General features: G+C 37.8%; 2 protein-coding genes and 1 long non-coding RNA gene across 5 annotated transcripts; 2 read left to right on the top strand and 1 right to left on the bottom strand.

The window, feature by feature from the left end:
* The first annotated feature begins 2,107 nt into the window (after nt 1-2,107).
* Nucleotides 2,108-31,074, top strand: LOC148846885 (uncharacterized). Of its 2 annotated transcripts, none has more exons than XM_088948306.1 (16): nt 2,108-2,280; nt 11,153-11,688; nt 11,759-12,032; nt 21,341-21,615; nt 23,089-23,259; nt 23,546-24,304; nt 24,417-24,511; nt 24,608-24,664; nt 24,755-24,843; nt 24,949-25,014; nt 25,413-26,042; nt 27,045-27,119; nt 28,311-28,381; nt 28,931-28,988; nt 29,408-29,678; nt 29,938-31,074. In XM_088948306.1, exons 2-16 carry the CDS (start codon nt 11,291-11,293, stop codon nt 30,642-30,644), a joined length of 3,996 nt encoding a protein of 1,331 aa, XP_088804432.1. In that variant the 5' UTR covers nt 2,108-2,280; nt 11,153-11,290; the 3' UTR covers nt 30,645-31,074. The 2 variants fall into 2 exon arrangements, with proteins under 2 accessions (XP_088804432.1, XP_088804431.1); XM_088948305.1 differs by having other exon boundaries at nt 2,128-2,280; nt 11,759-12,038.
* A 10,857-nt stretch (nt 31,075-41,931) lies between these two features.
* LOC148846884 (protein phosphatase 2C 50-like) lies at nt 41,932-46,719 on the top strand. 2 transcript variants are annotated; one of them, XM_088950148.1, is made up of 5 exons: nt 41,932-42,189; nt 42,949-44,007; nt 44,118-44,477; nt 44,570-44,675; nt 46,044-46,719. In XM_088950148.1, the coding sequence occupies exons 2-5, from the start codon at nt 43,108-43,110 to the stop codon at nt 46,376-46,378; spliced, it is 1,701 nt and encodes a 566-aa protein (XP_088806274.1). In that variant the 5' UTR covers nt 41,932-42,189; nt 42,949-43,107; the 3' UTR covers nt 46,379-46,719. The 2 variants fall into 2 exon arrangements, with proteins under 2 accessions (XP_088806274.1, XP_088806273.1); XM_088950147.1 differs by having other exon boundaries at nt 41,968-42,836.
* A 2,943-nt stretch (nt 46,720-49,662) lies between these two features.
* On the bottom strand, nt 49,663-50,497 carry LOC148846883 (uncharacterized). The gene is made up of 2 exons (XR_016101302.1): nt 50,191-50,497; nt 49,663-50,110 (listed from the first exon to the last, which is right to left on the bottom strand). It is a non-coding gene; the product is annotated as an uncharacterized LOC148846883 (long non-coding RNA).
* Nucleotides 50,498-53,856: the final 3,359 nt, after the last annotated feature.

Below are 53,856 nucleotides of genomic sequence, written 5' to 3'. Positions count from 1 at the left end.
AAAGTTATTTATTAAATATTTGAAATATAATATTAATTGATTTAAAATATTAATTTTAGTATTTTGTTATTTGAAATTATTCAGTAAATATTCATATTATTAAGAATATGAATATTATTAAATTGATTATAATTATTTTTGTATTTTTAATAAATATTTTAAATTTATTATATAAATTTTGTTACAATATTTAAATAATTATTAAATTTGTAATTCAAACTTTCTTTAGATAGACGTAGGTAAAAAGTGGGGGAGAAGATAAATACAATTTAGAGATAATTTAGGAGAAAAAATCTATAGGAGAAATTTTAGGATACTAGATTATTTAGGTTATTGGAACATGTAGAGAGAGATATTTTATGATTTTTTTGGGGAAAAAGTATAGTTTCTAAGTGGTAATTTAAAAAATGACATAGAATAAAACAAATAAAAAATTCAAAAAAAGGAAAAAATTTCTAGACTTCCTTGTTTTAATATATATGTATGTATGTATGTATGTATGTGATGTATACATTAGAGAATGACCCTTGTACTAGGTATGGGGTAACTAAATGTGTGTATAATTTAGTTTGAAGCTTATTATTTAGTTATCAAAAATTAAATTAAAAAAAACTAATACGGGCCTTGCATATTTGTTACTCAAAATCTATTCTAACCTATTTTATTTGAAAACCATTATTAATTTATGTTTTTTATTTGATTTAAGATATTAAATGAGACCTTATTCATAAACAATAACCTACTTTATTTGGTATTTACTATTTATCCAATAAATCTATTTTGAGTTATTAATTTTAAAAGTTTAATTAGGTTGCTTCCTAAAAGTTAAATCAAATTTGTAATTAATAAATAATTTTCTTTTTGAAAAAAAAATTTAAAAACAAAAGTGGGTTTATGATAAATTTTTAATGGGTCCCACCATTTGTATTTAATAAAATATGGATAAACGTGTGTTAATTTAATAAACAAATGTCTATTGAGAATGTTTATGAGTGAAACTACCCACTTTTTGAATTAATAAGATGCGGAGTTTCTCGTGCCATGTGTCTAACTTTCCAGAAATTGGGAATGTCACTTGTTTAAATGTTGGTAGTGGGCATTAATAGCAATTTTTAAAAAAATGCCACGTGTCTAGATTTATAAAAAAATTGAGAATGCCATGTATCTAAATGGTGGGTTATGGAATTTGAAGACCTTTCTTTAATATATATAATATATATGTATATATTTATAATAGATGCTCAATTAATTTGGTTCACAAAATATTATATAAAAGTCATTTTTAATTCATTTTATTAATACATTATAATATTTTGATAAAATTGAATTGAATTTATTATACTATTCATATACATGGCAATTTACTTCATCCATATACCATAATGCTTAACATTGGCATAGAAGTTTGTGATTGATATCCTCACCACTTGGGATCTGCTGCTTGATGCATGTAAGTTTTGATGTATTCATTTGTGATCGGTAATATAGCCCAATGGGAGTAGCAATGGATACATTTATTTATTTTTTTGGATGAATTCTCAACGAAAATTATTCTCAATACACGACCGAAATGTGTGGGGGCATGCTCTTGCGAAACAAATCAATCGGAGTTCCCTACGAAAGGCTACGATCATCAATTCTCCAATTCGACTGCCTTACAAAAAAAGTAACAAACTCACAAACTCACATGGGTTCCACGTTTGCAACAAATTAGCTTCCTCTTCGAAAAAGGCGGGCGCGGTTTTTCCAAACACCCGCCAAGCATAACCAGTTCTCTACACGGATCGTGAATGTAGGAAAGCTACGTGACTAAAATGTTACATGTGGCATCTCAAATAGTAAATCAAGAGCCCGAGTCTGCACGGCTGCGAGTTCCGTGCGCGCTCTCTCTCTCCCCTATTTGGAAATCGGAACCTGAAACCAAAGGAATTCTAAAGACATGGTGGGACCCACATACACGAACAATGGAGGTCGATTGGCCTGTTTGTTCATCCACGTGGCAAGAGAAATAGTCCATGTGCACTGGGAAAAGTAGTTTCTTACTAAGCATTAATTAATTAAATTAATTGTATACAGCTATTCATCTCTCCCTCTCAACATAAGAACTAAGAAGAGTAACGACTGTTCATTCCTAATTGCCTATCTTCCCCGATCATTCAGCACCACAGTGGAGGAGAAAATAAATTTCCTTAGAAGACCTAATTTCCTTATAAACCCTATATTTTCTAAAACCCTAACTTCGTTCTTGCTTCGTCGGCGATCGGTTACTGCTTCTTTGTTGTAAGCTTGATCCATTTCCTTAATGCATGCTCGATTTCACTGCTATAACTTTCGTAATTCATATTTCAATTCATGCATCTTATTCTTCATCATTTGTATATCGTATCTTCCCTTGTATACACGATTTAATATAGATCGGTTCCATGCAAAGGCTTCATATATTTATTATTTCTCTCTTTTACTAATATGCTTAGAACCTTAGTTTGTTTGGAGTAAAAAAAAGTTTGTTTGATGTTCGTATAGGTCGTAGTTGTTCCGCTTAGTGATCGCGAATGCGTGTTTATTTATTTTCTATTAGCTTGTGATGATATGTAATGAAATTTATATTCCATTAAAGAAGCAGAAAACCTTCAATCTGCTATCTAGCTTTGTTCGCTGTATACTTACATTTAAACCAATTGTGTACTTTTTACATATATTTTTTTATGCAACCTGAAAGGTAGCTTTTACTTGTATTAATTTTTTTCTGAGGTTTTGTTTTCATTGTTCTGCATAGACCCAGTACTAAATATAACTAACTATAAGTAGATCATCGGCCCCAGGATAATATATTTTGGTTCAGAGCGAGTAAATAATTACAAAAATAGCCGTATCAGATGTTGTGGTAGTAGTGTATTTATTAATATCATAAGTTACGTATAAATACTTCTAAGTTCCACAGCAAATTCTTCGGTCATAAATTCATTAACATGGTCTGGCGACAGTATTTATGGATCTTGAGAACTCAAAATCTGGAATATGAATCTAAAACGGAAATGGTGAAAGATTTCTTTGGATCGAGTAAAGCAAGTAGTCATTATTTAAGTACATTCTTATTGAATGGAGAATATCTCATTTCCATTAGTATATCAATAAGTTTTGTTACGATGGGTAAATAAAAAACTCCATTGCAAAAGAAATTTGTGAGGCCCATTTGTGAAACATGATGTAGAAGATATACCTTAAGTTAAATGATTGAAATTAAAATATTATATCCATTTATTCCCCAAAACTAAGTTGCAAATATATGTATATATACATTTATGAATGTATATGCACAGCTTTAAGTAGTGTAATCATTTATAAGTCTCTTGGTCTAATTGTTATATTAGAGGTTCCTCTCGTCTGAAACATCTAATCCACTTGTTTCATTGTTCTTTTTTTGGTCAGTAAAAATTTGGACCATGGATTGTGCAGGCACAGGGGCCATTTTAATCTTCTTCATATAGTTCTAATTTCATTAGATGTCCCAAAGAGGCCCACTGTCATTAATTATCCCCACTCCTTGACTAAGTGACATATGATTCCTTTTGTAACTGACATAATTCCACTTATGAGTCGTATTGAATTTTTGGTAGGTGCTCCCTGATACAGCGGAGTTTATTGCAGTGCTTCACAACCTTCCATGCATAATACATTTTAACAAAATTACAAAACTTACAGGATTACCCAATGTTTGCTGTACTTACTATGTTTTTGTATGATATAGGATGCTCCTCCCCCCATGGTAAATAAGCAGATTAGGCTCACCTTTGATGTTGAAATCAGCTGGGAGTTAACCAAGATATCTTTGCTATCTTATATTTTTAATGATGGATATCACCATACATATGTATATACACAACTGAGCAGTATCTGATTGAATATAGATAAAAAGGGGAAAGAAGCCCTATATGCGAAAACTCATAGTTGGTATGAATTTACATTGTGCAAAATATGGAAATCCTGTATGCAAAAGGCTTACAATAGTTGGTATATGCATGTGTGAGAAGTATTGTATTTAATATGGGTAAAACAGGTATGAAACCTTGTATGAAAAAATCACACACAGTAGTTGACTAGTTGGTATGTATTTATACAAGTACAAAATATGGAACTTTTGCAGTTTGAGCTTCAATGATAATGGTATTATTATAAATATGACTCTATCCTAAATCTCTAAACCCCTCTAAGATAGAGGACTAAAAGTAAATTAGCACTCCACTTCACCAATAACCAACAACTTGGGACACCTTTTGCCTTGGGAGCAGTGATTTAAAAGGCACGCCTAGGCGCATAGGCAAGGCGCATTTTGGGGTATGCGCCTCCTCCAGGTCCTAGGCACACCCCTTTCAAAAGGCGCACGCCTGATGCGCCTAGGCATGCGCCTGATGCGCCTTGCTCTTCAACCCAGGCGTGTCCTTTTTAAAAATTTGCGCTTTTTGCCTTTTTTTTGAGTCTAACGGTTGGGCTGGGGGCTTTTGCTCGCTCACCGGAGCTCTGAGAACCTCCCTATTAGCTAATGTTGTTCATTCATTCATTGTAATAAAAAATCTTCTTAAAAGTCAATGAAAGTTATACAACCATTATTTTTATGTGAGAAATAAGAATATCAGACCTCACATCTAATTTTTATGTGAGAAATAATTAATTTTTTTGAAAAGGCCTCAAATCTAAAAATCAACTTTGAAAAAAGTTGTGTGGTGGGAATCATTATGGATGCTCAAGAAATAGAGGCTATTGCATGTTGCTTAAGAGTGCTCCACCTCATCCTGGCCCTTAACTTATCTGGGTCGTTCCCTAGGAGCTAACCCAAAGGAAAGCCGGTTTTGGATCCCTGATGTGGAAAAGCTTGGAAAGAAGTTGGCAAGCTGGAAAAAGAATTATAACTTTGTGGGGGGTAGAGTGGTTTTGATTAAATCCACACTTGCTAATTTATCGGTTTACTTTCTGTTTGTCTTTAAGGTTCCTACTAGGGAAGGTAAGAGGATAGAGAAGATGATGAGGGACTTCTTGTGGGAGCCGGGGCAAGAGAAGAAGGATCATTTGATTAGATGGGAGATAGTTAGTCAAAGTAAGGAGGATTAGGATTAGGGAATATCACTTTTAAGAATGCGGCTCTTCTAGGTAAGTGGTTGTGGAGATGGCCTTTAGAGAGGGAGAGATTATGGCGTGAAGTGGTGGCAAGTATCCTTGGCTGTTCTGGAAATGGTTGGGATGTAGGGGTATCCAGATGGGCAACTCTTGCAATCCCTTGGAAGGCAATTCATGGCAGCCTCCCACAGTTCCTACGCTTTGTAAGGTATGATGCTTGCTCTGGGACTCGGGTTCTTTTTTGGGAAGACACTTGGGTGGGAAATTTGCCCCTTAAGGACCTATTCTCTTCTCTCTTCTCTATTTCCCTTTATCAAAAAGAACCAGTGTCTTCCTTTCTTTCGTCCCCGTATACCCCCTTGTCGACAAATTGGGACCTTGGCTTTCGTAGAGGGTTGAGGGGTGAGGAATCCCTATCAGTTTCTGAGCTCTTATTGCTAATTGATTCTGTTGCTTGGACCCACTCATTTCTGATAGGAGGATTTGGACTTTGATTCCGAAAGGGTCGTTTACTTGTGCTTCTTTCTTTAATTCTCTTTGCTCCATTTCCTCTCGTGGGGCTTTCCCAGTTAAGGAAGTCTTGTCTAGGCCTATTCCCCCAAAAATAGCCGTGTTTTGTTGGGAAGTTTACTATTGGTAAAATCAATACGATGAATAACCTACAGAAGAAAAGTCCTTTCTTGTGTTTATCCCCTAATTGATGTATTTTGTGCAAAGTGCAGAATGAGGACTGTTACCACTTATTGATTTCTTGTCCTTTTGCTGTAGCCATTTGGAATTGGGTATTTGATTTGTTTGAGTGCAGGTGGAACTTGCCAATTGAGGTAAATTTGCTCTTTTGCCCTTCTACCTTTGTGTGGACCACAAGAAGAGGGAGAATCATGTTGAAGTGTATAAGAGCAGCTCTCTTTTGGACTATTTGGGAAGAGAGAAATTCCAGAATTTTTCAGGAGAAGTAAAGAAGCATTCTTGAGGTCAAAGAATATATTATTACAATGACTATTTTGTGGCTGAAATCTTTAAAACTCTTTCAAGATTATTCCTTTGAGGATTTAATGAGGAATTGGTATGCAGTTGTCCTCACTCCTCTAGAAAGCCTAGAGTTCAAGTAACTTGGACTCCGCCGATGGGGGGTTTTGTTAAGCTGAACTTTGACAGATGTAGTCAGGGTAACCTAGGGTCATTTGGGATTGGTGGTGTACTGAGAGATGAGAACATCAACATCATTGTTTTTTCTGGGACTGGTGGGAATAGGAGACTCTTTGAGGGCTGAACTCCTAGTTGTGGCACAGTGGGTACAGATTGCTTATCAACTTGGAGTGCAAAACTTAATTATTGAAGGAGACTCCAAGGTGGTAGTAGGATGGTTGGGTGACCCATGTACTGTCTTTAAGGATATCCTAAAAAAGGTAAAATGGCTATTGAGGGGCATGACAATTAGAGTTTAGTGGTTGGGTAGATCGGCTAATGCCTTGGCTGATTATCTTGCTAAACAAGGGGCTACTCGGGTTTCATTGTATTGGGCTTCTCTGTAATTTTCTTTTTCCTTTGCTTTGTTATTTAGCTAAAGGGTTGATGGTTTCTTCCATCTCCCCTCCTTAAAGGGGAGGTAGCATCTCATGCCTCTCCCTAATTTGTACTATCTTTGGCTTTGATTTAATAAATCTGACAATTCACTGATAAAAAAAAAAGAATATCAGACCCTAACATAGACTTGTTCGGGCTTGCCTCGAAGGGCGTGGTACAAAGGCGACTCATAGAATAAAAAATGCAATATGTTTTACATCACATTAGCTACCTGAAGCAATGCAATTAAGGAAAAAAAGAGATTGTGGGTTTACATGCTTGAAAATGCTTTATATGTTCGCTTTTATTTTTAAATTTTCATTTGAATATGCTTTACATGCTATGTGTATGTATTTTAACTTTAGATAATAGGCTTTTTAAAACATTTATTTTAAAATTTAAGGTTATATTTTTTATTAACATTATGCCTAATATTTTTTGATTTTTTTTTGCATTTAAAAAAAAATTTGGTAATTTTTTTTTTGAATTTTCACTTTTTTGTTATTTTTTAGCTTTTTTTTTTTGTAATTTTGTGCCTTGCTTAAAAAGGCGCGTGCCTCGCCTTGCGCCTTGCACCTTAGGCACAAATTGGCTCTTGCACTTTTTTTGCACCTTGCACTTTTAAAACATTGCTTGGGAGTTAGGGATGTTTCTTTCTTTCCAAAATGCCAACAGATGGAAAATGGAGGTAAATTTTACCAGATGTGACTATTTTTTTTTAGTTTTTTTGGTGAATCATTGCACCAAAAGGTAAATTTTACTAGATGTGATTTTTTGTTGTTTTGGATTTGGTGAATCATTGCACTGCGAGTATTCACTCTGAAAACTTTCCCATCACCTACTGATGTACAAATTCAACTCAACTAAGCCTTGCTACAACTATATTGGGTTGACTACATGAAATCTGTTCCACCATTCTTCTCCGTTCAGTGCTACATCTATTGTTAAATTGTGGTCCCTTAAGTCATTTCTCATTACAATCCATGTACATTTTTTGGTCTGCCCTTATCTCTTCTAGAACCACTGATAATGCTTTATGAGTACTCACAATGAATAACTACAACTATAGAAAATCATTCACAAATGAAGAACTATAAGTGGTGGATCATATTATTTTAGTCGTGTGGATTTTCCTTTTTTGATAAAGGTGAGGAAACTAAGAAAGAGCCTTAAAAGACATGGCTTCTGCCAAATACAGGTCATTTCCCATGAGGGTCAATTCTCCTATTTCATAGACCTAAGCCATGGAACAATCAGTTGTGGTGTTGGGGCATCCAGATAGCTACCATAAAAACCATGGCATATAGGAGGCTCTTGATACATCTTAAGTATTACTTCCCACAATTCCTAGCAAATGATGACATATACTTTTCTTTGCATCTGAGGAAGGTTGCTAGTTTTCATTCTCACCAAGCTTGTCCAGATTTAGCCGTTTACGATTATTGTTTTACTGGTAATGGATTTTAATGGTGATTTAATATGTGCGAAATTTGATTTTACTTGTGCAAACTGCAAGTAGGAAGAATAAGTAAATCTTCACCTCTGATAACCAAAGATTAATAAGTTTGATTCAATCATCTTTTATGGCATAGTCTAAAATGTCCACTGCTTTATATGAAATCTGTCATAGAATTGGAAGCCTAGGACCTCCTGTCGGCTTGTCTAAATGTTAAATCTATTTGGGTAGGTGTCTAACTTACAGGACTGTATTGTTATAGTTTCATCCTATATAACTAATTCAATATGGGTTCAATTCAGGGCCGTATGTTTTTCTGAAGAAGGTAAAGTATGATTTTATTACTGAGCTAGGTCCCTGAAAAACTAAGTACAATCAGCAAAGTATCTATAAGACGGTTGGTGACTGTAGAAAGATACAAAAAGTTGAAGCTTTACTACAGAAATAAAATGAAATGGATGCACTCATTTCAGGTCCAATATTGTTTATTGGGAGTTGGGTCCTATTTGAGTAATCAAATGGGTACTTGCCATCTATAGACTTGGTATGTATACATATATGTAAAGATATACACAATGGGAGCTGCTATTGCCAGTTGTCACTCTTGCTATGAAAATTTTAAGTACTCATTGACTAAAATAACTCTTCTATTTTAGCCGTTTAGCTGGACTTTTTTTGAGAAAAAAATGCGAGGCATTAAGAAAAAGCAATCTGTGATCTTTGTGTTATTTTAGTCCAAAGACATTCAAAAAATTTAAGGGGACTGGATCAATCTGACAATAGCACCTAATTTTTGTTTATTCCTGTAATTATGTAGAATTTTTGGTGTTCTTATATTTAAATTGTCAATGTATATTAATACCTACTATTTATCAGCATTTGTTCAATATAGCTTATGAAATTTGCAACAACTAGCAATCACCATTGCTTGAAGTGTTTTCCAATATTAGAATTTAAAAATTTCAAGTGTTTGGAAAACTGGACTTAAGGGGACTGGATCAATCTGACAATAGCACCTAATTTTTGTTTATTCCTGTAATTATGTAGAATTTTTGGTGTTCTTATATTTAAATTGTCAATGTATATTAATACCTACTATTTATCAGCATTTGTTCAATATAGCTTATGAAATTTGCAACAACTAGCAATCACCATTGCTTGAAGTGTTTTCCAATATTAGAATTTAAAAATTTCAAGTGTTTGGAAAACTGGACTGAACTGGCTGGTTGAACCGGTTGAGCTATGACCAGACCCCCTGGCCAGTTCGGTCTTACCCTAAAAATCAGAACTCATAACAAACTTGCCAAAATTGGCTGACTGTCCAGTTTAACCGAAGAACTGGTAAACTGGTCCCGGTTTCATAAAACTGCCCAGGCCACTAAATGAATGGAAATTTCTAAATGCTAATGGCAAGACTTGAACCTATGACCTTGTATTTATGTGTATGTTACCATTAATCCATTGCTTTATTTGTGCTCACTTTGCCTCTTTTAATGTGTATATTGTTTTAATACACATGTTTTAAAGACAATGCAAGTTGAGAGGCTTGAACCCTGGTCATTTGCTTTAAAGATTAAGGAAGTAACCATCTATCCACCACATTCAAGTGTGGTACCATTTGTAATTATATTACATATACTATTTATGTGATCCACAGTATATATGTTGTCATGGTCTGATCCCCAATTTGACCTCAGTTGAACCTCTGACCTATGAACCTATATCCTTTTTCCAGTTCTATGCTCGGTCCTGTTCTATGAATATTGTTTTTTTTTCTTAGTAATGTATTCAATTGGAATTGATAGATTTAGATGAAGCACATAAAGTACTGAATTTGTTCAGAATCATTAAATTACAAATCCCCAACACCATTTCTCAGATAAATATCTGTCTCTAGGATTGATTCCAAAGATCTGCACTTTTGCTTTCTTAGAAGTTTCCCTGAAGAGTTCCTGGAGTCTCGGAATCTGATGTTTGTCCAACATAGACACATATTAATTTAGGTGAGCCCTTGCATCCTATGTTGGTAAAAAAAAATTCTATATGATACTATAACAATAAACTTTATGTTCCATGAATAGAAGGTGGCAATGTTTGAATTGGGATCATAGAAATGGAACAAAAAGAAATTTAAATCCCATGAGATGTTTTTCCTATGTTACCATGCTCTTGATCTTTAGATCAATTGGTAAGCCCTCTATGTGCATAAAAAGAAAAAGGGAAGCACAGATAGAAGCAAAAAAAGACTTCAAAGAGTGCTTTCTTTAGTCGAGTGTAGGTGAATATAAAGATCAAATGGAAAAGGCTTCTTCATTCTGATTAATTGCAAGAGACTGAAATCAAGGAGAGAAAGAGCTTCTAGTAAGGGTTTAATGATATTGTATGGGATCTTCTGTTGTATATTAGTGTATGTTAAGGTGTTATAATTTTGTTATCAAGTACTCCTAAATTAATCAAGATGTTATCCACGAGAAATCTTTGATTGTAGATGATTTGTGCAAGGTCTCCTCATATATGGAGCGTCTTCTAACTTCTTCAAGTTCTTATCCCCCAAAAATTTATGAACAAACAAGGTAACCCAGAAGGCAGGAAGCAATACAACCATACTAATTCTAATTTTTTGGATTTTCAAATGCTTCTAAAATCCAATGCCCCACAGTCATGTTGTGAATGGGGCTTTTCTTAAACTCTATTTTAATATTATGAGCCAAACCTAGAAATTGGCTTATGATTCTCATATTATAAATAGAATTTCCCATGTCTTGTCTCAAATAAGTACATTTTGTTTGATCCTTGAACTAACTATTATAATCATTCTAAGAGATTCTTCCTCTTGGAGCTTTAGGATTATTGCTTGCTTTTCTTATTGTTTGTAAATTATTGCTTCTATTTGGTATTTCTAATTCTTTGATGGATGTTGAAGAGTTGTCTTTTGAATTTGAGCAGTGAATTTGATTTGCTTTTTAAGTTTGCATTTGATTATGGTTTCTGATCTCTTCTCTTCATCATTCTTTGCAGGCATGCCTCTTACTGTTTGTGCTATCACTGTCATTAGGATTCTTAACTTGGCTTTCATGTGTGGTTGCTCTATACTTATTTCATATATTACTTCATTCTCTGCACGTGCAACTCAAAAGGTTTGGAGAAATTAATGCAATGGCAACCAGTAGTAAATTCAGGCTCTCTTCTGGTAGCCCCGATAGGCCATCTTACCCTACTGGACAGCGTGGAGCCTATGGTTCTTCATTGGACAAGTCAGGCAACTTCCATGAGAGCATGGAAAATCGCATCCCGCTAGCATTTCCAAGCATGTCGAGAAGTGGTTCATCAGTCACTCAAGTTGATATAATTAATTTTTTCCAATGCTTGCATCTGGATACAAAACTGATGGCTGTGGACCATAGGTTCCCTCGACAATTTGAACTAAAGAGAATTCTAGCTGCTGCCACTGCCAGTAGTGATTCTCCATCTCTCTCTTTAAGTAGCAAGGTGGCTGCGATAGAGGATCTTAAACGAGCTAAGATTATTCTAAATGAGAGCAGTATGAGAGCAAGGTATTTGCTACTTTTATTTCTGCTGCAATTTGGAGCATATGGACTGTTTAACAAAATTTTCTCTATGCAGGGATAGAGGAAGAAACTTGAATGATGCCATATCCAAATTTGGGAAGTTTTTCCAAAGCACTCTGGTAAGGAAGAGAACACGAGCAGATGCCTCATCAAGTGACAGGCCAAATGCCTCAATACCAAGTGAACGACCAGTTCTTGGAGGAAGCATGGCTAACATGGGGTCTCATAGTCATATGATCTCAAAACCTTTTGATGTAGAGCCACAAAGGTTGGAAGAGAAGCTAAAAAATGGCCTACCCAATAAACGTGTCAGAACATCTATGGTGGATGTACGGGTTTGTCTCCTAGTCTTTATATCTTTCTGCTATTTCTGTTAATCCCCAACAATCTCATTAAACCAAAAGGACAACGTTTGCTTATACCAGTTATTTTAGTAGTCACAAATGCTCATGCATTAAACTGTTCTTTATATATTTTTTTTTGCGGCCTTCAAATTGTCTTTATTGCTTTTGAATATGATTTGTTTGTCTTTTACTCTGGACCTACTTTTAAGATCCATTACATTCTCATAGAAAACTGCATTCCTTCAAGAAAATTACTTTAGGTAAATTTTTTTTGGTGCCCAGTGCCGCAGTCACTTGAAGAAGTGGTTTATAGGATGAGTACACTTTAGAGAAAGCCCTAGGGAAGCTGGAAGACACTGAGGTTTAACCATGGAAGCTCACAGGACAAACTGTAAAACACATATTTGACCCCTTTAGGTGCCTTATGTTAAGGATTTGTGCCTCATATAATCAAAAGTAGGGTTGTTATCGTGAGTTCTAAGATTAACTTCTTATTTTCTATATTTGTTTGAACAGAACTTAGCATAGGTGACTTATTCTAGACCCTTTTTGATGTTCTTTTCACGTGGGAATTTCTCTGAGTGGCATTGAAAGGTTTTTATCTCTTTCCATCCATTTGCTTTTAAATCCATAACTTCTATTACCATTTGATTTTAATTGAACATTATATAAATATACATGGTAGTTCTTAATTGAACCATTTTCTAAATTTAGCTTGATCTTTTATGTAATTGTTGACTCATGTAGCCTTGTCTCAACTATATGGGGTTGGCTACATGAATCCTTTTTCGCCATTCCGCTCTGGTCAGTGCCATATTAAATATATAATTATATAAATATATACTTAAATATTTTCTTGTATTTTTCTAATTTTATACTTCTTTAGTAATAATCAAATCATTTTTTTTTTGGGTTTTAGGCCATTTTCATGAAGAACAAGAAAATTATGTGATTTATGGGTACTGGGCTGAAGGGAATTATTAGATTTTGAGAAGAAGAGTGGGTTTGAGGTTTGAAAAAAGAGAAGCTCTAGATGTTTGGGATGTGGCTTTTGTTTCTGAATTGAGGACATTATATGTGGTCTATTTCTCTTAGAGTTGAAAGTGTTTATGGGAATGGGTTGCCTACCTTTGTTATTTCTGTCTTGGGTGATTCCTTATCACATTTTCTTCTACTGTCTTTTTCTTTTAATGAATTTGTTATGGGCCCGGGCGTAGGATCTCGTCACGGGTCGGTCCACGGGGAGAACCTCTTGCTTCCCCTTGCGCCTTCCCTTGCGTGCAGACCCTATTGTGGCAACCGAATGGGTGATTTGTCCAAGAGACCACCCGAACTCTCCTCACTCTTCTCTTAACTGGAAAATTGAATGCCTTTATTCCAATTCACAGCTCCTTAAATAGGAGATTACAAGAGGTGACTCCTTATTTCATTCGACTAAGCTAGGACAATCCAACTTTAAATCAAACTCCTACTTCTAATAGGTAAACAGACTCCTACTAAGAATAGAACTTAACTCCTATCTCTAATAGATGAGTAAGAACAAAACTGGATAAAGTAAGCTAATGGAGAGCTGGCAGGATAAGCTGACGTGGCAAGATAAGTTGCTGTGTGGGCCCTCCTCACTGCTGCTGCCGGCGGCGGCGGTATTTCCTTCCTACGAATGCATCCATAACATCACACCCCTCCTGGGCAACGAGCTTGTCCTCAAGCTCGAGATCTGGATAGGCGTTGTGAAAATCAGACCAGGGAATCCAGGTGGCCTCAGCTGATGGTAGTTTGTCCCACTCTACTAGCACTTCTAAGGTCCCTCGATTGACGCGGGACTAGACAAGAGCTTGAGGTTGGAGAATGGGTCTGTTGTCCTTTAAGGGTGGTAGGGGAGGTATCTTCTCAGGAGGAGTCCCTGTAAATGGCTTGAGTAAGGACACATGGAAGGTACCATGGAGTCTGATGTGGTCTGGTAGCTCGAGTTGATATGCAACCTTCCCGATTTGCCGTAAAATCTTGAAGGGCCCGTAGAATTTGGGGGCCAGTTTAGGGGAAGCTCTGCGTCTGAGGGGTGCTGCCGATAGGGTTGGAGCTTCAGCCATACGAACTGTCCGAGTTCAAAGGTTAATTCTCTATGGTGTTGATCGTAGGCGTTCTTCATGCATGCCTGAGCCTGCTATAAGCGTAGGGAGACTTCGGCGAGGAGGACATTGCGGTCTTGCAGGCCTCGGCCCACTTCTTGAAGGGATGAGAGATCCATCGTATGGACGCCCAAGTCTTGCAGAATAAAGGGGCGAATTTCAAAAATTTTTCTCTCCCTTCAACTGGGAATCACATTCCCTATTTAGAAAATCATATTTTCAAGGATCAATTTTGAACCTTAAACTGAACCAGATCTGAACCAAAAGGAGTAGGAGAAGATTATACTTGATACGGAGAAACAATATCTCCCAACGAAGGTGTTCACGCCCAAGGAAGGGTCCAAAGATTGCTCCCATTGAAGATGGCGTAGTGCAGGATGGAGCAAAATCAACAGTATTCTTCTCCAAGAATTCTGTCATTCGCAAGAAACAACAGGATGGCACGTGAGCATAGCTTCCTATCAATTCTTTCTTAAAGAATTGATGTTAAGATCGAATCTTGACTTCTCTCACAACTGGAGATCGAACTGGCAAATTGGATCTGATTATCTGATGATTCTAAAGGCTGCCGCCCCCTCCTTTTGTAAACCCAAAGGATCAGCTCCTAATCCAATTAGAAGTTGCTTATCCAAATCATATTTGGATCAGACCTCTTTTTAGGTGATAAGGATAAACCCTTATCTTATCTGTAGATTAGATCTGGACTTTTTGAGTGGATAGGGTTAAGACCCTATCCTATCTGTTGATTCATCTAAGAAATTGTCCATATTTAACTTATTAAATAAGTCCAGTTCGAAATGGGCTTTAGGCCCATTAAGCTTATGTGCTCACTTAACCTTCCTAACTGCTGCCCAGTTGGGCTTCCTTGTATGGCGTGGGACCCAAGCATTGATCTACACATCAGCTACATGGGTTCGGCCCAACCTTTGTTACAAGGCCTGGCCGAATACACTGTTATGGATATTGCACCCCCTGAAACCCATCAAATGGGCTCTATGGGCCCAACACTTACACTAGGTGGTCCTTGGGCCAAGCCACCTTGTAACACCTAGGGACTGTGGGCAGATGCAAGATTAGCCTATCAGGTATTAACCTCAATGGTCTTACACTTAACCTCTCAGCCCATAATGATCATACACTGCCCGACAAGAGAGCCTCGGCTGCAAGGAACAGTGTTGCACTCTCTACTTATATGGATCCCGGCAATTAAAACCTTTTGCAAACATTTTAGAAACCATAATATATATATATATATATATATATATATATATATATATATATATATATATATATATCTTTTATATCTCGTATAAAACATACTTTGCAAAACAAATCTCAACGATTGAAATCGGTTGCCGACAGTCTTGGTTTCCATTAGTGAGAGTGCATCCCCGATCATTACCTTTGTCCGACAAAGGGGCTGATTCTGTCACTATGATCGCCCACTCAGATGAATTCTCAGACTGTCCCAACATACCTAGGTTTTGACCATTGCTAAGGATCTCACTGACTGGTACATCAAAGACAGTCCAATCCGACACCTAGTGCAGTATCATAATCGAGTCTAGGGGTCGGGTGTAACTTTCCAGTTTTGCCCATCAATCTCCAAGGTCTAGGGCAATATTGGAAATCTGGTCCAATTCAAAGATTCAATTAATCCTACACTGTACGTGCCTAGGGTTTCACCCTGGCAGCTGAGACAGGCCACCCCAACTGACTTGGTGGCACGACAGTGTCAGCCTTGTCAGGATAGGTCTCCCCAGACTGACCCACTGGCTGTGAACATTCCAAACTAACACGAGTCTCATTAAGTGTCCAGTTTAAGGGCATTACACAGAAACGTACCAAGGGAACATGAATCAAATATGCATTTTTATTTATTTACAATAAACTCATAAAGTACATCATTCTGATTGAATCTAAGGGCATACAAAACTATCCAACACTTCCAATCGTGTCGAACCCGGTTTGTAAGACAATAGACGGGGAGGGTTCCGACCATGAACAACTCGGAAGGGAGTCATGCCAAGAGAGGAGTGATAAGATGTGTTGTAACAGTATTCGGTTCACGGGAGGTACTCCACCCAACGCCGTGGCTGGTCTCCCACAAAACAGCGGAGGTACATCTCTATCGTTCGGTTTACCACCTCCGTTTGGCCGTATGTATGTGGATGGTAGGCGGAGGAGAAGGCTAGGGCTGTTCCCTGTAGTTGAAATAGCTCCTTCCGAAAGGTGCTAGTAAAAACCGGGTCCCTGTCATTGACAATGGATTCGGGTAGCCCATGCAGTCGGAAAATATGGGTGAAGAAGGAGTGGGCGACTGAGACCGCGCTATATGGGTGGGATAAGGGGAGGAAATGAGCATACTTGGAAAAATGGTCCACCACCACGAATAAGATCGATTTCCCGCCAACCTTGGGTAGGCCCTCAATGAAATCCATGGAAATATCGGCCCATATCTGAGTTGGGAGTGAAAGCGGTTGGAGAAGGCTTGCTGGGTGCAAGTTTTCCCACTTTTGTTGTTGGCACATAGAGCAATTCTAAATGAAGTCCCGCACCGAAGCCCTCATGCCCCGCCAGTGGAAATCGGTGTGGATGCGGTGCAATGTTTTCTAGACACCTTCATGCGTGGAGTTGTGTATGCTGGAGATGACGGAGGGGATTAGGGGACATTCGGCTGGAAGATATATCCGTCTCTTATAGAGTGCTAACCCGTCGTGCATGAACCAGTTTGGCTTGGTCATTCTGGACTGTATTTTTTGGACAAGATCATTCCACTCTGGTGATTGTGGTAGCGTGTTTTGGATGTCTTCCAGCAGGGTGGCTCGGGGTTGGGAGATCGCATGGAGGAGCATACTGTCTTCTTTTGCTCGGCGAGACAAGGCATCTGCTGCACGGTTCAAGGTTCCCGCCTTATAGTCCACCCGAAAATCGAAACTCAGTAGTTTGTTGACCCAATGCTGTTGCGGTGAAGTGGTAAGTTGTTGTTCCAACAAATATTTGAGGCTGTAGTGGTCCGTCCTGACGACGAAGGACCTTCCCCATAAGTATGGCCTCCAGTGCTGCACTGCCTTAGGCAGCCCAATCAGTTTCCGTTCATAGGCGGGTAATTTAAGGTGGTGGTTAGCCAGTTTGCGGCTGACGAAGGCGACCGGATGTCCTTGTTGCTGTAGTATGGCGCCGATGCCGGTGCCGGATGCATCGCATTCGACTGTGAACTCGAGCTTAAAGTTTGGCAGTTGTAGGACTGGAGTGGAGGAGAGGGCTTCTCTTAAACTCGCAAAGGCTGCATCGGCTGTATGATCCCAGTGGAAAGCATTCTTCTTGACCAGATTGGTTAGTGGTGCCGCCAAAAGTCTGTAATTTTGTACGAACTTGCGGTAGTAACCCGTCAACCCTAGGAATCCGCGGGGAGCCTTGGCAGATTGCGGTCTGGGCCATTCCTTGATCACCTAAATCTTGGAATCATCCACAGTGACCCCTTGCCCGCTGATCACATGTCCTAAGTAAAGGACCCATCGTTCCCCAAAGGAGCATTTGGATCACTTAAGGAAGAGTTGGTGTTGTCGCAGGAGTTCAAAAATGATCCGTAGATGCTGCACATGTTCTACTCACGACTTGCTATAGACTAGGATGCCGTCAAAGAATACCAAGACAGGTCTGCGAAGGTGGGAGTGAAACACTTCGTTCATCAGGGACTGGAAAGTGGAAGGAGTGTTGCTGAAGCTGAATGGCATGACTAGGAACTCAAAATGGCCATGATGTGTCCTGAAGGCGTTTTCTCTATATCTTCGGGAGTCATCCGGACCTGGAAGTAACCTGACAGGAGGTCTAATTTTGAGAAGTATTGGGTGCCATGGAGTTCGTCCAACAGCTCATCTACGATGGGGATAGGAAATTTATCCTTGACCGTCCGACTGTTAAGCTCTCTGTAGTCCACACAAAATCTCCAAGTCCCATCCTGCTTGGGTACCAATAGAACCGGAGAGGAAAAAGGGGAGCGGCTGGGACAGATGATCCCTTGCTGTAACATATCCGCACACTGCCTCTCTATTTCATCCTTTCGTCGGTGTGGGTAGCGATAGGGTCGGGTGACGACGGGATCCGATCTGGCTATCAGAGGGATCCGATGATCGCAGGCTCTGGAAGGTGGAAGCCTCTTGGGTTCTTGGAATACTGCAGAAAAATCCGTGAGAAGCCTCTCCATATTTGTGGTGTGCAAATTCTCACCTTGAAGTGTATGCAACTGCGTCTTTGATCTTATCTGGATTCCCTGCCATGTAATTGGTTTTCCGTCCAGCTAGAATGTCATAGTCAGGGTGCTGAAATCCCATAGGATTGGCCCTAGAGTGATCAACCATTTGACTTCCAGGACGTTGTCGAATTCATTCAAGGAGAGTACGAATAAATCAACAAGGAAAGATTCTGATCCGATCTGAATCTTGGTGTCCTTGCAGATTCCGAGGCTGTGAACTCTTTCCCCGTTTGCCACGACTACTTGTAACTGCGGCCTGATTTCTATCGTTAGTTCTAACTGGCGGGCAGTCTGTTCACTAACAAAGTTGTGGGTGCTGCTGGAGTCTATGAGAATACGTACTGGTTTCCCTGCTACCAGTGCCCTTAGTTGCATGTTTGTGAGGTTTTGATCCCCGTGATTGCATGGAGGGAGATCTCGGGGTCTGATGCTGTAGGTTCATCCTCGTCCTCTTCGGGTTTGTCTACCAGAAGACAAAATAGCTTCTTGCACCTGTGCTCGGAGGAGTACAAATCATTGCAGTTGAAGCACTGCCCTCTTGCTCGCCGTTCTGCCATCTCGGTTCGGGATAGTCGTCTAATAGGGGGTGTTGTCCTGCTACTCCCTATACTTGATGCCGATCTGGAAGGGTTACCGGTAGGAAGCCTCGGTTCCTTGTTGGCGGTTGAAGAAGGAGGCACTCCTGCTGCCTTCGAAGGAGCCCAGGTCGTTGTTGGCCGACCTACACTGAGGGTTCTGTGGGTGAACTGCAGTTTTCGTTCGAAGGCGCGTGCGAGGTTCATCGCTGTGACCAGCTTGGGAGGGTGTTGCATCTCCACATCCACCCTTAGGGGTTCTGCTAGCCCCGCGGTGAACATATCGACTTGCTGATCTGCGCGAACCGAGGTTGCTTTGGCGAGAAGGGTTTGGAACTGGCGTTGGTATTCTGCCACGGTTCCAGTTTGCTTGAGGTTAATTAACTCGCCCAGTGGGTTGCTTGTCAATGGGGGTCCAAACCTGAGGAGGCAATAGGATTTAAATTGACCCCAACTGAGCCTGGGTTCTTTCTACTCCAGACGGTAGAACCAGAGCTGTGCCTCTTCCAATAGGTGGAAAGTGGCCAGACTGACCTTGTCTTTGTCATCAGTGTGTTGATTACGGAAGAACTGTTCGCAACGATACAACCACCCTAACGGGTCTCCGGTGTTGTTGTAAGACGGAAATTCTAGCCGACTATATTTGGGAATAACTGCGGCTGTCGGGGCAGCGATCTGCTATTCGCTAGACGTCTCTGCCTAGTTCGGACGGCGACTGTTGGTGGTGGCGGTTCCCTCGGAGTTTCTTTCTTTGTTGGAGAGGAACGTTTCTAGTAGGTGTCGCAGCTTCCGGACATCATCCTTGACTTCACGAACCTCCATGCTGGTTTCTGTGAGCCTATGCTCCAGTTCGTGGACCCTGGATGGCAGCGGCTCCTGATCCCCCATGATGGTAGGCTCTGATACCAGAATGTTATGGGCCCGGGTGTAGGATCTTGTCACGGGTCGGTCCACGGGGAGAACCTTTTGCTTCCCCTTGCGCCTTCCCTTGCGTGCAAACCCTATTGTGGCAACCGAATGGGTGATTTGTCCAAGAGACCACCCGAACTCTCTTTCTTCTCTTAACTGGAAAACTGAATGCCTTTATTCCAATTCACAGCTCCTTAATTAGGAGATTACAAGAGGTGACTCCTTATTTCATTCGGCTAATAGGTAAACAGATTCCTACTAAGAAAAGAACTTAACTCCTATCTCTAATAGATAAGTAAGAACAGAACTGAATAAAGTAAGCTAATGGAGAGCTGGCAGGATAAGCTGACGTGGCAAGATAAGTTGCTGTGTGGGCCTTCCTCACTGCTGCTGCCGGCGGCGGCGGTATCTCCTTCCTATGAATGCATCCATAACAGAATTTAACTTTTATTATAATAAACACTGAAAGTTTATGCCTCATGAATCTAGAAGTTTGGTGCCTCTCTATTGATAAAAAAAAAGTTTGGTGCCTCTCCTCACACTTTCCTGTTTTCAGTTACCTTTGTGTTTATGTTTCTGCATGTTATGAACTATGGTTGTCAAGATGTCCAGGTGATTCTAGGCGAAAGTAAGGTATCTACTTGCCTAGGTGAGAGAATTTTACAAAGAATAAAAACAAAATTTTAGGCTAGTTCCCCAGTCTAAAACATTAATTTTCTTTTTAAAATGTAGCGTATCATCGATTTTAAAAGACAATAGCATTTTAAATCGATTAATTTTGATACTACAAACACAACATTATAACATGATGAGAACAAGGGGCAGATCCCCTTTTTTATTTAATGTATGAGAAAGCGACTGTAGAAAAAAGGAGAACATTCTTTATTCTTCTTTCTTTAATTTTTTTTTTATGATGAATTCTTTCTTTAATTTTATCATCCTAACACCCATTATAATTTATGTTTTAATTGTAAAATCCTTAGTCAAAGCACAGGTGATACATATAATATATAATATGGCGTATTAGCACCAATAGTAATAATATATTGGCACAGTAATAACATTACAAGAACATGCCTATCTTCTGGTATTTCTAGCCTAGGTGATACTTTGACAACTATGTTATGAAAATTATTGATACCTTCTGTTCTCAATTTAATATTTCATACAACTGCAGATATTACCATGCATATTCTTAGCTTGTTGATTTACAAGTCTCAACTCTTTATATCTCTATCTGGGAGCCCTTCCCATATTTCTTGTTTATGCCATGGTTATAAATTTGCTTATTTTTATTGTTTCATGTCTCTGTTTCTGGTAAATATGAATTGTTTTGCTATCTTTCTGTCATTTATCTAAACTATTAACATGCTTTTAATTTATTCATTTAGGACTATGATTTTGACCCATTAGATGGATTTACAGGCTAATACTCTTGGAGTGCCATCTGGGGCAATGGATAGGGATAGAGAAATGTTCAGAGCTGCAAATTGTAGTGCAGTTCCATCTGAAGAAAAGGGTCAGGCTTTAGCCATTGGTGTGGATGGTTGGGAAAAGCCAAAAATGAGGAAGAAGCGGTCTGGGATAAAGTCAGATGTTTGTGCTAGCACAATGTTGACAAGACCTCTTGATGGTGATCGGGAATCTAAATGTGGTATGCAGCAAAGGCATGTCACAGATGCCCGAACAAGGTTGATCAGGTGTAACTTCTTACAGCACAACTCGTGCATTTGCATTTAATAATTGAATAACTGATCTGAATTTTCAAGTCAAGGTCTAGTTGAAGAGTTTTTCAGATAAAAAGTCTGAACCTGTTGTAGGGTCACTAAACTTCTGTTCCTTCACAAAAATATACCATTTCTTTCTACTAGTCTGTATTGGACATTTCGTTCTAGTTGACCCCATATTAGAGGGGACGAGGCTTGTTGAGTTGAGGTTATATATGAGTCCTATTTTGGGTCATATGTGGCAGGACCTATGATTTTTTCATATCCTATTTATTATGGTTATTGCTTGATGGTTGAATATTACCTTCATATTTTTAATCAGCAACCAACCATTTTATATTCCCTTCATTTTTATTTAATGTGAATGGGACTTTCATCCACAAAGAATCACTTGGAGGCTATTATTTTGAGGACATTATATGCACCTTTATCATTATTTTTTTGGGATAAACAACTAGAAGCATGGAACTGAGCTTCTATGGTTTCCTTTTCCTTTAATAATGTTTCTTTGTATTTCACCATAAATAAACTGTATAAATATTTATATAAAGCAGTCGGGATGATAAAACCTTTTGAGTTTTAGTTGTTACGATGGAAAGTTCTAATCTTCTAAGTTTTCTAAAAAAAATGCTTTTTGAAGATTTTAGGAAGTCTAAAACAAATTCTTACTCTGGAACACTTGATAGATGCTTTCTCTGCTATTCAGTTTATTGTTGTTATTTTCTTGTGCTTAAGCTTATTTCTCATTATGTTGTACCTATCATTCAAATAGACCATTACCCAATGATGGACCTGGCTATCTATCTGGGGTCAGGAGGGGTAGGCTGGATACAGATCTTTGGTATTTTTTGCATTAAGTGTCTGCTCAGACTCCAACCATGTTCTCATGCTTGTCAGTCTGGGATTTTACCATTGCACCAAGCAATGGCTCCTCAAAATGCATCTTACCATGCTCCATATATATATATTATGACTGTTGAGCATGATTCAAAGTAGATACACCATTGTGTATTGGCAGAGGTGTATCGGTGCTTTATACAATGCGCTTTATATTTTATTTTGTTTTTTTTCCAAAATTTCATTTTATAAATGTTTTTATAATATTTAATAAATAAAACAAATAGGTTCCTGAAATCACCTTTAAATAGCTGTATCAGAACCTTGCTGATACAATACAATACGCCCGATACAAAGTATCGATACTTTGAACCTTGCTGTTGAGTTCTTAATTTGTTCTAGAAAAGTTTTTATTCCTTTCTTGTATATTATTCCCTGTGGTTATTATTAAATGGATCTTTGTATGAATAATTAGGTCTTTATTATCTGATTCACGTATCCCATTTCCTGTATGTTTCACCATGTATCCAAATTATTTTTCTTCAGAGTGACCCCTCCCCTTGTTATTGGGTTTCTTATGTTGTATTTATTTGAGTATCTTAAATACAGACCAAGCGCTGGTGGAATTGGAAAATTTGATATGTCTTCTCAACAAAATGGCCTTGGAATGCGCTCTTCCACCCCTAGGATTGACCAAGACAATGGCTCTGCTGTTAATGACAGAAGAGATCGTCCAGTTGGTTCAGATAAGGAACGTGTCAATCTTAAGGCTGTTAACAGGTATGTAAAATATCCGTAATAGGATTATTCTTTCTTTTTTTTTTCTTAGTTTCTTCCCTCCCAACCCAACCTTTTTGTCTTGCATTTGCAAGGTTTATTTCTATGGATTTCATATTCTGTAAGGTTCTCTTCTTTTTCATTTAATTGCAGAACAGTTTACTTCTGTGAAACTTTGTTCCCTGTTTGGGTGTTTCTTTTTCCTTAATGAAACCCCCTGTTTTCTCATTCTTTCACAATCCAATTATTTACTGCTTAAATTCTTCTACTTCATACAAAACATTTTCAGGCCAATCAGCCGTGAAGATACTATTTGTTCGGTGAGTCCTACCTCAACCGTAAAAGTAAATACATCTGCTCGGGCACCAAGATTTAGTTCAAGCACAATACCCAAGTCATCTCCAAGTGCCCACAAGGTAGGATCTTCTGATGATTGTCAACTTTCCCAATGCATGAACAAGGTCCAGGATGTTGCTGGGAGTAACAGTCGCAAACATACACCACCAACACCATCTTCATCACCACCTGTGACACAGTGGGCTGGGCAAAGACCCCAAAAGATATCACGTATGGCAAGAAGAACAAATTTTGTTCATCCCATGTCAAGCCAGGATGACAACCTGGCTTCTGATATAGTATCTCATGTTGCTGGTACTGAAAATGGGTTTGGAGTCCTAAGGTGCTTGTCTAGTAAGGCTCATCAACAGGTTAAATTAAAATGTGAACATTTTCCTTCAGTTGCATTGCCAGAAATTGAGGAGTCAGGAGCTGCTGAAATTAAGTCCAAAGACAAATGCAAGAAGTCTTGTAATATGAATGAGAAAGTTGGACAGAGCATTCAAAGGGTTGCCAGTCTAGTATTTTCATCAAGGAAGAACAAGATATCTGCTGATGAAGATCTTGGAGATGGTGTTCGGAGATTGGGAAGGTCTGGACGTGGTTTCACTTCCACAAGGTCTGGGATGCCAACAACTATGGATAAGCTCAACAATGTGGCTACAGCAAAACAGCTCAGAAGCGCAAGACTTGGTCTTGATAAGGGTGAAAGGTGATAAATTTATCTTAACTTATATTCTCCAATGCATCTACATTTTATTTCTTGGTTAACCCTTTAAATTTTCTTGGTTAAACCTCTTACTGGATTAAATTCTTTGACTCAGTAAAGCAGGTCGTCCAGCAACTAGGAAGCCGTCTAATTACAAGACTTATACACGTCCCAAACATGCAATGAATAGTGGAATAGCAGATATTCTTGGTATTTGGTCTCCATGCAATTCAAAATTTGCAAAACACTGTGCTTATCTGTTAATTTCATTGTTTAACTTTTACTATTTCATTTTTTTTTTCATAGAACCAGGTGATGGCCATAAAGAGCTCTTGGCTGCTGCAAATGCTGCTATAACTCCCGGTATAACTCTCAGTCTCTCACTATGCATGGTATCCATTTGCTTCTCAAAAATTAACTTCAGTTGACTAATTTTTGTGGCTATTGTTGTAGCTCATGCTTGCTCCAACTCATTTTGGATGCAAATGGAGCAAGTCTTTGGTTTTATTTCAGATGAAGATATAGCCTATTTAAAGCAACAGGTATTGTCTTTTCTTTCTTATTTTTGTAAGTGACTTGTTTATTCTTATTCAAAAGATTTGTTTTATCAACTAATCTCTCCATCTGTACTGAAATTGGTGTTGCAGATTTGCCTTGTAGATGAACCATTGGAGAATATTGACGTTAAATGCAGCAGTGCCACTAACCTTAAGGTACGAGTATATTATTATGACTTCTATGTATGCAATGCCATTGGATGACAACTTGTGTCGCAAATCTTCATAGACATATACTTTTTAGTTAATTATTATATTTATTCCAATATTTTCTCTACAGGTATATTAGGTGCCTAGTATACAAGCATATCTATTTCTTCTCATCTTGATGATTTCTTAATATATTTCTGATCTAGATAAAAAAGATGCCACTTATTGAACAAGAACTAGTGAGTGTTATGATGTTCTCTTTTCTGTTATTGGATGTAATGAAGCTGATAACAAAAGGAGGGAAGGCTTTTACAGTTTCAACTAAGTTTGAGAGTCGTTTTTCGTGGATCATTTCTATCATGTGATACCACTTTCATTTTGTTCTGTTTACTTCTTTTTCTCAGGGAAATGTTGGTTCTAATTCACTGTTACCAATGGTAGGCGCTAGTGGAAGAGATGATTGTAGTACTGTTCCCATCAGAAATGGGTTGGTTGATTCTAATAGAAATTTGGAGATTGCTAGTAAAGGAAAGGATGCTGATTTTTTTGACGAGCATTTGGTACCAGGAATAAGGGTTCATAATACAGTGCCATTAGCCCAAAGACTTATTGCGGCTCTAATTCCAGAGGAAGACAATAATGAATTTTTTCCTGAATGTGATGAAGATGTAAAGTTTGATATATGTGGAACTGGTTTTGAGTTGCCAACTTCGGGGTTGAAGTCCAATAGTTTGAATCACCTCACACTTGAGAGTTTTCTGACAGTTGGACAAACTGCTTCAAATGCTTATAGGACAACATCCTCCTGGAGAGTCCTTGATGAGATTGAACATGATGAGTTGGAAAATGATGGTGTAGTGGCAGATGCAAATACTGGGATGAACTCGAACTTTGTGTATTCCTTAAATGGATTTCATCCAGACCAATCAGTGATTGCTACTATGGCTTGCACTGAGTCTCAATATGATCAATTGTCCATGGATGAAAGAATTCTCCTAGAGCTCCAGAGTATTGGAATTCTTCCAGAAGCACTGGTATGTTTAATTCTAAAAAAAGTTTGCAGTAGTTGGTGTGCTGTTTTCCCAAGTATTATTTCATTGTATAGTAGTAACTTTTTCATGTTACATGCAGAGGATTAGTTTTAGGTTGGTTATGTGCATGTAATCCCTATAGTTTGCTTCACTTGTCTTGAAATAACCAGAAAACAATAAAAATTGCTGTATTTTTTCCTTGAATAATCAAGTGTAAAAGCATGAAGAGAGAGTTATAATGGACTGAAAGGTAAAATGAGTAACTACAGAAACATAAAAAAGGTATAAAAAATAAGTGAACTAATGGACTGAAGTATCCCTTCATAGCAACAATTCAATGTCAACAGCTTCAACTTCACAGCCTGCTAAACAAAATGTTTGTTGTCTTCAACATTCGTGTCTTAATTAGAGCTGCATCACTTCAAATGTTTTGTTTCATGTGCCACTTTCTTTCTTGGTATTATGCTTTAATATGTTCTTGTACTTTGTGTTTGTACTCTTTTTTTATTGTTAACCTGAGAGTTATGATGAACTGAAAGGTATAATGAGTAACTACGGCAACATAAAAAAGGTATAAATAATAAGTGAACTAATGGACTGAAGTATCCCTTCACAGCAACAATACAAGTTAGTCAACAGCTTCAACTTCACAACCTGCTAAACAAAATGTTTGTTCTTCAACATTCATCTCTTAATTAGAGCTGCTTCACTTCAAATGTTTTTGTTTCATGTGCCACTTTCTATCTTGGTATTATGCTTTAATATATTCTTGTACTTTTGTGTGCCACTTTCAAATGTTTATGCTCTTTTTTTCTTATTGTTAACCGACAAAGAATTTTATTTTTTATGGTAAAAATGCTTATGTACAAAGTGGAATTGGCTTAGCACTGTTCAATCTATATTTGTGTTCAATTCACCTCTTTTCTTGCCAAGGAATCTGCCATTACCTTTTGCTTTGGATTTATACTTCTTACCGATGCCTAATAGACATGCCTATTCTTTCAGCCTGACTTAGAACAGAGTGAAGATGAAGAGATCAATGAAGAAATTAGCGGTCTCAGGGAGAAGCTTCAAGAACAGGTAATTTTTTTATTATTGTTCTCGAGCAGTAATGACAACTATGATTATATTCAACCAAGAAGTTTCTAGAAGTTCCATTTATTAGGAATTTACTCTGATGATCAAATGTGTCTCTGACTTTCACAACTCATTCATATAACTTTGGGGCCATTTGATAACTAAATCAGAAATGAGTGCAATGGAAAGGACTTAGGAATAGCTCCAATTAGTGGCAAGACAAGGTTGACTGAGTTGGTTTGTTCGTGTTCATAGATTATGAGTAACTGCATCAACAAGGAGAGTATTCGGGGGAAACCAAAATAAAGATGAAATGGTAAAATATGATTTAAAAACCTTAACAGAAAACATGGCTCTTGATGCTTGATAGAGCATATTGGTGGGACAGGATCTGTGCGCCAACTACAAGTAGTTTATTTGATAGCTGCTGAAGTAGGTGCTGAAAATGGAATGCCAAAAAGATACCAAACTCAAAAATGGCTTAAATCCAGGGGCATTATTGGTATATGATAAAAATATCTAGGGATAAAATAATCATCCAAATGCCTGTATTTCATCATTCAGTTATCAAGTACGCTTGACTTTCTGAACTGCTGAATGGCCTATTTTATATTTTAATTTTTTCCACTTAGAGACTATTTCAGTAAATTATCAAACATTCACCTAATTCAATTAACACCCATAGCTCGTTAGTGGCACATAATTGCAATGAGTTGTATTGGAACCCATGCATTAGTGGATGGGTTTTTGGTAATTCTTTTAATTCTTGTTCCAAATTGTTGCAGTGTGAAAGAATTTGTCCTGTCAGAAAAACCACGGTTATGATATTCCTTTGATGCTTTCCTCTGTTGATTTAGTATCTGAAATTTCTGTGTTATACCTGGCTCTATGTGTGCATGTGTTATGAAACTATGCCTTCATATAATCATATGCTATATATGCATGTGTATATGGATTGTGGGTATATAAATAGACTAATTTGTCAGTTTTTGTCTATCTATCTCTGATTTTGTTCCTCCCTCTGTGTCAATCATGGATGAGGTGATAAATGCTCATGCTCTTGTAATTCTAGGGTAGTAGCAAGAAATATGACCGCCCTCTTTTAATATGACACCTAATAAGAAATTTGTCTTAAATAGAAGTATACACTACTCTTGATTACATCCATCTCATAGTTAGGTCTTTTGCTGATAGGTTCTTAAGAAAAGGAGATTATTATGTAACCTGGAGAAGTCTGTTACAGAGGCAAGGGAATCTCAACAAAGGTAATGAATTTATTATTAAGCATGGCAATGCCAATTTGGTGGTTAATAATTTAATATCCTCTGAAGTCATTTGATTGGTCTTGTAATAGATTTTAGAGGGGATACATAGTACCTGTTTTCTTGTAATTTGGTTTAATGTAATTCATGTTTTGAGTTAGCAATTAAATGCAATTATGTATATATCCAGGCCAAAAGAGATTATTTCAAGTCTCCTTTATTCATATCTGGAATCTGCTCCTTATTCTTTAGGGTTCAACTATGATACCGGAAAGACATGATACTGGAAAAATCTGTAAACAATCAACAGGTACCATAAAAATGGTAATCATTCAGATGGTTATTTATCAATTATCAAATTCACCTGGAAGGGAGGATGGTTGATTGGTCAAAGCCCTTCCAGTATCATGTCTTTCCAGCAGCATAGATTTTTCCTTTTCTTTATTTTCCTTTATTAATATTTCACTATTATAGAAATGGTTCCATGTCTTGTTCTTGTCATCCCCTTTACTTTGTCTATGATTTTTAATGCAAAGTTGCAATGTTTTGCAGGGAAATTGAATTAAATGCCCTCAACAAACTTGTTGAAATCGCTTATGAAAATTATATGGTAAGTGTTGATTGTCTAATTTCTGACTTTTTTTATCTTTACTCTGTTAAATTGAGAAGAGCTTCTCCCCACCTTGTATGAGCCCATCTTACCTGTGCAGTTCGAAACTTTTGTATCCTATAAGACAATAAATTTTCATCTTAATGCAAACGGAATGGTTTGTGCTACAAGATATTAGACAAAGAATGCTTACCATCAATTTAAATTATTGGTGTCTGTTCTAGTAATTATTTGTCTATCTTTAAAACTAGTATTGAAGGCATCGTTTTACTATCACTATTAATTATTAAATACTACAGTGCATATGCTAGTTTGTATACCTAAATCTACACCATGAAGGTGCTGCTGGGATTTGCCGCTTTGGTGATTCTTCTATTTTTACATCATAGGGTAGATCTCATATATTGTATGTTTTACAGACATATTGTGCTCCTAATATCTCTAGTGGAAAGAGTGCAAACAGCAAATGGGCCAAGCGTGCCACTTTAGCTTTTGTGAGACGAACACTAGAACGGTGTCATAAGTTTGAAGATACAGGCGAGAGCTGCTTTAATGGGCCATTATTCAGGGATTTGTTTCTTTCTGTTTCTTCCTGCCATAATGAATCAGAGTGTTTAGATACAACCATAGCTGAAGGGGAATCTGCTAGTACTGACATTTTTACCCGTTCGTTGGATGCTAGGGTTTCAGGTACTTACCCTATTGTCCTTTGGGGAAATCACGTCGCATTTGCATACTGATATACATACATACATACATACATACATACCTACTACGTACGTACGTACATACGTATATATATAAATATAATTTGCATCTTCTTCTGATGCGAGTGATTGATTTTTTTTTACTGTTTGGTTGTATCAATTTACTTGGTTGTCTTTGGCATCATGCTTCTTTTTCTTTTGGTGGTTGAGTGGATAAAATTGTGATTTTGTCTCTCTTGCAGCTTCCATCAACTCACATCAAACTGCTCCTGTGATTTCACGGTCGGGGCAGAACATAGATATGCCTGAGAAGCATTCTTCTAATGCCCTCCATCTAGTAAATCACTTATCTGAGCCAACTACTGGTAAGGAGGGTAATTGGTCAAATAGAGCGAAGAAAAAGGAGTTGTTGCTTGATGATGTTGTTGGTGGGACAATTGGTACTTCTCTGAGAAACATTTCAGGATTTGGGGGTTCTCTTTTAAGTGGTACAAAAGGAAAGAGGAGTGAAAGAGATCGAGAGGGAAAAGGGCATAAAAGAGAGGTGCTTTCAAGAAATTGCACTCCTAAAATTGGTCGTCCAGCTTTAGGCAATGTCAAGGGTGAAAGGAAGTCTAAAACAAAGCCTAAGCAGAAGACAACCCAATTATCTGCTTCTGTAAAAGCAATGCCGCCTCCGGTCCCAAAGTCACGGAAGGTGGCTAATGATGGTAATATGAATGGGAAAGATGTATTGAGTTTGGATATGTTGAATGACACTGAGGCTATTGATTTATCCAGCCTGCAACTACCTGGAATGGATGTACTAGGTGTTCCAGATGATCTTGACGGGCAAGGCCAAGATCTTAGTTCATGGTTAAACATTGATGATGATGGATTGCAAGACCATGACTGTATGGGCCTTGAAATTCCAATGGATGACCTTTCTGAATTAAACATGATGGTTTAAGATTGCTCTCTCTGTATATTTTGTTCATTTATAGAAGTTAAGCTATAAAAGTAAAACCGAATTAGACAAGGCTGATTGCATGGATAAGTAGGTTATGGATCTGAGGATTTGTGGAGGTACATTTTGGAGCAAAAATTGTCTTTGGGTGTGCTCCTCTTGTAACGCGTTGGTAAATTTTAGTTGTAAAGATCTTTCTTCTTGATGCACAAGCTAGCTAAACCCTAAGGTCAACATTTATAGGCACAATCTCCTGATTATTGTTTGACAGAACTGGGGTATAAGGCCATTTGTACATACATTTTATTTTTTTAATAAATAGGGCATCAAATTTGATGCAATAATTTATTGCATGTGAAATCCAATGTTGGTTTCTGCTTTGTCCTGTCTGTCTGGAATGTGACCGTTAATGGAAATGTTTTGTTACTTGCTATTTGTTGCCACTGTGACTAGGCTCTTTTTTCTTTCTTGTTTTTTTGTTTTTGAATACATTAAAGAGATATTTTCTTTGTAACATCATGGCTTGTCTTCTCACCGAAATGGTGAATTGGTTCAGAAGCGTTTTATTTTTTCATTTTGCCAGGCAGATAATTTATTTGTCTTTGGGGTATGTATTTAATGTAGCTGAATAAGCATACTTTCTTCTCTACAAAGTTAATTTTACACCCTTAATTCTTTATTCTCCTTGAATGCTGAAGATCCAATGGTTGTAGGTCTTAGGTCATCGTTAGTTGTTAATTTGAATTTAATCATTCTACAGAAATCAGTTAAGCCTCAGTCATGATTACCCAAAACAAAACAAAATCAAGTAGAAATAAAAAAATAAAGATGATGCTCCTAAAGGTCCATTGTTGCATTCCCATATCTATGCTATTGAACAATTGCCTTGAGGTGTTTTTGCAGGACGAATGTTGGACACATAACATAGTATTTTTTTCTTTCTTTCTTTTCTTTTAAATGAGCTGGTATCCTTTCATGAAGTCCCATAGTTGCATCTTTACAAGGACGATACATTGCCCTCCGTTGTGAATGGCCGTGGTAATATCTTCAGTATAAACAAAAGCACTAACCTGATGGATCGAAGAACTTCAGCCATTTCATTACCACTTATACTACAGTATTTGCGGTAAGTTGGTAGGAGTTTTTATTTTATTTTTTGTGATCTTCTCTGATGAGTATGAAATCCTCCCTGTAGTTAGTAACAAATGAACTGAGTTCTTCAATTTATTCCTATTAACTATGAGAATATGCATCTCTTGTCCAACTTGATTTTTAATAGAGTTTTAGTTATAATTTATTGTCTACATGTATTGTCATCTTCCCATCTGCTTCCAGTGGTCTGTTATGCAGAGACACAGAATATGTTCATTGACATTCTCTCCCAGTGCTTGGCTTCAGTCAATGGTTGGCAGCCACATAAGAAACGCTATGCAGAGTTGCAGACTGAACCATTCATGGTGAAAGCCTGGCATGTGATGTTATTTGGCTTTGCATGATAATCTTTTGGTGACCACTTTACTATTATTAAATATTCGGACTTTTATTAAAATTAATGCAATTTTTGGTGCTGAGATGCTTTGGAGTCGTTACTGTAATATTGGACTACATATCTGTTGGCTTCCCAATTTTTGAATTTCACGTCCTTTAGCCGTCTGACTGGTTGGCTTTTTTAATCTGCAAGAGATTGAAGCCTGTTGGAACTGTATCAGAATGTAGTCATAAATCGCTGTTTTCCATTTGTAGACATGTTTTTGAGGATATAACATCTGCTGTGACCGTTATGTAATGATATTTTTGAATTTATTTACATTACTGGGATTTTACTTGGATCTGGTATATAATTCAAATTTCAAACAAAAAGCCAGAAATATAGAACAGTTCACACAGGCTATATCAGAAGATCAGAAGTCTTAACGGTTGAGTCGAGGAAGAGGGAGCCAAATTCATGGGTTCTCTAGTCGGGTTAAGAAGAGAACTTCTGCAAACAGCTTGTCATTTTTCTTCTATGTGAAGGTATGCGGCCAATCCTAACCATCATCTATCAAGTGAGGGGACTACTGGCGACGAAACCTGGTTTTCCATGTTCGACAGCCTTTGCTGTCCACAGGCTCTCTCCGCATGACATGTTCCATACAACCATGCATTCAGCACTGTAACGTGTCATGCAGTTAGAGTTTTGATGGCCTAATGTATATAATTAAATTTCTATTTTTTTAAAAGGTGTTATTTTATTAATTTATGCTAACCCCGATGCCTAGCCTAGGCCATGGTAGTAGCAACGGGCGTTAGTGTGAATTGGGATCTGCTCCTCACCTTGCGCGCTTCACACCGACCTCAGTCACATCCCACCCTACGGGAGATGTTCCAGATGTGCGGCCAAGACAGACTGAAGTAAGTGGGGTGCGCTTTGTGAGGAGCAGATCCGCTGTAAAACCCTGTTCAAGCCGGTTGCCCGGCTCATGCCATGTGTCTTGAATTCTGATGCATTGGAGAGTTCATACCTGACCGTGAGTAGTCTGGATTTGCACCTCGTACTGACCTCACAGCATATTCCAGCCACATTATTGTTGTTCATAGGAGATATTCTCAATACATGGTGGGATGTGGTTGTGAGGTTGATGTGAGAAGTGTTCTATGATGAGCATGTCCCAATTTGGCTCGGAGAAATTACGCCTGTCAAAAGGAGATTCCCTCGTCGTTATCAACATCCTCCAAGGGTCTCTAAGATCCTATGGTAGTGTCTTGCGATAGCTGAGGAGTGTCAAGAACCCAGAGGACCTCAGCAAAGGTCACCTCCCTCCCTTGGGATAATTTGGGAGGTTGGCCTGGTATGGCTCATGGCCCAACCCCGTGGGCCTAGATTGTTTTTTTTTTTTTTGGGCTTTGCTTGCTTTGGAAACAAATTGAAAAAAATAAAAAATCTAATAAAGAAATAAAAAAAATACTTACCAAAATACAAATTGACAATAAATTGAAAAAAAAATAAGAATTTTATTTCATTTAAAATATAAAAATTACAAATTGAAAATAAAAAGTTACATTGTTGAAAAATTAACAAATAATTGTAATAAAACTGAAAAAATTATTTCATCTCATTGACTTTAATTATCTGCTTCATGAGGTGTAATAGTGTCATGTCCATCTTTGTCTTGTAATTCATTTATTTTAAAGTAGATGTCTTTTTCTTGTTTCTTGTGGAAGAGCAAATGTCTGGTAAAGTGGCCAATACCACCACCCTTGCTACTGAAGTAAAGTCAATCCTACATTTTTGCCAAACAACCTTTTTTTCCTTTCTCCTCAACTTCTTCTATTTTAAATATTTTCCAAATCAGGCTAATGAACTTACTATTGGGGAATTGGTTTTGGGAAGAGGAGTCAATCCTACTGTATGGGTGTATGAGAGATTGAGAGAGTATGACAGTACAAGAATTGAGAAGAGAATTATTGAATTGGTGTGAAGGATAGGGTTATTTATAGGAATTGAAAATAATTCAATTGTCTAAAATACCTTAAAAACTTGTCTTTCTTAGTTGTTAAGAAGGATATTTTGATTATTATAAAATTATTTATCACTTTACCCATGCCCCTTAAAGTAGTTGTTATATGGCTATTGAGGGGGTATTTTTTTTAAAAAAACCCAAAAAATATGAAAGTAACCATTGGGAGGGGTTAGGGACCGGTATGATCCCCTACCTTAACCCCAATTGCTGTGCTGGGCTGTGCCGACATGTGGACTGTGGGTGGCATGACACGTATAGTCATACCATGCCATGCCGGCCCTTGAACATAAACCCCCAGCGTGGCATGGCTCGCATGATTGTGCTGTTCCCGACACGACCCGCATTTGGACATGCCAAGAAATGCGGGCCGTGCCATGCCATAGGCGGCTTCAGGGAAGGAAAATGTTGCTGCAGAGTAGTTAACTAACAAAGGAGAGGATCGTGATATTTCTTGTTGCAGCGGATCTACCCTTCTCCTTTGGTTTTAGTTTTGCTTTGCCTTATCTTGTCTAATTCCCTTAATATAAAAATAGGGGTTTTTGCTATTCAGTCCATATAAATCTTAACTCCATACAGTAGGGGGATAGACTCGAGTGGTGACTCCGTTGGTATATTCGCTGGGTAATCCATGTGAATATGTGGACTTGAGTCCCCTTGTTTTCACCTACCCTGAGGGTTAATAGTGTATTGCGTTAAATATCGAAAAAATGGTAACCCCAACCGTTGTAATATGATTTTTTTTTTGATATATAATTGAAAAGAAATTTATAACAGGATTTTATTCAAGTCTCCGCTGCAACTGAATCATCATGAGTAATTTAGTAGTTCACTACACCTTATGGTTTCACGTGTTTTGTAAAACCTATCCTTCAGCTTGCGTATTACTAAAACACTCCTTTCACTCCAAAATTTTGCCGTTTCTTTTTGTTTCTTCAATCGCATCCACTGAAGGAAAATAATAGGCTTTGATTGATATAAGAGGTTTGCCTATAGTCAACGAGTTTACGCAACGTGATTCTTCGCCTACAGACATCGTCAGATGCAGGAAAGTCAAAACGATGGAAACATTGAATTAGATAAACTCGCTGTTTCCAGGAGTTTTTCCACGTGGCAAGTTAGCTCTAGAATACGTTGCAACGTTTTTCCCCACTTTAAAACGTGACACACAGCCAGATATCTATCTTATCGTTTCAACTTGTCTTATTTCACTTTCTCGAGGGTCTAAGTGGAGTCAATTGGGTCAATATTTTGGGCTTTTGGATGTGAGAGGGCCCTCTACAGTCTCCTCTTTGTACAATTTATGGGCTTGATCTACGACCACGAGGTATCGGCGTACGTGTCTTCCTAGTCATCGGGACCCACCGTTTAACTCTTCCTTGCCAAAGGTTGACCAGATCTTGTGATCCTTACTCTCTCTGATTGGCATGACGTTACACTGGCTAAAAACTATATAGAAAGAAAAAAAAAAAAAAACATATGGCTGGGATTATCCCTGTTGGCTCCACACATTGAATTGTTGTTACGGCCTTTTGTCCTTTGGATTATCCTCAACGGGACAACGCCAAGCCTGGTGAATAAATTTTTGGTGATCTAATCAGTTTTTAGTGCTAAGTATTTTGTCATTTGGCTTGTATTCGATGACTCAGAGATTGAAGTGGAGAACTTTTATTGGACGAGGACTTAGATGCCAGGTTGACTAGGTCAAGTTGACTGAGCTGAATTGGGCAGGTTAGGTGTCAAACTGACTAGGTCGAGCTGGGCAAGTTAGGTGATGAGCTGACCAGAGGGTCGAGTTGCCTATTAGGTGCCGAGTTGCCTATTAGGTGCTAAGCTTACCAGTAGCAAGCTGGGTTGATTATTGAGTTTCGTAGCTCTTTAGAGACCTGCAAGGAATCAATGCCAGAGGACGCGGGGTGACTAACCCGGCAATGTCACTCCGAAGCTTAAATTAGTACTCTCATAATAGACTGCAAGCTAAAAATCATAAAGTATGAGAGCTAAAATATACTTACTTGCCCCTCTATGCCATTGGGGTTGGTGCCTTTATATTGGCATTGTTTGGCGTAGGCTTTACGCACCGCATCTGAGATTTCCAAGAAGTTGTCTAAATGGTTCGAGATTCCCTGAGGCAACCGCCATACACGTTGACCACCCTTTGGATCGTTCGGCACGTGGACCAACTTCCAAGGATCGTGGGAGTGTTAGGATATACATGCCGAATTTGTTGATGAGTACGTTTCGCAGCTCACTAGGTTAGCGCCTGTGCCAGGTCGCCAATTCGCGTCTGGACTAGGCCGCCAGGTGGGATACCATCAACTTACCTAAGTGGTTCTGGGTATCACCTATTTGTTCCAAGGTGCAATGTATCATAATGATATCATTAGAGGGCCAAATCTGCCCTCATCAAAGCCCATCCCTTCCATTCTATATTTTTACCTAACATCTTGTTAGTTCTCTATAATGAATTCTGACCAATAAATAAATAGTAATAAAAATCCTTCTATTTTCTTCTTATATATCTATATTACGTGTTTTTTTCCTTTTATTTTGTTTTCTTTTTTTTTTTAAGTGGAACCTACTTTTGAGTACACGTTGCAACTTGCAACTGGGTTTTCTCTGAAATGGAATTGGATAATCCTGACTTATCTTCCGATCGAATGGTTATCCCAATGATGATGTCAGTGTGGGTCAGTGAGTGACTCGTTGTGTGAGATAAATCCTAACCATTCTAAAAATTTAAAGGTTTTTACTGTTCAGTCCATTCTAAAAATCTTAAATCCTAACCATTGACTCAAATTTATGGAGAGGATGCAATTTATAAAAGGGGCTATTAATAAATTAAAAAGGGATATAATTTCAAAATTTTGAGGTAGAATACAGTCTACTTATCCCTTCAAATAAACTTATAGGCTGGAAGCTTCGTGTGAAGTACGGTTGACAAACAAGTATTAGGTGGGACGTGGGATCGGGATCAGCTATGAGGCTATGACCCATTTTGAATATCTTAGCTTAGCCTGAGACCAGACCGGCCAATATGTTAATCATATGGTATATAAACGTTACGACATCATAGATTTTTCTTTTATTTTCATACTTCAAAACAATTACGTACTCGCGCAGAACAAAATCTATCGAGACCCAGATTGCCCACCCCAGCCCATCCTCATCTTTGACCAGCTGTAGCCGGGGGCCCATTTCCAACCTAACCCAAAGAATAGTAACAATTCATGCATTGGTCTACTAAGTATCCCCTCATGACATTATTTAGATGCCTTGTTTTGCCGTCTTAGTATTATTGCCGTGGGCAGGCCAGTGGTCCCCTTGGTCGGCTCGGTTCAAATTACCACCACATCTCTACTCACAGCTTGCCGAGTCTCAACTTCATTTCACTCATAACTATAGGGGACCGAGTCATGATTTTACAGGGTTTGGTTTGGCAGCGGAAGAAACTCATGCATCTAGCGCAAGCATTTTGTGATGTAAGGGCTAAGCGAACCCTTGCATTTTAGGATAAGCATTTTGTGATGCAAGGGCCAAGTAAAGCCATATTGATGGTTTTACTAAGGTCATTGGCATTGGATCATGACCTTATTGCATATGGTTAAAGCTCTCGTATAGTTTGTGATGTATTCTCGATGTGCGCTTAGAATTTGTTGTGGAGAGCATTTTATGAGGAGTAGATCCGAACTCTTAATATGTGGTCTTGGGAGCAAGGTTCAAAATTTTAATATATATCGGACCATATCAGCCAATACGGTCTGATATGGAGAGCATTTTATGAAGAACAGATCCGAACTCTTAATATGTGATATTGGGAGCAAGGTTCAATATTTCAATACATGTCGGACCGTATCAGCCAATACATATCATATCAGAAGCTTCACAATACAGCCCTACAGGAGGTGTTTCGGGATCTTAACCAGTTCAGGGGTGAACAGACCTTAAACTGGCCTCTTTGTAATTTGAAAAAAAAAAAACTATGGATACTGCCTGATACACTTCGAGTAAATTAAGCTTATTTTTAGATTGTGACATGGCCGTAATTCCTTTTGCTAATGACTCCTTCGGGTCAAGTGATAGTCTAGTGAGTCAAAGTGGTAGACTCCTTTTAGTCTATTGCCAAGTCACTTGGTTCCTAGTCAAGTTTACATTATTGAAAAATGGAACTTCGAGTGTTTTTATACTCACGAAGTGTTCTTCAATGTATTATTTTTGTTGTTAGTTTCATATGCAAATCAAATCCATATGCTTTGTAAATAAATTGGTTCTTAAAACAAAAATAGAGAAGACATGTTCTTGGTGGTATGTGTTTTTTGTTTTCAAAATTGAAACCAAAAGCCATTCTTGAATTTCAATTTCAAAGAGCATGTTGATGTTGTCTGATCCGAGGTGTCTTGAATTAAGATCACAGTTACATAATCTTGGCAACTGGTAAAGGTGAGGTGGAAGGACGAAGCTACGTACCAAGATCTAGAATTGAGAAAAAGATCAGAGGTCCGACAAATTATTCCCCAGATAGACACTTCGATGCTCAAGTTAGTAGTATGAAAGATAAGTGGTTAGCCCGAACAAATGAGAATAATGCTAGTTTGAGCAGAAGAGGCAATGCAACAGTATGAGGAGTCAAAAGTCCCTTACCCTAAGCGGAGGTTGCTATTTATAGCCAAATATTCGTGTCCAATTTGGATGAGATTTTCGGGGTTGTTGGGATGAGATTACCTGACAAGGTCTTCGGGATAAGTCCAATTCCCCAATGGACTTGTCTCCTATGTCTGTACAGGACTCTCCTTGGTCGTGTTTATCCATCCTGCATAGTGCTGACGTGGCTAAAGGGATAAGGCGGCCACGGAGGCTGCCACTTGATGCTCGCAATCAATTCAACCATAACCCAAACACATGTTTTCTGGTTATTTAATATTATGTTTTTTAAATTATATAATATATGTACTACAAATTTGTTTTAGTTTTGAAAAATCACAATTTTGTTGGTTTTATTGTTTTGTTAAGCAAAACCAACTTTTTTGCTTTTCAAAACAAAAATGTAATTGAATGTTCTTTTTTTGTTTTTTTTTTCTAATGCTGCAATAAATAAATGAAAACAAAAACTTCATGTCGTAGAAAACCTCCTTAATAATAGATTTATTTCATTTCGCATACTTCTTTTAATTATTCAAATACATTACTAAAAAATTATTCCTAATTAGAACAATTAGGAATTAGGAAATGGTGTGAGCCACTCAAAGTTCTACATCCATTGAGTTCGAAAAACATGAAGGATATTGAACACCCATAAGGCTTTCGTTTCAATGGGTGTCAACTACTATTGCAGGTCTAGGTCTAGTCCATTTTCACCGACACCCACAATATCATAGGCCTTGTCAGGTCTCAGTAGCTCCTCATTAATTTGATGATTTGTAAAAAAAAAGGGAAAAGTCCATTTGGCAAGTATTTTCTGCATGGCCTTTCGGGCTTTTCAAATCTCATAAGACCAAAGTTATTTTTCATCTGGGAGAATGACTGACTGCTCAGCCCACCTCAGAATTATTAGTTTCACTGTACAAGTGGGATGAATTCTGACCGTGGATTGATGTCAAATCCATGAGCAGGATGCAGTAGTTTATAGGAGGCCATTAATAGACTATGGGGGCTGTAATTTCAGAATTCTGCTGTGGGCTGTAGTGTAATTCTCTGTTTTTGTTTTTGTTTGACAATGAAAGAAAGGAAGTTAGAATGACCGGCGTCCTAAAAAGACTCATGGAAGCCTGGAACACCAAAAAGTTAGGAAGTTTCAAATGAAGCTTTTCATCTTTTTGCACTTAAAAAATCTTTCCTCTAACAATTCAGTAGACCAGGAAAGTTATCCAATGGTTTGAGGGTAAAGTTGCCAACTTCCCCTTTTAATAATGGATTTTTACGGCTAAAATGGTCATTGCCTTATTTATTTGAGAAATAAAAGAACATGGATAAATGCAAGTACCTGATTAAGCTTTACTTGAGTAAGTATTTTCTAGAAAAAACTTAACCAATTAATTACATTTACCCAGATAAATAATTTATCAAAAAGCAAATGGGGCCTTAAAATAAGACTTCAAAAGTTAAATACATCTTTTGATCATCTAAGCCATTGGAAGATCTTGTTTAAAAGACTTGCCAAGTGTCACTGAAAAATCTAATTTGTAATTTGTCTCAGCAAATCTCTTACTTTAGTTCTCTAACATCCATGGTTCAGTTTGAAAATATCTTCAACCAGCTGTCTGAAGTAAATTAGGTACTGCCATATTTATGGTAGTACTAAGGCAATTGAATGTTTTTCATTTTAGTTAGTGGAAAAGGACTTTAAGATCTTTGGGTAAAATCTAAGATTTATACCTGCTTCCTATAAATTTTAATATTTGAAAACTTGAATTTATTTTTATTTAATGCACATCAGCTAGGTTCATATAATGTGTCTTAAATATATGGACCTAATTTGGTCAGGTCCAATGTTGGTACAGCTAGACCTACTAATGGGGACAGGATTATTGGACATCCAAGTAATTGGGTACTTATTGTCACCTCTGCCTGCTTGTTGTAGATTTGGCAGTTATTAGCTCTGCGCAACATTTGATCAAATCTTTCTTTCTTCTTCTAACTTTTGATGTGCAACATTTGATCAATGGGAAACAATCAAAGGATTTGATCCCAGGAAAGAAAGGAGGAAAGTCTCTATATAAAATGGAATGATCATGGCAAAAGCTTAGAAGCTGGAAAGCCTGGAATCCCAAAATCTATGCTTGGATTTTCATTCCATGTTTGAGATTTATTCTGTTTGAGCATACTTAATATGTGCTTGGTACTGTTTATGTTTATTAAATAAATGTTTGTACTTTATTTACTAGTAAAATCAAAAAGTGAAACAATTGCAATGTTTATGATAATTGGGCACCATTAGGTGCCATTTCAGCATAACAGTGAATAAATACCTGGCTGTTTGTGAAATCTTCAAAATTAATTTTTACAAATGACCGGCATGCACATAAACAGTTCACTTTCTACATTTTCATGTATGAATAAGAAATAGAAAATACTAAGCTTATGTGGCAACATCAATAAACGTTTATTGAATAAACATAAATAGTACCAAACATTAACTTAGTGCTGTCAAATCCTCATATCCTCATATCCTCCGATCTTCTACTCATTGACAGCTTTAAGATTGTGTTTGGTTTAAAGGAAAATATATGAAAAATGAAGGAAAAGGTAAGGAAACATATAAACATGTATCATCCCATCTTTTAGCTGAATGAAACATAAACATGTGAGCCCATGTATCATCCATTCTTCAGCCTACACATGTCAATGAGTCTTGTCAATTTCTGCTTTTTCTGAGTCTTTTTGGCTCGTCAAGATCTGCTCGATCGTCTAGAGTTGAGACACAAAATTGAAGGTAGATACGGGTGTCATGGGTCCAGCGCCGAACCGACCCTGGTCTCCGGCTCGATCGTTCAGAGTGCAGTCCCTTGCAAAACCGAACCGATCTAATAAGAAACGCATTGTCAGGACTCGGGACTCAGTAATCCAACGCTGGATGGCTGGACCTGGTTACGCTTCAAGGTAATAAGCCAGAAAAAGGACACGTCAGAGATTCTTTGCGGTTCACCGGATTTGAAAAAGACGGTTGAATGGGATGAAGGGAGTGTGTCTCAACTTCGTTCCGTTTCCTTTTACCATCATCTTCTTAGGATACGTGGCATTTCGTGATTGGCCACATTGAACAACAGTAATAATCGGTTCGGACTCTGACCTGAGATGACCGGAAATGCTTTTAATATGATGCCCCTTGTATCGGATACCTGTCCATCACCATCTCTATCTCGCTCTCTCCTATTTCCATCTGCTTACTTCTTTATTATTATTATTATTATTATTATTATTATTATTATTATTATTATTATTATTATTATTATTAACTCTCTTTCTCCATTCTCTCGTCTTCTGATCTTTATGTCCGAAGAAAGAGGGGGGAGTGAGACGGAGGTTTACTGATCATCCCTGCTGCTCATTGAACGGTATGAAACTCACGTCTGTTTCTTATCTTTTTTGGTTTTCTTTTTCTGAATCTTGAAGTTTTTCTACTTGATATGAATATTATTAGTTTTAGAAGGAAGGAGTAGAGAAACCTAGAAAGGACTGCAGAAGAGTTGGTGGTAACTTCGTTTTCTCCTTTATGTAAGCTTTCTTTATTTGCTGGTTAATAATTGGAAGTGATTTTAGTGAAAAAGAGAGGAGAGGAGACCCAAAATTTTGTAGAGGCTGAGATGGGTTACCTCAGATCCAGGGAAGCCAGGTGTTATGTGAAAAGGGCTTCTTCTTTTTAGGGTCTTCCTGTGATTCTTGGGAGTTCGCCTTTCCTGTGTTCTTTTTCATGACCCTTTTTGTGTTCTCTATCTTGTGCTTATAGATAAGGCTTTGAATTTAATCTTGGTTGTACTCTCTCTCTCTCTCTCTCCATTTCCTGGTCGGATTTATGGGTTGGTAGCGATTTGGGGCCTTTTCTTGTTGTTTCTCTTTCACTTTAGTTGATAGGAGTGGTTAGTGAAGATTCCTGGGGGTGTAGTTAGTTGAGGGATCTAATCCATCTTTCCATTGTTTAAGTTTCCATAAATGGAAGTCTGGATCCATTTTTCCTCACCAGATCTGACCAGCCATTTCCAAGGTACTGCTCCTTTCCTCATTCTTTAGGCGCAGTTGAGTTCCTTTTATTTGCTCCGTGGGCGTTTGATGATTATGTTTCCTCTGTTGGCTATTGGAATCGATTTGCCGCCCAGATATTGAGTTTCTTTGGCATGGAAGGTGGTCTGTTGGAGCCTGTAGCTCCGATGTTGCATATGGGAGAAGGAGATGAAGTAGTTGAAAAATGACAGGGCATGTGATTTTGGAGGGGTTGGAAGTTTGCTACTATTGCCACTACTCAGATAGGAGAGTTGATGGAGGAGATGTCTCCTGCAGTTGCAGTACCATTTAGGTTAGATAGTTCAATCTGTGATAACTCTGCCGTAGCACCCCACATGGAAATCACACGGCTCAAGTTGATAACGGACACAGCAAGTTTGTTGTCGGATCCAGAATCCAAGCTGTCTTCTGAGTCTGCTTCTGGTGAAGATGAAGGTTGCAGTTGTAGTGATCAGCAGAGTGAAGGTGTTACTGTAACCATGTCAGCTCTTCAAGAAGAAGTAGGGGGAGGAGGCACTGCTGCTTCCACAGAGATGGCAAAGCCAGAAAATGCAAGCAATTGGGTTGCTACTGATACTAAAATGCATGATAGTGAAGAAGATGATTCTCTATCTGTGGGTGGCGACCAAACATTAGATAGCCCTTGTTCTCTTTCTGTGGCTAGTGATACCAGTAGCATTTGTGGTGATGAAATCTCATCTTCAGATATTGCTTTTGAGTCAGGTTCTCTTGGCATCCAGAAGAGTTTTGGGAATGTCCACATTATTGCAAAAACCGCCTCTTTGGGGGATTTAAATGTTGATCAGGAGCCGATGGATGATGTACTTGCTGTACCATCAGTCCTTGATGTTGAGGTTGGAGAACGGTTTGATCCAAAAGCATCAGATAAGGTTCTTCAGTTGCCTCAGGAGAAAGGAATACGAAGAACAGGAATTCGCAGCGTTTTTGAATTGGATTGTATACCCCTTTGGGGATGCACATCTATATGTGGAAGGAGACCAGAGATGGAAGATGCTGTTGCTGCTGTACCTCGGTTTCTGAATATCCCTATCAAAATGCTAACCAGTGATCATGTTGTGGATGGTATGAACCAAAGTTTGACTCACTCAACTGCTCATTTCTTTGGAGTTTATGATGGCCATGGAGGCTCACAGGTACTTTTTTGTTTCCTTTGGCATTCTGTCTCCTTTTCATTTTATATGTATGATGTGTCATGCATGTATGCAGTAGTGTTTATTTCATGGATCTGTGCCTCTTCAAGCAGGTTGCTAATTACTGCCATGATCGTATCCATATGGCTTTAATTGAGGAGATAGAAATTCTGAAAGAAAGCATGGGTGGTGGAAGTATTGCACATAACTGGCATATGTTGTGGGAGAAAGCATTCACCAATTGTTTTGTAAAAGTTGATGCTGAGGTTGCAGGAAGAGCTAGCAGAGGAATTGCTGAGGGTAGGGATGATGCCTTTGAACCCAGTCCTGAACCTGTTGCCCCAGAAACTGTTGGTTCTACTGCTGTGGTTGCTGTCATTTGCTCATCACACATTATAGTTGCAAATTGTGGTGATTCTAGGGCAGTCCTATGTCGTGGAAAGGAACCTATTCCATTGTCTGTTGATCATAAAGTAAGGCATGCATTTGTAGTCTTGCTTATGGAATTTATAAGTAGCTGCATCTTTTTGGAAAACCAATCCTATTTATTTACCTTTTTTTTCAGCCAAATAGAGAAGATGAATATGCACGGATTGAAGCAGCAGGAGGCAAGGTTATACCATGGAATGGATACCGTGTGTGTGGTGTTCTAGCAATGTCAAGGTCCATAGGTATGTGGAATTGCCATGATTTTGTTGCATTTTCATGCTTTTAATATCCAAGTTGTGTGGGTTTACTAGACCAGTGCCCTGAGATGGAAATTATACTCGTTGAAAATCTTATGTTTTTGTTAGTTTAAGCATAAAGATGCAAAATTCTGCATAGGGTCAAATAGTTGATTATGGTCATGTTCTGCATAAAGCAATCACATATTTTTGCTGCCTCTCCATTCTTTCAGTTGCTACAATTGTGGTTAATTGAGGGTTTGATTTTATCTTAACATAAATGAGACAAATCAAATTTCAGGCCTAGCTGGAATGCTGTTCAAGAAAGCAGTTGACTGCATATCTTGTACAATCTTCTTGTTCGCTCAGAATCCCCAAAGAGCATTTTTTTTTGTATGAATAATGCTGAAAGAGTGGTTTTTAAATCCTTGTTTTGAAAAATGGCTGGACCATATGGATGAATTATTCAGACCTTTAGTAGGCAACACCTACAGTTATGGAAAGCCTTGGGTCATTCTCAAAACAAAACCATTTTGGACATTTGATTATGTCAACCCATATATATATATATATATATATATAGGTGAGGGAGGGATTATGGCCTTATGGGAAGTAATGTTGGGGATTAACTGAAAAACTGATGGATCTGGTTTCTCTAAGGAGAGATTTCTGTCGATGTGCATGTAGGGTGCTTTATTTGTAGAAGTACCAAAATTCAGGCCAAAAAGCAGTTTGCTAGAAAAAGAATAAAAAGTCATGTTTTGAATTGAATACTTCGGGTGCAATTTAAATCATAAATGGTACTAAATTATTAGTTGTAGTGTGTTATGGTTGGTTTGATAGAAGGTGGTTCACATCACTGAGGGGATTCCGTCCTTTTTGCTTCATATAATTGTGGCGTACTTGTCCGTAGAGTTCAATTACTGGAAAGTGTGAAAGTTAACTCTGACTTTTTATTTTTAAAAGAATTAAATATTGTAAAGACATTGTGCTGATGTAATAAATTGACCCAGTGAATTTGGGTTTCAATTAGTGGATGTGCCATACTTTTAAGATTTCTGATTGAAGATGGATGCCATGCCAATGTAGTAACCAGTAAGCATGGATCTGCTTAGCTGATGGCATACTCAGTGCTTACAGATAATTGAATCCATTTTATAGGCTTGTGAATGTCATTATGGTTTCTGCACGCAATTATATAGTGTTATAAGTTTTGTATCATCTGTTACCATGTATTTATTGCTAAAAAATGGGGAAGGGGTGGGGGGAGGTTGGGAGGGCGGCGGAGTAGTGGCCATGTCATCCTTGTAAATGCTTATCTTACAAGATTCTATAACGTTCTTAATATTGTGGTTAATCTGTAATGGCATACAGGTGATAGATATTTGAAACCATGGATCATTCCGGAACCAGAAGTCATGTTTGTTCCTCGTACCAAAGAAGATGAATGCCTAGTTCTAGCCAGTGATGGTTTATGGGATGTTTTGACAAATGAGGAGGTTTGTGAGGTGGCTCGAAGGCGAATCCTTCTCTGGCACAAAAAGAATGGTGTTACCCTTACTGCAGAAAGGGGTAATGAAATAGATCCTGCTGCTCAAGCAGCTGCTGAATTCCTCTCTAAGCTTGCTCTTCAAAAGGGAAGCAAGGACAACATCACTGTCATCGTGGTTGACTTGAAATCTCAAAGAAAATTTAAGAGCAAAGCCTGACTGTGATTAAATTCACTGCTAATTTGGTCTTCTGGTCTATAACTGTACGATATATTCCAAGTTTATATGGTTATTACCATTAATGGATAACTTTGCTCATCTGTTTTTCACTTGGGCGTAATTGCTGTACAAGAATGGCTTTCTGTATGTACTATAGGATCTGCACCCTACTGGAACTCCTATCATAAAAGTTTTTGCCATACATCATGCTAAGTCTTGGCCATGTAAATTTGAGATGCTGTGTAGGGTAGGGGCTAGGGTTCTTTCCATTGTAGTGGAGCTCTGGTTGATTGTATTTGTTTTTGCCTCCGAGTTCAAGGCTATGAGAGGTGTTTCACTTATATTGTTTCTACGACTTCCTTCCTTTTGCCTTGTAAAAGAATTACCAAGATTATTTCTATCAGCAAAAAGCAAAATGCTAAATAAACATCATTTTGTTCCTACCCCACCACCCACCTTTGGCGTCTGGTGTGATTAGTTCAGAATCAAGTTAGGTTTTAGTGATAATGCAGTCAGTGTTTGGATGCTTTTTTTTGGTATTCGGTGCCCTACACTATTAACAACTTCCCCTTCACCCCTTTTCCCCAAAGTGCTGGTTGTGGGATTCGATTCTGTGTTGAAGCTGGAACAAATCAGTCAATTCACCACCGAGTCAGCTCTCGGTTGATCAGGGGTTTGGAGTTCTGTTTAAATAACTCGGGGGGTTCTAAGTTACAGGACTTGCACTGAAATCTGAATAGGCTTGCACAACTTTGTAATCCAGGGCACCAGGCATGGCAATATGTTTTATGGGGTTTCTTGGGGGAAATGGTTAATGGGCATTTAAGGAGAATTTAAGTATATATGGAGGTTAAAATAAGTTGGAAGTGCTCACAGATCATGTGCCATTTGTTTAGACTGAATTTAATTAAACATGGTTACATCAAAAGAGTGTCAATGGACCGGTTGAGGTGGATCCCATCCAAATCAAAATCAATTTGGACAAATTGGATGGATCACTAAGACTTATTGAATTGGACCAGTCCAAACTTGATGGTCCAAAGTATTTATTAGATTGGATTGAACCTGGTCCATCCGTAATGGGTTTATATTGAATTGAGGTTAAATTGAACCTGTATCTTGTTCGTGTTGATAGAAGATTAGAATACAGGTGTCAATGGACCAAGTTCGGGTTGGAACAAATCCAAAACTAAAATCAATTTGAACAGATTAGACAGTCCAAACATTGAATTGGACCAGTTCAAAATGATCCAAAGTATTCATTAGATTGGATTGGACCTGGTCCATTTATAACAGACTCATTGGACTGGATTGGATAGAACCAAATCCGGTCCAATTGACACCCCTAGTTCCAACCCATCATTTACGTTGATGCAGATGATCATTTATGAGTAGCAATATTACGAAATGTCCTCTACTGGAAAGGCCAAAAGAAGGATATCCCTGTAACACCCGGCCATTCGTTCTAAAACTGTACAATTCCATGGATGGAATCATCCTCATTTGTTTAGAGTTCTAAATTCCTGGAAGCAAGAGATATGGTTTGTGTAGGGCTTTCAAAATCAAGGCATGGAAAATGGTTCCATCTCTTTCCGACAGAAGTCACAAAAGGGGTGTTTCACTATTTTCAAAATCAAGGCATAGCACAGGTTCATTTTGACTACTAAGGTGTTGTTAGTTATTACTTTCCCCTTTGATCAACCTATAAGCTCCGCATTGCTGCCTAATCCATTTGAACTGTCTTCTCTTTTATTAAGAATCCACCGTAAAGACTTTGATATACTGAGTTGTATAGAAAACTAACTATATTTTGGGGCCAAGAAGTACGATTTAGAGCTGGGATCCTGCCATCTCAAAGCGATTCCACTGTTTTCTTGAGTATCATTGTGTATTGGACGGACTAATACAGGCTAAACAGCAACAAATAAACAAGTGTGATGTGGCTGTTTTTGATTGATAATTCGACCAAGTGCAGCCAATGATGTGGCATCCCTAGATGACTTTAGATATCTTACTATTTGTATTAAGTTGTACACTAACCAATGAGAATTCATCAAAATTCAGGAGATGGTTTTGATGGGTCAAACTCAAACACGAGATCTTCTGGTATCATACGATTCATACCTACCCACTCTCAGCTCAGGTTTTAGAGTTTGACCAATCAAAACCACCCTGTGAATTTTGATGAATTCCCATTGGTTAGTGTACAACTTTGCACAAATTGTTAAGTGCAGGAGATCTAGACTGTCCCTTAGATCAACAAAGTACCAGATACCCAGAAACTGAATCATGTGGAGAGTTTAAAGTTTAACATGGCAGCAACAGTTTCTTCTATTTTTTTCAGACAAGAATTACAAAATGATACAGTTTCGTCTGGTAAAAACCCTGGATTACCCTAAAGTAAAAAAAAAAACAAAATAAGTAAGAAGATAAGCTCTTAGAAATCGCAGGAAAGTTGTCTCACTCCAACTTCCAGGCATTTGGTTCCATGAGATGTTGCTGATATTTAAGATCCAATATCCACATCCCTGTCACCAGCGTAGGAACTTTCTTTTTCACTTCATTTATCTTTCTTCTGATAAGTACTCTCATAAACTCATCTCCAAATCTGAGTTCTGTAGAAATTAAAGGACAGTGTGTGCTAGCTTCTCAAGGACTGTGTGTTTTATCAAAATGCACTTAGTGATAAAATATCAGTTTTTCCTTTAAAACATATATTTTGAAATTGATAAAGTGACCTCATCTATAACACTAGTACAGTTTTACCATCTCAAACATTTATCTTATTTTATTTTATTTTATTTTTCTTGAACCTATTTTCAACTTTTCATTTCCACCTTGATGTTATGACAAATTGTCCCTTAAAGACATATAAAAATTGTCCTTTAAAAAAATTTGAAATGTCATGTTAACACTTTCAGTCAGTCACAGAAACTGAGGGCAACTTAGTGAAGGGGTTAAATAAGAACTCACCCGAAACTAAGGAGTAAGTTAATAGGTAAACCAAAGGGAGCACTTTAATTGTGTCCATTTGTGTTGAGTCCATTTGTGTCCATTTGTGTAACCAGGTCACAAGCAGGATCCCAATTGCAGGATCCCACCATTACCCGAAACTAAGGAGTATTGTCAAACCTGACATGTTTTGAGTCCATTTGTGTTGCACCAATTGCAGGATCCCACCATTACCCTTTCCGATTACTTTAATTGTGTCTATGTCATCTAAGGTCAACTGGTTGTCCGATGGCATTATAATGGAATGCTGTACTTGAGAAAGCACAAAATAAAGAGGTTCAAATTTACTAGAGTAGGTAATATAGGCATGAATAACATTGATAATGAATGATCACAATAAATAAACCAGGAGTAACAGAACATATGAAGATCACAGTCACCGTTCACAAGCTTAAGCCAGTGGTTCACTATGCCTAAGTTGATCAAATGCAAAATTCTATTTTTCTAACTATGTAATTTCAATTTCATCCATCCAGGAACTTTAATCAAGTTAGAACTTATTGACTTTTCAGTCTCAGTTAGGCGGGGGAGGACAGATTAATTGGTAAATTCCAAATCCTCGGTTTGACAAGGGAGATATTGCATAAGAGTCCTAACTCTCTTCACTCTCAATCTCAACACATGCAAATATTTACCTCGCCGGCTTCGTTTTTTGGGACAACCCGAACTCCATCCTTGTTGACAAGCAGATCGCCGTCCCTAAAGGTACCACTTTGCGTTCTGGTACGAACACCCAACTGTAGTAAACCATAGAAATGCAGAGAAGATAATCACACAGAGCAAGAGAAGATGTTTTTTACAGGAATTGGGCGATGAAAGTCTCATCTGGAGAAGGTAGGGAGAGCTTGAGCTTAGTGTTTAAGCTCCCGTTCCTCATGGCTTCCTAGTTCCTTGTCGCGCAGAAGTTGCAGAGTCGTTGCAAATCGCCTTATAACTTTGTCTTACCCAAAAAATAAAATTCTTTTGATTTTTTTTTAGTACATGAAGGGTAAACACTGATATCTTCTTCGTCTTAAGAGAAAACTGAACTTGCACAGAGACAATCCAGTGAGAGACCAATCGAGAAACTCCTCTCTCTAATGTCAAATTTTCCTCGTCAATGCTTGAAAAATCGGAGAAGTACGGATAAGCCCATTGCCGCGTGTTAAGTAAATTAAGGAGATAGAAAGTCGAACCCGGATGTGGATCCGTCCAATGTCATTTTCGAGTTCGCATCATGTGAACCCAAACACATCGCTTAGGTGTGTCCATGAAAAATCGAAAAATCGAAAAATCGAATTTAACTGAAAAAATGGAGTAGGAAAATATGGTTAATCGAATCGACTGGTTCGACTTTAATTTAGTATTTTTGAAAAATTGAAGGATCGGTTTGATTTTTGATTAACCTATAAAAAAATGGGCGATTAATCAAATCGACCGGTATATATTTATATGTATGTTTTATATATTATATATAAATCTATACATTTATTATATTTATAATAATTTATTTATAAATATATTATATATTTTTATAATATTTATAATATATTATATATAATTTATTATTTATAATGTAATATTATACATATATTTATATAATATATATATTATAAATATAAAAAATCAAAGAACTAAAGAATCGAAGAATCAAATCGGTCAAAAATTGAAACCGACAAACCACTTAAACGGTGGTACCGATTTGGAGGAATGAAAAAAATGGTGGTATTGGTTCAGTTTACAAAAACTGTCCAATAGTTCGATTAACCAAACCATGAACACCCCTGCACATCAACACCTTCAAAAGTTATTAACGTTAACTCGTTAGTTGAAGGAATCCGATTGAATCGGACACAAAATGACAAAAATTAGTTAATAGATCGAAGCATCCCATTTCCTCCTCTAAGCATCCCACTGTCATCCGTGAACCTGAACACTCCCTCCCATTTCACCGGCGGCAGCAAAGGTAAGCATGTTTGTCTATTTCTTCCTCTTCTTGAATGAGAAAGACAGAGAAATAACTCACTAATCAGTTATCAGAAAAACAAACTGTTGGGGAAAACAGGGTCACTGTAACTTTGGAGGAGAAGCTCTGAGGCACGTCTGAAGACACTGTCTTTAGAACGTTTTCGAAATTGTGTATTTTGGAGTCTGATCCATGCTCCTTAAATAATTTGTGAAGAGGTATGATGAAAAGGTAGGTGCTGGTTTAGAGAAGACACCTTGAACAGTCACAATTTCAAACATTGTGACTGTTTAAAAAGTCACAAACCTTGCTCTCCTCTACTAATTCTAAAGAGTGTAAATAAGCTCCTATTGAAATATTGAAAACAAACATTGTAATTATCCAATGTGGGACAAGTTCAAAACTGGGTTTTTTTTGTAAGAGAAAAACTGATTTTTCAACCAAGTGTGCAGGTGCAATTTCTCATGTAATTGACCCATCAAACCCATTGGATTTAATCTCTTATGAGATTAAAATCCAACAATCCCCCACATTGATTGATCAATTACATAGTTCTCTCAATCCAAACTACTATGACACAGTTATGCATACAAAATGTGTTTATCAACTTAAACCTCTTGTTAGTATAGTTATCTCGGAGCCTTGTCAGAGTTATTGGTGGTAAGACCTTAAACCAACTACTCTCAAGACAGGCCGAAGACACCTATACACATAAAAATGTTCAGTCTCTGCAAGAGTTTCAAATTTTGCTCAGCACTGTTTTGGCCATGTGCTCTTTTCCTGGTTTCATTAACAATCCCAAGAGCAAACCCAAACCCTCACGAGAAGCGGCACCACTTCTATGTTCACATAGGTGAAGTTCCATTATGTGTTCTGTTATTTGACACATTTCAAAACTTCATTAAGAGTTTATCTCAACCTCTCATCATAACGGACATCACTGTTTATGTTGTGATGGGAAATTTCTCATTGTCAGTGCTAACAATCACATTGTTGTAATTTGTTGTTACCCATTAAACCCAATACTGATGGTTTTTTAGTTCAGGTTTGGTTACTATTACAGGTGACTAAGTAAAGGGTTTTAATCTCATCTCTTTGGTTGTCATTCTTACCAATTCTCTGACTAAACCCTTGGTAAGAGGATCAACCAAGTTTTTACTTGACCTCACATAAGTTATAGTGATGACTCCATCTTGAATCAGTTGCCTAACAAATTCATGTCTCAGACTTATATGTCTGGATTTACCTTTGTAGGTACCATTGTAGGCCCTTGACAGAGTTGCCTCACTATCACAATAAATGGAAATTGGAGGCATAGGACTAGACCAAAGTTTTATATCCAATAATAAATTCCCAATCCATTCAGCATCTTTTCCAACAACCGCTAAGGCTATGAATTTTGATTCCATGGTCGAGTGAGATATACAAGTTTGTCTCTTGAATGCCCAAGAGATCGCACCCCCACAAAGGACAAAAATCCATCCATATGTGGACTTATTATCTCCATTACTGGTAATCCAACTTGCATCAGTGTACCCTTCTAGTACACCTGGATAATCACAATAAAACAAGCCAAGTTCTAAGGTTCTCTTGAGATACCCAAGAACTCTCCCAACTGCCTTCCAGTGCTCTACACCAGGGTTACTTGTAAACCGACTAAGTTTACTTACTGCAAATGCAATATCAGGTCTGGTACAAAGCATAACATACATCAAGCTCCCTACTTCACTAGCATACTCAAGTTGTGCAATTGCTCTACCAGTATTTTCTACTAGCTTTATACTAGAATCATATGGCGTGCTATATTCTTTAAACCCTAAATGCTTAAATTTCTCAAATACTTTCTCAATGTAATGTGATTGGCTTAATGCATAGCCGTTACTATGCTTTTTAACTTTTATTTCTAAGATGGTATCTACTTCTCCTAAATCTTTCATCTTGAAAACAGATGATAAGTAGTTTTTAGTTTCATTTATACCAACCATATTTGTACCCACAATAAGCATATCATCCACATAAAGACACACAATTACTCCATAATTTTCAGTGAATTTTGAGTAGATGCATCTATCAGCACTATTATGTTTAAAACCAAAAGCTAGAATGCAAGAATCAAATTTCTCATGCCACTATTTAGGTGCTTGTTTTAATCCATATAGTGATTTAACCAGTTTACAGACTTTCTTCTCATTTCCAAGAAGAACAAATCCTTCTGGTTGTTCCATGTAAACCTCTTCATTTAAATCACCATTTAAGAAAGTGGTTTTAACATCCATTTGGTGAATAGATAAGTGATAAATGAATGCTAATGCTATAAATGTTATGATAGGAGTTGTTCTAGCCATTGGTGCATAGGTGTCAAAGTAATCAATCCCTTCCTTTTGACTAAATCCTTTGGCTACCAATCTAGCCTTAAAATTTTGCACAGTTCCATCAGTGCTGTATTTTCTTCTAAACACCCATTTATATTTTATTGGTTTTGATCCTGAAGGCAGATCTACTAGTACCCATGTGTTATTTG

This window comes from Nelumbo lutea, chromosome 6, assembly GCF_056320005.1.
Source record: "Nelumbo lutea isolate HS-2025 chromosome 6, American lotus-T2T, whole genome shotgun sequence".
Taxonomy (NCBI): Eukaryota; Viridiplantae; Streptophyta; class Magnoliopsida; order Proteales; family Nelumbonaceae; genus Nelumbo; species Nelumbo lutea.
The sequence above is the reverse complement of the archived record's forward strand: the minus strand, read 5'-3'. Positions and strand labels throughout refer to the sequence as shown.

Coding starts and splice junctions, on each gene's coding strand:
- LOC148846885 (XM_088948305.1), top strand. CDS start 11,291: ATGGCAACCAGTAGTAAATTCAGGCTCTCTTCTGGTAGCCCCGATAGG. Junction 24,844..24,948: donor TAGCCTATTTAAAGCAACAG/GTATTGTCTTTT, acceptor TTGGTGTTGCAG/ATTTGCCTTGTAGATGAACC. Junction 25,015..25,412: donor GCAGTGCCACTAACCTTAAG/GTACGAGTATAT, acceptor TCTTTTTCTCAG/GGAAATGTTGGTTCTAATTC.
- LOC148846884 (XM_088950148.1), top strand. CDS start 43,108: ATGGAGGAGATGTCTCCTGCAGTTGCAGTACCATTTAGGTTAGATAGT. Junction 44,008..44,117: donor ATGGCCATGGAGGCTCACAG/GTACTTTTTTGT, acceptor CTCTTCAAGCAG/GTTGCTAATTACTGCCATGA. Junction 44,478..44,569: donor CATTGTCTGTTGATCATAAA/GTAAGGCATGCA, acceptor CTTTTTTTTCAG/CCAAATAGAGAAGATGAATA.